Here is a 52,460-nt window from a genome sequence, read left to right on the forward strand (position 1 = left end):
CTTTGTCATTATGGGATAGTGTGTAGATTGCTGAGGATTTTTTATTTTATCCATTTTAGAATAAGGCAAAAACTTTCTCAAGGCACTGTAGTCAGAGCCATATCCCTGTAATGCTTAGAAAATATCTTATGTCAAGTGTTATTGAAGTGTTGTGGTTGCAGGTTCACTTGGCACATCTAAAGCCTTTTCTTTTGGGGTGTTGCTATAGGCCACCAAGTGCTAACAGTCAGTATCTAAATAATATGTGTGAAATGCTTGTTAGTGTATGTGTGGTAAACAGAGAGGTCTCCTTTCATGGGGACCTGAATATTGACTGGTTTTCATTAAGCTGTCCGCTCAAGAGGAAGCTTCTCACTGTAACCAGTGCCTGTAGTCTGCTTCAGGTTATTAATAAACCTACCAGGGTGTTTACAAACACTACAGGAACAAGATCATTCACATGTATCGATCACATTTTTACTAATACTGTAGAACTTTGTTCTAAAGCTGTATCCGTACTCATTGGATGCAGTGATCACAATATAGTGGCTATATCCAGGAAAGCCAAAGTTCCAAAAGCTGGGCCTAAAATCGTCAATGAGACCATACAAAAGATGTTGCTGTGACTCTTATATGGATGATGTTAAAAGTATTTGTTGGTCTGATGTGATTAATAAGGAGCACCCAGATGCTGCGCTTGATGAATTTATGAAATTGCTTCTTCCAATTATTGATAAACATGCACCTGTTAAGGAACTGACTGTTAGAACTGTTAAGGCTCCATGGATTGATGAGGAATTGAAAAACTGTATGGTTGAAAGAGATGGGCCAAAAGGAGTGCCTAACAATTCTGGCTGCACATCCTACTTGCTGACTTACTGCAAATTGAGAAACTATATGTGACTAAACTCAACAAAAAGAAGAATAAACTGTATTATGAAAACAAGATCAATAATATAAAGAATGATGGAAAAAAAACTTTGGAATACTTTAAATGAAATTATGGGCAGAAAGACAAATTCAACTCCATCTTTCAACGAATCAGATGGCTTATTCATCACAAAACCATTTGATGTTGCCTATTATTTTAATGATTACTTAAATTGGCAAAGTGGGCAAACTTAGGCAGGAAATGCAAACAACGAACAGTGAGCCATCGTACTCATGCATAAAAAAACGAATAATGAAAGAAAAGCATTGCAAGTTTGAATTTTGTAAAGTTAGTGTGGAAGAGGTGGACATTTTTTTATCGATCAATAATGACAAACCTCCTGGCATTGACAACTTAGATGGAAAGCTACTGAGGATGGTAGCTGACTCTATAGCCACTCCTATCTGTCATATCTTTAATCTGAGCCTAGAGAGAAGTCTTTGTCCTCAGGCCTGGAGGGAAGCCAGGCATTCCGCTACCCAAGAGAGGTAAAGTGGCCTTTACTGGTTCTAACAGCAGATCTATCACCTTGCTGCCAGCACTTAGCAAACTGTTGGAAAAAAATGTGTGTTTGACCAAATACAAAGCTATTTCTCTATAAACAATTTAACAACAGACTTTCAGCATGCTTATAGAGAAGGGCACTCAACATGTACTGCACTGACACAAATGACTGATGATTGAAATAAATTGATAATAAGAAGATTGTGGGAGCTGTACTGTTAGATTAGAAGGCTCACCTTCTAACAGGACAATGACCCTAAGCACACAGCTTGACAACGCAGGAGTGACTTCGGGACAAGTCTCTGAATGTCCTTGAGTGTCCCAGCCAGAGCCCGGACTTGAACCCGATCGAACATCTCTGGAGAGACCTGAAAATAGCTGTGCAGCGACACACGCTCCCCTTCCAACCTGACAGAGCTTGAGAGGATCTGCAGAGAAGAATGGGAGAAACTCCCCAAATACAGGTGTGCTAAGCTTGTAGCGTCATACCCAAGAAGACTTGAGGCTGTAATCGCTGCCAAAGGTGCTTCAACAATGTACTGAGTAAAAGGGTCTGAATACTTATGTAAATGTGATAATTCCATTTTTATTTTTTTATAAATGTGCAAACATTTCAAAAAACCTGTTTTTGCTTTGTCATTATGGGGTATTGTATGTACATTAATCAAGATATTTGTTTTTTAAATACATTTTTAAATAAGGCTGTAACGTAACAAAATGTGGAAAAAGTCAAAGGGTCTGAATACTTTCCGAATGCACTGTATATAGTGTGTGGGAATATGTATTCGGGCTGTCATAGTTGGTCAGCAAACCTTTTGTAATTTTAGCGTTTTTTTTATTTTATTACATTGTCTAAAGCTGTTTACACTGAAAACATCCCAAATACAAATCTATACAGCTAGGGATGTAGCTCTGTTGGTAGAGCATGGTGTTTGCAACGCCAGGGTTGTGGGTTCGATTCCCACGGGGGGCCAGTATGAAAAAAACAAAAAAAAACATTGTATGCACTCACTAACTGCAAGCCGCACTCTAACCGCTCTGGATAAGAGCGTCTGCTAAATGACGTAAATGTAAAAACAAAAATGCCATGTCAAGACAAGTTGCCATTAAGTGTGCTTTTGCTTACCTGATTTTGCTAAGTTACTTTGGACAAAATCAAGATGTAATGTTTTTTCTGTATTAATCTTATTACAGCTCAATTTGAGCAAATTCTGGACAAAATCAAGATGTAATGTTTTTTCTGTATTAATCTTATTACAGCTCAATTTGAGCAAATTCTGATTTTGTGATTTATTTATAGCAAATTCTGCAATTAACTCTACCTTAATTGTTTGACATCCCTAGGCTAATGTACTTAAAAGTGCCATACTTTATGGTACTGGATGTCCATGACCCACACATATGCCGACGTAAGATTACCTTATCTGACTGATAGCTAATCTTTGCACTTTAGCTCAATGGTTATTTGTAACCAATAGCCTAACCCATGCACCCAAAAATACTGCTAGGTCAGTTGGGTTTCTCTTATCTCAACTATGGTGCTCCTGAGCTACGGTTATTCTTAAATCTAAAGATGTTGTCTTGACTACAAATTCCCAACTTGAAACGCATGGATCTGTAATCCAAAAGTAACCTGCACACCATTGCGAAAGGCTGAAAAGTTAAATTTACTACGTTTGAAATCAGAAGTAATAGTTTGTATAACATAGTTCAATGTGTACTGCCCAATCCCCTTTTAACATGTTCCTCCTCAACCCTTAGGTCTGCCAGATGATCTCATCCAGAAGGGCAAGGACGTCAAGAGCGTGTCGGAGACTGAGCAGAATGGAGACCATTTCAAAGTGACTGTGACCACAGGCACCAAGGTCTAGAAAATTGTTGATGGGCTTCCATTCAGCCACAAGAGCATTAATGAGGTCGGGCAATTAGGCCTGGCTCAGTTATTGTGCTGACGTTGCTTCCAGAGGCAGTTTGGAACTCGATAGTCAGTGTTGCAACTGAAGACTGACGATTTTTACGAGCTACGAGCTTCAGCACACTGCGGACCAGTTTTGTGAGCTTATGGCCTAACACTTTGCGGCTGAGCTGTTGTCTAGACGTTTCCACTTCACAATAACAGCACTTGGTTGATCGGGCCAGCTCTAGCAGGGCAGAAATCTGACGAACTGACTTGTTGGAAAGGTGGCACCCTATGACTGTGCCACATTGAAAGTCACTGAGCTCTTCCGTAAGGCTATTCTCCTCCCAGTGTTTGTCTATGGAGATTGCATGGCTGTGTGCTCGATTTTATACACTTGTCAGCAATGGGTGTGGCTGAAACAGCCGAATCCAATAATTTGAAGGGGTGTCCACACACATTTGTGTCTGTGTAAGGGGTGTCCACATACATTTGTGTGTGTGTGTGTATGTATGTATGTATGTATGTATGTATATAAACTCAGCAAAAAAAGAAATGTCCTCTCACTGTCAAATGTGTTAATTTTCAGCAAAATTAACATGTGCAAATATTTGTATGAACATAACAAGATTCAACAACAGACATAAACTGAACAAGTTCCACAGACATGTGACTAACATGAATGGAATAATGTGTCCCTGAACAAAGGGGGGGTGGGGGGGGGGGGGGGGGGTCAAAATCAAAAGTAACAGTCAGTATCTGGTGTGGCCACCAGCTGCATTAAGTACTGCAGTGCATCTCCTCCTCATAGACTGCACCAGATTTGCCAGTTCTTGCTGTGAGATGTTACCCCACTCTTCCACCAAGGCACCTGCAAGTACCTAGACATTTCTGGGGGGAATGGCCCTAGCCCTCACCCTCCAATCCAACAGGTCCCAGACGTGCTCAATGGGATTGAGATCCGGGCTCTTCGCTGGCCATGGCAGAACACTGACATTCCTGTCGTGTAGGAAATCACGCACAGAACGAGCATTATGGCTGGTGGTATTGTCATGCTGGAGGGTCATGTCAGGATGAGCCTGCAGGAAGGGTACCACATGAGGGAGGAGGATGTCTTCCCTGTAACGACAACAAGCTCAGTCCGATGATGCCGTGACGCACCGCCCCCAGACCCTGACGGACCCTCCACTTCCAAATAGATCCCACTCCAGAGTACAGGCCTCGGTGTAACGCTCATTCCTTCGAATCCGACCATCACCCCTGGTGAGACAAAACCGCGTCTCGTCAGTGAAGAGCACTTTTTGCCAGTCCTGTCTGGTCCAGTGACGGTGGGTTTGTGCCCATAGGCGACGTTGTTGCCGATGATGTCTGGTGAGGACCTGCATTACAACAGGCCTACAAGCCCTCAGTCCAGCCTCTCTCAGCCTATTGCAGACAGTCTGAGCACTGATGGAGGGATTGTGCGTTCCTGGTGTAACTCGGGCAGTTGTTGTTGCCATCCTGTACCTGTCCCGCAGGTGTGATGTTCGGATGTACCGATCCTGTGCAGGTGTTGTTACACATGGTCTGCCACTGCGAGGATGATCAGCAGTCCGTCCTGTCTCCCTGTAGCGCTGTCTTAGGCGTCTCACAGTACGGACATTGCAATTTATTGCCCTGGCCACATCTGCAGTCCTCATGCCTCCTTGCAGCATGCCTAAGGCACGTTCACGCAGATGAGCAGGGACCCTGGGCATCTTTCTTTTGGTGTCAGTAGAAAGGCCTCTTTAGTGTCCTAAGTTTTCATAACTGTGACCTTAATTGCCTACCGTCTGTAATCTGTTAGTGTCTTAACGACCGTTCCACAGTGCATGTTCATTAATTGTTTATGGTTCACTGAACAAGCATGGGAAACAGTGTTTAAACCCTTTACAATGAAGATCTGTGAAGTTATTTGGATTTTTACGAATTATCTTTGAAAGACAGGGTCCTGAAAAAGGGACATTTCTTTTTTTGCTGAGATATATCTATCTATCTATCTATCTCATATATATATATATATATATATATACACACATACACACACACACACACACACACACACACACACACACACACACACACACACACACACACACACACACACACACACACACACACACACACACACACACACACACACACACACACACACACACACACACACACACACACACACACACACACTACCGGTCAAAAGTTTTAGAACACTTACTCATTCAAGGGTTTTTCTTTTTTTAACATTTTCTACATTGTAGAATAATAGTGAAGACATCAAAACTATGAAATAACACATATGGAATCAACCAAAAAAGTGTTAAACAAATCAAAATATATTTTAGATTCAAAGTAGCCACCCTTTTCCTTGATGACAGCTTTGCACACTCTTGGCATTCTCTCAACCAGCTTCATGGAGGTCGTCACCTGGAATGCATTTCAATTAACAGGTGTGCCTTCTAAAAAGTTAATTTGTGTAATTTCTTTCCTTCTTAATGTGTTTGAGCCAATCAGTTGTGTTGTGACAAGGTAGGGGGGGGTATACAGAAGATAGCCCTATTTGGTAAAAGACCAAGTCCAAATTATGGCAAGAACAGCTCAAATAAGCAAAGAGAAATGACAGTCCATCATTACTGTAAGACATGAAGGTCAGTCAATACGGAAAATGTCAAGAACTTTGAACGTTTCTTCAGGTGCAGTCGCAAAAAACAACAAGCGCTATGATGAAACTGGCTCTCATGAGGACCGCCACAGGAAAGTAGACTCCCGAGTGGCGCAGTGGTCTAAGGCACTGCATCGCAGTGCTAGCTGTGCCACTAGAGATCCTGGTTCGAGTCCAGGCTCTGTCGCAGCCGGCCACGACCGGGAGACCCATGGGCGGCGCACAATTGGTCCAGCGTCGTCCAAGGTAGGGGAGGGTTTGGCCGGCAGGGATGTGGGTTCGTTTCCCACGGGGGGCCAGTATAAAATATATATATATATATATATATATATATATATATATATATATATAAAAAAAAAAACGTATGCATTCACTAACTGTAAGTCGCTCTGGATAAGAGCATCTGCTAAATGACTAAAAATGTAAATGTCAAATGAAAGGAAGACCCAGAGTTACCTCTGCTGCAGAGGATAAGTTCATTAGAGTTAACTGCACCTCAGATTGCAGCCCAAATAAATGCTTCACAGAGTTCAAGTAACAGACATCTCAACATCAACTGTTCAGAGGAGACTGTGTGAGTCAGGCCTTCATGGTTGAAATGCTGCAAAGAAACCACTACAAAAGGACACCAATAATAAGAAGAGACTTGCTTGGGAAAAGAAACACGAGCAATGGACATTAGACCGGTGGAAATCTGTCCTTTGGTCTGATGAGTCCAAATTTGAGATCTTTGGTTCCAACCGCCGTGTCTTTGTGAGAGGAGGAGGTGTGATGGTGCTTTGCTGGTGACACTGTCTATGATTTATTTAGAATTCAAGGCACACTTAACCAGCATTGCTACCACAGCGTTCTGCAGCGATATGCCATCCCGTCTGGTTTGCGCTTAGTGGGCTATTTAACCAAGGAGAGTGATGGAGTGCTGCATCAGATGACCTGGGCTCCACAATCACCCGACCTCAACCCAATTGAGATGGTTTGGGATGAGTTGGACCGCTGAGTGAAGGAAAAGCAGCCAACAAGTGCTCAGCATATGTGGTAACTTCTTCAAGACTGTTGGAAAAGCATTCCTCATGAAGATGGTTGAGACAATGCCAAGAGTGTGCAAAGCTGGCATTAAGGCAAATGGTGCCTACTTTGAAGAATCTCAAATATATTTTGATTTGTTTACCACTTTTTTGGTTACTACATGATTCCATGTGTTATTTCATAGTTTTGATGTCTTCACTATTATTCTACAATGTAGAAAATAGTAGAAACAAAGAAAAACCCTGGAATGAGTAGATGTGTCCAAACTTTTGACTGGTACTGTATATATAGTGTAACATGGGTGGGCAATTATGGTCCTTGAGGGCCAAAGTATGCAGGCATTTCTTCCAGTTAAGCTTTTTCACCTGATAGTTTCCTTAGTGCTGGAGCAAATGTCTTGATGTCGCCCTCAATGAACAGTTCTCCCAACATCAGACGTGTTCTTTTTTTGGGCTGTTTCCATGATCCATTCAATGAGTGGTGCTAAACTTATGACAAGCTGTTGTTCAGTAGCTTGGTATAGTCTAGTTTGTTCCTCTTGCATGGTATGTCATGCACTGACTCCTCTACCCTTCCCCAGTCTACGGTGAATCTGGTTGGGAACAAGCTAATCATCTCACTGAAAGGCATTGAGTCAGTCACAGTATTCAAATGAGACACCATTATCGGTGTAAGTATGTGGTTGGGGACTAGCATGGGTTTTAATTGTCCTTCTCTTCAAATGTAACTGGGCTGTAGAACCTAATCTGTGCTCTCTTTCCAGACCATGACGCTTGGCCCCAACGTCTACAAGAGGATAAGCAAGCGCCTCTAGTGACCTCTCAACCCTTTTTGAATAAATCAATAAAATGTATTTTGAGTTTGTGGTTTGTCTATAAAGTTTATCTTTAGCTTTGCTTGGTTGCGCTGTAGTGTATCGCACAAAATACACAATCCAGTGTTCACTTTTATTAGCTTTAACATTCAATATTTCACGTGGTACTTGGACACATGGTTGGTATACTGATTCAATGTTTACTAGCACAAAGGTGGGAGGAATCATGAGTTCACAGGTACTTTGAGCCTTACAGATGTAGATGAGGCCCCCTCTTATATTGTAGTTCATAAAGGTGGCAATCAAGGATAAAAGCAAAGGCACTTCACTGCTAAATTTGCAACAGAATATCTAGCTGTTGAAGACAGGTTACACGAAAAAGCACAAGTTTTGTACAATGTTTGAGAACAGCTGAGGAAACATTTGGTTAGATTTGGTGACCACTTTCATACCATTGAAATACAGTGGTGTCTACAGAAGCTCATTGCTTGTGGAAGAGGGCATTGACGTCAAAACACTTACTGCCTCAGCCATCATGCCCATGTTCTGCAGGGCAGCCTCATGCTGTGGTAGATGTGCTTGTTTTGCTTGAACGTCCTCAGCTCCATCTGTCTACAAAAGGTAAGGGGTCAAAAGTGGTCTGTTGTAAATGGAGCTAACATTACCTGACAATCATATCTTCGTTCTACACTTCTATTTAATGTTCTGTAACATTGCTCCCTACTGAACAGGGCCTCGGCTACCTTTTTCTAATTCCAATGGTTAATTGGCCTTAAGATATCCTGTAGCCTACTCCTACTGTACCTCATGGTCCTTGAGTCTGTCAGTGTTCATGTATGGCGTAGGCCTTGTCACTCATCCCATGGCCGACCTTATCTATCCCTGCATGCCAGTGGGTCACGCCAGCCCGCATGGTGGCCATGCCCAACTGGGCTTTATTGGGGTGGTACAATTTCCTGCTCAGGGAGACTAGATGGGAGGCTAATTTGCTCGACTAGAAATTTCGTAATGGTTAAGTTGTTACAAATGCACTGATAAGTGGACGCACGTGGCATTTTGGCAATTTACTCAAACTGAGTTGTGCCTGCTGTCATAGAGATGGAGGACTCATGGATATAACTTGTTTTAGCATGGACATTGCCATTGAGGGCTTCCACCATTTTAAAAGTAGGCAACTGGTTGGGGATTCCTGAGTTGCCAGCAATCAGCCAATGAACAAAATTGACTACTTTAAAAATGGAGATGGCCTCAATCTCTGGCCTGTTCACAAGCATATCTGCCATAATTTGCTAGAATGGTCCCACCTGATCTCGCCGCCTGCCTGCCTCCCTTCCATGATCTTTGTATTTCTATTGTTAGAGCAGTCACTCAAACATGTCTATATAATAGCCAATTTTGGGGTGCGTAAAATGTCCAAAGATCTACTCTAGAACGCCTGCTGGTCACTATATATACTGCATACAAAGAAGGTGAGAGACTCAAACTGACACAACCACATTAGGCATATATCAACTATAAATTCATAACATGGAGCAAAGTGGTTTAAAAAAATGTGTTATACTTGTCACTGGTCAAATGTTGCTCTCTGTAGGATGTGCCATGAATAAATTCTAGGCTATTGCATGTGCAATAATAATTTTTCCTTAGCTACACTTTGAAACGCCAGTGCTATGTGAACGAGAGAAGATTTGAAATAGACAAGATGACGGCTTACACATTGTTGGATTACTTCATGGAGCAAAAAATTGATTTAATTTAAAGGGTAGGTAGCATAAATGTAACATATGGATTTGCATTGGTATACACATCAAAAGTCCCAATGCAAAGTTACACCTCACCTTTCTATTATAATAATAATATAATATGCCATTTAGCAGACGCTTTTATCCAAAGCGACTTACAGTCATGTGTGCATACATTTTTACGTATGGGTGGTCCCGGGGATCGAACCCACTACCCTGGCATTACAAGCGCCATGCTCTACCAATTGAGCTACAGAGGACCACATTATCTTTTTGTTATTACATAAAAGCGATCAGAATGCAGAAGTCCTGCTGGAAAAGGTTTTTGCGAGGTGTGATGTAATATGGAGGACCTGGCAAGCCAGCCTATTCCCGATAATATAAACTCCAACAGAAAAAAAACGATGTATAACTTAAAATTAAACAATTGTTTGCACTCAGCCAAATTACAAGCAAATACTTTATGAATTTGTTACAAATCAGCTTGCAAGGTTGCTAGCCTGCTAAGTTAGCCCTTCTAGCCTGCCAGCGTTAAGTTAGCACTGTATGAGTCGCCCAGTTGCTATCAACACCTAGCTTACAGCTACATTAAAGAGTGACTGCCCCTAAAAAACAACTAATCCCTTTGAAAACAGCCTATGTGGCATCAATTTGAGTTAAACATTTACTTTAGCGTCAATTGACTACAAAGTGTAAATAGGATAATTTTGGTCATACAGTCAGTCTCGTCTAAAACTGAGTTTGGAACCTCAGTGCGTCACGAGTAAATTAAGGTTGGGTTTGGATTACAATTATGTCAACAAATCATGCCCCCTTTTGCCAAGCTCCATGTGCAAATCGCCCCTCCACCCACTTCGCTTCCCTTCATTGAATGGGGCCGTTGTTTCTTCGCCCCCAACGCGTTCAAAGGATCACTGCCATTTTAGACGGAAAAGCCCTATACAGATTGACCATGCAATGCATGCTTCCAGCAGGATGCACAGCAAACTGGTTTGCATGCCCTGCCGAAGGACCCTATCATGAGGTTTGAGTTTGTTGGTCCCCAGTGGTGGTAAGTATACCGGTAGCTAGACCATAGACTGCTGGTTATGTATCTGGTTATGTATATTTTGATAATTATTATCACCATCATCGCTAGCATACAGTGAGGGAAAAAAGTATTTGATCCCCTGCTGATTTTGTACGTTTGCCCACTGACAAAGACATGATCAGTCTATAATTTGAATGGTAGGTTTATTTGAACAGTGAGAGACAGAATAACAACAACAAAATCCAGAAAAACGCATGTCAAAAATGTTATAAATTGATTTGCATTTTAAATGAGGGAAATAAGTATTTGACCCCCTCTCAATCAGAAAGATTTCTGGCTCCCAGGTGTCTTTTATACAGGTAACGAGCTGAGATTAGGAGCACACTCTTGAAGGGAGTGCTCCTAATCTCAGCTTGTTATCTGTATAAAAGACACCTGTCCACAGAAGCAATCAATCAGATTCCAAACTCTCCACCATGGCCAAGACCAAAGAGCTCTCCAAGGATGTCAGGGACAAGATTGTAGACCTACACAAGGCTGGAATGGGCTACAAAACCATCACCAAGCAGCTTGGTGAGAAGTTGACAACAGTTGGTGCGATTATTCGCAAATGGAAGAAACACAAAATAACTGTCAATCTCCCTTGGCCTGGGGCTCCATGCAAGATCTCACCCCGTGGAGTTGCAATGATCATGAGAACGGTGAGGAATCAGCCCAGAACTACACAGGAGGATCTTGTCAATGATCTCAAGGCAGCTGGGACCATAGTCACCAAGAAAACAATTGGTAACACACTACGCCATGAAGGACTGAAATCCTACAGCGCCCGCAAGGTCCCCCTGTTCAAGAAAGCACATATACAGGGCCGTCTGAAGTTTGCCAATGAACATCTGAATGATTCAGAGGAGAACTGGGTGAAAGTGTTGTGGTCAGATGAGACCAAAATCGAGCTCTTTGGCATCAACTCAACTCGCCGTGTTTGGAGGAGGAGGAATGCTGCCTATGACCCCAAGAACACCATCAAACATGGAGGTGGAAACATTATGCTTTGGGGGTGTTTTTCTGCTAAGGGGACAGGACAACTTCACCGCATCAAAGGGACGATGGACGGGGCCATGTACCGTCAAATCTTGGGTGAGAACCTCCTTCCCTCAGCCAGGGCATTGAAAATGGGTCGTGGATGGGTATTCCAGCATGACAATGACCCAAAACACACGGCCAAGGCAACAAAGGAGTGGCTCAAGAAGAAGCACATTAAGGTCCTGGAGTGGCCTAGCCAGTCTCCAGACCTTAATCCCATAGAAAATCTGTGGGGGGAGCTGAAGGTTCGAGTTGCCAAACGTCAGCCTCGAAACCTTAATGACTTGGAGAAGATCTGCAAAGAGGAGTGGGACAAAATCCCTCCTGAGATGTGTGCAAACCTGGTGGCCAACTACAAGAAACGTCTGACCTCTGTGATTGCCAACGAGGATTTTGCCACCAAGTACTAAGTAATGTTTTGCAGAGGGGTCAAATACTTATTTCCCTCATTAAAATGCAAATCAATTTATAAAATCTTTGACATGCATTTTTCTGGATTTTTTTGTTTTTATTCTGTCTCTCACTGTTCAAATAAACCTACCATTAAAAGTATAGACTGATCATGTCTTTGTCAGTGAGCAAACGTACAAAATCAGCAGGGGATCAAATACTTTTTTCCCCTCACTATATTTGCATACTTCAGCAATGTCATTGTATTTCCATGCCACTCTAAGTTAGTGTAATTTAGACGTAACAGTCACATTAGCCTCCGAGATGCAACCCATGTCTAGGGAACAAATAAATATTGGACGCAGCTATGGTGGTATTAGCTAACTCATGTCTGACTACAACAATGTACTAACTAACAGCAACAAACTCAGGGCCATAGTAAAACATGCCACAGTTGGTTGCAGTGTAACTGTGTCTCCAAACGAGATTACGTTATTTCTCGAGCCATGTTTATAGTTGAGCGATGATGACAATCGTTGACCCCGTTTTTCTGTTAAAGTGCACCGTTGGGTGCCAGACTGATCCCCAGGTCATGAACTGCGCAATGTGATTGCAAAGGTTTAGCGACCTCAAAAATATTTAATTCACTGTTCGCTTGCTATTTTCACAGCTTGTCAGGCAAGACCTCAGAATAAAAGTGTGTCATGCGACACAAGAATCCTACAAGATGGCGCCGACAGACGCGATCGCCCTGTTTCTAGCTCCTAGCCAACTTCGCAGTATTATTTTTTTGGGTGTTATTTCTTACATTATTTGCTCAGAACATTACTTGTATTATTACCTACAGCTAGAAATAACTTTCAATAGAGGTGGAAGGAGTGGGGCCCTAGTCAGACTCAGGTGGCGTGCATACCATCCACTGCTTCCCAGTATATTACTTGCTAACGTTCAGTCCCTAGACAATAAAAGTGAGGATCTCCTTCCAGAGAGACATCAAGGACTGTAACATACTCTGTTTTACGGAATCATGGCTCTCTCCGGATATACTGTCCCTGTCCATCGCGCGGACAGAAAAAAGAAATAAAGAAAATAAAAACGCTCAGAGAAAAAGAAAGACACAGGGGTTTGTTTTATGATTAACAACTCCTGGTGTGATTGTGGTAACGAACAAGAACTCAAGTCCTTTTGTTCTCCCAATCTGGAATACCTCACCATCAAATGCAGATCGCATTACCTCCCGAGATAGTTTTCTTTGGTCATCGTCACTGCCATGTATATTCCCCCCAAGCAGACACCGCGACGGCTCTCAAGGAACTACACTGGACAATGTGCAAACTGGAAACCGTATATTCTGAGACCACATTTATTGTAGCTGGGGACTTTAATAAAGGAAATCTGAGGAAAACGTTACTGAAATTCTATCAACACCTCTCCTGTGCTACATGCGCAACACAGACCCTGGATCATTGCTATACTCCCTTCCGGGACAGCTACAAGGCCCTCCCCCGCCCTCCCTTCGGCAAATCAAATCGCGCCTCCCCACCTATAGGCAGAAACTTAAACAGGAAGCTCCCATGGCAAGGAATGTTCAACGTTGGTATGATCAATCGGAATCTATGCTTCAAGATTGTTTTGATCACGCGGACTGGGAAATGTTCCGGGTCGCCTCTGAGGATAGTTTCGACGTATACACTGACTCGGTGACTGGGTTCATCAGGAAGTGCATAGAGGATGTTGTTCCAACTGTGATGATTAGAACTTATCCAAACCAAAAACAGTGGGTAGATGGCAGCATTCGTGCAAAACTGAAAGCGCGAACCACCACATTTAACCATGGCAAGGTGACTGGGAACATGGACATGTACAAACAGACCAGCTACGACCTCCGTAAGGCAAGCCTCCGTAAGGCAAGCAATAAGACTGATGAACAATTAATCAAATGACCACCCGGACTATTTACATTGACCCCCCCCCCTTTGTTTTTACACTGCTGCTACTCGCTGTTTATTATCTATGCATAGCCACTTTACCCCTACCTACATGTACAAATAACCTTGACTAACCTGTACCCCCGCACATTGACTTGGTACCGGTACCCCCTGTATATAGCCTTGTTATTGTAATTATACTGTGTTACTTTTTATTTTTTACTTGAGTTTATTTAGTAAATATTTTCTTAACTCTATTTCTTGAACTGCATTGTTGGTTAAGGGCAACCTCTTAAATGTAGATTTCTGCCTAAATAGACATATCCAAAAGTAACTGCTATTCAAGTGTAATTACATGATTCTGACATGCAAAAACGTGGTATATTTGGAAAGAAGATATCTGGGAGATTATGAGGAAATGATCAGAAGATAGATAGGACTTACATAGTTCAGAATACACAAGAACAAGCACACACAAAATAACCATTTTTTATTTTGAAAGTCATCTTTCATTGACGTATGGATGGTGCCATATCCCCGGCACCACCCATATGTAAAAATGTATGCACACTTGACTGTAAGTCGCTTTGGATAAAAGCGTCTGCTAAATGGCATATTATTATTATTATTATTAATTATTGATGACTAGAGCTGGAAACACATCAGATGGCTTCCACAACATGTGAACAATATCAGAAAAAAAAACCTAACAACTAGAAATGGGCAGAAGTTTTAGTAAGTGGTGTCAGGTGTGCTCACGGGACGTTTCCAAGTGTCCCTAAACTTCTCCAAAGTGACATATGTCTGCAAATTAGATAATTCCAGTGCTATTACATATTTGCAATCCCTAAATGCTATTTGTCCAGTATAAAAAACAATTTCTACCATATCAACCTCACTCAAACATTGTGGTGGTGTTATGGGGTATCCAGGGTACATCCAAGTGTCCTTTCAGTGTAGAATGTGGTAATTGCACTGTTTTTGCACACTGGATGTGCCTAAAAGTTATTGTTTCACAATAAAAACGAAATTTCTACAACACCAACCTCTCTCAAACATTGTGGTGGTAATAAAAACGAAATTTCTACAACACCAACCTCTCTCAAACATTGTGGTGGTGTCGGGGGACATAAAGGGGATGTGGATACCTAGAGCGCTTAAGCAGGCAACATTATATTTTTGATGCTCAGATATAGTCACTCGGTGGAGATTCGATGTTGCCATTAAGTCATACATCATCAGATAACATTGGCAATATGCTAGATATGTTCATATCAACCTAAGGATTAATTTGATACCCCCTATGTAGCTATAGCTCAAACACAGACCAAAATATAAGCTTACCTTGTAAGATGTTTACTGTTTGGTGAAAACGTTGTGTAAAATAAACATTTTGACTCTCGAGGCTGGTGATCAATAACGGTAGGTCATAGGCAGACAAATAAGATATCCTCATGATCTGTGGAGTCCCGGCTTTCGGTGTGTAACAATGTATTCCGTGTTTATTTCGTTTATGCTTCACAAGGCTAACCGGAATGTAGGTAGCAGCCATCTTGAAATGAGGTCATCGGCTCAGCCTGCTCTTATAAATGTGTATGCCCATATATGGTAGTAAGTCATACCAAAGATTGGAAGGCACCGATCAATAGCCAATACACTGCTTTCCGCAGACACCCTGCTTTTGCAGATAGAGGCTACCGTTCTCACACTAGACTGAATTGAATAAAACAAATCAAATAGGGTCCCCAAATATCACTTTACATTTAAGAGGGGCTTGTAAGTAAGCATTTCAAGGTAAGGTACCTGTTGTATTCGGCGCATGTGATTTGAATTCATTTGAGCTTGACAACCCACCTTGCCGCTTTGTGGACAACGACTCCCATTGTTAGGGCGAAGAGACATGTAGCCTATGTATGTTGTCAGTATATCCATAATCTTTGGAATAGTGCATTGTTGGTAGTTTAGAAGCTATCTCTGTGCTATGCTTTACACGACTGTATGGAAGCGTTCACATATCACTGCAGTTTCAAAGTGTACCTACTTTTTCCTTTGTAGCCTACTGAATACAATTATTCAAATATGTCAATTACAGAGTTTAAGAACACATCAAATCCAAAATTACATTAGGATACAAACTGAGGATAAAAAAAAAAAAAATGTTTTTTTTTTTTTTGCTGAAGGAGGCATTTTGCTGAAGAAGACCCTGAAGAAGGCATTGTGATGCCAAAACGTTGGTGCTTTACGCAGTACTTGACATGGAATGAAATAGGTGCCAGTACTCATTTTGGGTGCAGGAGTTCCACAATACTTTTGAGCTAATATTTTATAAGGGTAACAGGAGTTCAAGCAGTAGAACATTTGAGGTGCCAGTGCTCAGCTCCGGTGTTTTTCGCTTGTGCCTTTATCGGAATTATATGCAGTGGACGTTTCAAAGGTAGAGCTGATTTGCACACACACAGTCAAACAACAGTCAAGGATGATGACTCTTGGTGACTCAGTCATAGGCCAAGTGATAGGCCTAATTAGCCCTTACCAATAGACGCTTTCCAAATTGGCTTGAAACATCGTCCGCACGGTTGACGTTGCTTGATTGAAGTCCCCTGATTGCAGCTGTGGGAGAACCAGCTAATTGGCGCTCACGTGTTTCACAATGGATGAGCTCACCTGAAGCCACGTAGTAATTAAGTCACCTGATGTATCTATCTGTTGGTTAATAATTACCCCAGTCATTGGTATATAAAAGTAGAAGGGTCTCTCCCATATTTCCTTTGCTCTTCAGGTCACGATGGCATTCACTGGGAAATATCAGCTTGAGTCTCAGGAGAATTTTGAGCCTTTCATGAAGGCAATTGGTAAGTAACAAACTATTGACAGACCTATGCTCTTATCATAGACAGTATTAAACAGGCTCTTATGAAGGTGGAAACAGTATTTTGTTCTGTGGCACTATCTTCTCAATTGGTACTGACATTTCTTATAAGGATAGATAGGGCTAATGGCCTCTCAATCTGACAATTTTTCTGACCGTTTTCAAGAGAACATCCACAATCAATTGGCAAAACAGAATATTTAGTGGGTATATGTATTAGTGCTGTCATAGTTGGTCAGTTAACTTATGGTTTTAGTGCACTTTTTTTGTATTACATTGTCTAAAGCTGTTCACACTGAACATCCCAATACAATCTATACAGCTAAAAACAAAAATGCCATGTCAACTCAAGTTGCCATTAAAAGTGTGCTTTTGCTTACCTGATTTTGCTAACTTACTTTGGACAAAATCAAGATGTCATGTTTTTTTGTATTAATCTTATTACAGCTCAATTTGAGCAAATTCTGTGATTTATTTATAGCAAATTCTGCAATTAACTCTACCTTAATTGTTTGACATCCCTAGGCTTATGTACTTAAAGTGCCATACTTTATGGTACTGGATGTCCATGACCCACACATATGCCGACGTAAGATTACCTTATCTGACTGATAGCTAATCTTTGCACTTTAGCTCAATGGTTATTTGTAACCAATAGCCTAACCCATGCACCCAAAAATACTGCTAGGTCAGTTGGGTTTCTATCTCAACTAGGATGCTCAGTTATGGTTATTCTTAAATCTAAAGATGTCTTGACTACAAAGTCCCAATTTGAAACGCATGAATGTGTAATCCAAAGGAAACCTGCACACATTCCGGCAGGCTATAGGCTGTAAAATTAAACCTTAATAAGTTTGAAATAAGTTTGTATACATAGTTCAATGTGTACTGCCCCACCACCATTTCAACATGTTCCTCCTCAACCCTTAGGTCTGCCAGATGATCTCATCCAGAAGGGCAAGGACGTCAAGAGCGTGTCGGAGATTGAGCAGAATGGAGACCATTTCAAAGTGACTGTGACCACAGGCACCAAGGTCATGGTCAACTCGTTCACGGTCGGCCAGGAGGCTGAGCTGGAGACGATAACTGGAGAGAAGATAAAGGTGAGTTTGTCAACCAGACACGCCCGCGATTACTTGGCCTCGTGGGCACACCTGAACATTGGTTATTGTATTTGAGTTGTAAATAACATGGGTGGGCAATTCTGGTCCTTGCGGGCCAAAGTATGCAGGTATTTTTTCCAGTTCAGCTTTTGCACCTGATAGTTTCCTTAGTGCTGGAGCAAATGTCTTGACGTTGCCCGCAATGAAGTTTCTCTCCCAACCTTGTGTAACTTGTTTAGGATGTTCCATGACCTAGTCTATGATTGGTGTTAAACATACTTATGACAAGCTGTAGTGCGGTAACTTGATGTAGTCTAGTTTGTTACTCTTGCCTGGTATGTCATGCATTGACTCAACTCTTCCCCAGTCTACGGTGAATCTGGTTGGGAACAAGCTAATCGTCTCACTGAAGGGCATTGAGTCGGTCACTGAATTCAATGGGGACACAGTCATTGGTGTAAGTATGTGGTCGGGGACCAGCATGGGTTTAAATTGTCAAAAACAGGTGTAATTTTACTCGTGTTCAAATGTAACTGTGCTGTAGAACCTAATCTGTGTGCACCCTTTCTTTCCAGACCATGACGCTCGGCCCCATCGTCTACAAGCGGATAAGCAAGCGTATCTAATGGTCTCAACCCTCTTTCAATAAATGAAGGGAATGTATTTTGACTTTGTGGTTTGTCTATAAAGTTTACCCTTAGCTTTGCTTGGTTGAGCTGCAGTGTACAGCACAAGACGACATTATCAGTGTTCACTTTTATTACATTTTACATTCAATATTGCACATGGGATGGTATACTGACTCAATGTTTACTAGCATGAAGGTGGGAGCAATCATGAGTTCACAGGGACTGAGCCAAACAGATCTAGACGAGGCCTCATCATACAGATGGCAGTCTCAATGCTAAACCAAAGGAACTTAACCACTTTCATTGCAACAGAATATCTAGCTGTTGAAAGCAGTTTACACATGACAAGGCACACGTCTTGCAATATGAGAACAGCCAAGGAACTTTGGGGTTGATTTGCTGACTAATTTCATACCATTGAAATGCAGGTGAGACAACAGAAGCTCATTGCTTATGGATGACGTTGTCCTCAACACTGACTGCCTCAGCCATGCCCATGGGCTTGTTCTGCAGGGCAGCCTCTCTCATGCGGTGGTAGCCATGCTCATTCTGCTTGAACATCCTCAGCTCCATCTCAGTCTGCATACGCATTGACTAGGAAACATAAGGTTGGGTCAAAAGTCTGGTAGTAAATGAGCTAAAACTACCTGACCATCTTCGTTCCACACATTTCTATTTAATATTGCGCCCTACTGAACAGGGCTACCTTATGCAATTCCAACGGTTAATTGACCTAAAGATATTCAGTAACCTACTCCTGTACCTCAAGGTCCTTGGTGATGGGGTGGTTGGGTCCGTGGGTGACCATGAGGATGGCGTAGGCCTTGCAGATCATGCCATGGCCAACCTCGATGAGCCCTGCGTGCCAGTGGGTCACGCCAGCCCGCATGGTGGCCATGCCCAACTGGGCGTTATTGGGGTGGTACAACTTCCTGCTCGGGGGGTTAAAGATAAAGATATGGGACTTCAATGATGTAGACATGCTAATCTTATGGCCCCTTATTGGTCTCATCCACCCTTTCCCATCACTCACATGTATCCCTCCACCAGTATGCCTGTATATTCTGCAGCCTCTGAGAAGAACTGCAGGTAGGACAGCGCCTCACTGGCTGCACTCAGCATACGCAGGTGGTACAGGTGTGTATTGGCCAACACAGGCTCCTGTTTGTGTAGACACTCACGACACAGCTGCACCACCTGTGGAGGGGGAATTTGGAGGGTTTAATGAGATGGTGAGTGAATTATGGGCCAGTGAAAGGCAGGTATTATCACGCTCCAATGCCGTTCGTAAAGGATGGGATTGTTACCTCATGGAAGTCTCCCGCAGTGCGAGCTGCCTCAACCTTGGCCAGGCACTCTAAACTGAACTCCTGTACCAACTTCACCAGCTCATCAGAGGGCTGAGAGAATAGAGTAAACAAGTGTCAGTGTAGGACTATTGGGGAACACTCACTCCTGATCATTGACAGAAAGAGCTCATGACCAAAATGTACTACTGCATAGATCCACAACTCAGTGTTTCATTGAAGGAAATGTTGCGTAACGTGTTGATGGTCCAGTAAGTAGTCAATTCCTGTACATAGATACTTATGTAACGTATATCCAGGTCCATGGCATTGACCTGTCTAAAGACATGGTCAAGCGCTGATAGAGTTAGTCATAGTATTTAGCGATGTCTCAGACAATCAATTGGAATTCAGCATCAGGTGACCAGATCACAGCTGAAACCAGAATAACTTGATTTCTTATCAACTGCTACATGTATTTTGTTCTATGGTCTCAGCTGATATTTAGGGTGGGGATCATGTGAGGCACGATTAAGTTGAGCTCTTTTAAGGGAGCGGGGAAGCATGGAACTTTACTCAACTGAATAGTAACTAGGATGAAGTGTTGTAGGCCCCTGGCCCCTCAGAGGTATGATCATTTTAAAACGTGCTTCTGATGCATCAGCTGAGAGGTGCCCAATGTGAGTCTGGGTATGGCAGGGTCCAGGGACCCAGAACCCCACTGTTTGGAATGGAATTCATTGACACCAACCCTGCCCTTAACCCGTCAGTACTTTCCCCACCTTGTTGCCGTCGGTCTCCTTGGCAGCCATCTTTAGGTCATCCTTGAGGTGCTCGCTGCAGCTTTTACAGGTGCAGTCAAAGTGGTACTGGTGCTTCAGGGCGCGCTGGCGGTCTGTCGACACGTTCAGGAAGTCCACGTAGCCAACCGTCAGCTCCTCGTTCTCAGCAATCTTACCCAGCGCACGCAGCTCGATCCTGGGGGAGCAGGGCGGCATGGTTAGCCCTGGGCCTTAGTGTAACAGCTGCTCTAGGATCAGCTTCTGAGCTCAAATGTCACATGCTGGGCCATAGAACAGGCCCTAGAGCAGTTGATAAGTGGGATGCTGTAGTGTGATGTCATGGGAGTAACCATAGGGGAGGGTAACGGGGTAGTGTAGAGGTCTCTGAACCTTTGTGGCACAGGTGGTAGTGTGCTTTCCTTGTTAGGGCTGTGCCAGTTCAAGCCCTCCTACAAATGTTCCCTCTCAATTGCTATGATATCAAAAGTGCAGGAAAGCTATTGCATTGACATAGTTTGCCAAGTACCTGACAGCATTTTGGGTCTTTTTGGAGATAGGAAACTGTGAAACCTTCATTTGCCAGTCAGCAAACCACTGATTGGATAATCCTGGCTGCTCAAAGTTCAGAGAAGATTATATTGATTGTTCAGAGTTCAATATCTTATTGGACTGTTGGCTCCTGATGAGCAATAAATTAAGCTTTAGAGAAACATTGACAGCCCAGCTGCAAGCTCAGAGACGGTGGGGGTTTCAATTTCACTCAACTTGAAGCAACGTTCTAACAAAGCAGTTGGGTATTTTTCACTGATAGATGACCAAAAACACATCCCAGGTCATCACCAACACAATTCAGGCAGTCTAAAAGTCTAAAAATGCATTCTTGTTATGATGGGATGTTGGAAGTAATATTAAAGGTAGATGACTGAAATTGAACACAATCTCTCACAATAGACACACTTCACACAACAAAGAAACTCAGTTCTACTGGGAGCTAAACAAACCATGCTATACATTTTAGTTAGACAGACCCAATTTGTTGAGTTTCATAATATTCTGTTTTTCCCTCCTAGGGGTTAGATTTGAGACGTATGATTATTACTGTTTTGATCTTGTGCAATGAGCAAAATAGTCCTGTAGGCTACTGCTAAAGAAGAAAATATATATATATATATATATATATATAAGGAAAATCACATTATCAATGTTACGGTCAAGGTTAGAATGCCTGTGTAATTTGGTGCAGTTGTTCTGTTTACTTTTTGAAAAAAGAATTTTAGGGGGTAGATCAGCTTTAATATTGCAGATTGTTCTGTTTACTTCCTCACTATCATCCAGTGATAGAGGTTTATAACAGGTGTTAAAGAGATCTTTGAGGATCGGATGTTCAAGGTTCAAAGGTTAGACGTTAGCTCAAAGCAGACAGGCAGACCCACCTCCTCTTAGAGTGGTAGGCTGCGTTCAGAGCTGACTGACTGGAAGAGAAGATGGCAGTCAAAACTTTTACAAATCACATATAAAGCTCTCTCTCTCTTTCTCTCTCTCGGGATACGTACTTGCCATGGTTGAGGATGACAGTACAGTTGGGCCAGCAGTCGTGGTTGACCAGACACAGGTTAGGGAACAGACCCACTCCCACCGCCTGCAGACCCCTCTGGTCACTCAGAGTAAAGCCATTACAGTTGATCTACAGATGGATGGAGAAAGAGAGAGTGAGAGAGACAGATGGAATGAGAATGCCAGAAACAAAGTGGAGAGAGAGGGAATCATAGAGAGGGAGTGACCAAGGTTAATGATGACAATACCTCACAGTACATAGAGTGTAAAATAACACATACTATAGTCAAAATAGATTAACCAGTGATCTTGTATGTACTGTGCCAAAGTTTGAGATAACTGGATGGTAAGATGACTAACTCAGTGATACGTACTATGCCAAAGATGTGTGAGATGTACTCCATGCCATGCCTGGTTTTGGGACAGTAGTCCAGGAAGTTTTGCACGTTGATCTTGAGCTCTTTGAGGTCGTCAGCGAGCATGTCGGCCACGTGGTCCTCCAGCTGGTCCACTGAAGTCAGCTGGCCGTCCGACACGATGCCTGTGTCCTTCTGTATGCGCCACAGCACACGGGCAGCAAGACTGGAGAGGAACAGGGAGAGTTAGCATTAGCATTATAGGGTTACATGAAAGGCAACTTGCCAAGGCATTGACAACAACCCACCCCAGTATTTCTTCCACTTCCCCTATCCCTCCATTCTACCCTTTCATTTTCCTCCTACACCTCCTCTCTTCTTTCACTCTCTCTCATTCTCCTCTCCCTCATCCTCCCTTCACTCTCTCCCTCCTTGCCTCCTTCTTACCGTACTTTCTCGTTGGGGGCCTTTTTGTACTTCTTGATGGCGGCACACTCCTGTTTGTGCTCATCCCAGCATGCAGTCTGGCAGGTGCGGTCGCAGTAGTGGGCGAACTTACACTGGGCACAGCGGTGCAGGTTGGCCTGGCGACGGAAGCAGCTATGGCACACCTGCTGAGACAGACTGGGGGAGAGTAAGGGATGTCAAGGGTTAGAGGTGATGATTTCTTATGGGGTTGCCCAGCAACCTGGCACTATTGGAGTCAAACCCTGTTGCAGTGTCATGCTCCCTCCTATTGGTACTTTAACTATCAGATTCATATGTGCTAGATCTTTTTTTAAATATATTTTTAAATATATATGTATATGGGTTAGAGAATAACAATGCAAGGCAATAACCAGTGGATGACATCATGGACTGATAATGGAGTGGATTTATTTAGCTAGCTATTTTCACTGTGGTGGGTCTCAAAGCCAATGATTGTGCCCATTTGAAACTGGGATTGATTAGATGGCCATGGTAGTGTGAGAAGCCAGCAGGTTAAAGAGACAAATACCAGGGATATGTTGGTGTGCTGGAGAGTGTAGGCTTTTACGGATGAATGATGAACTCTTATATCAAACTGAGTGGGGAGCCGTTTCTGTACCTTATCAGTAAAGAGTAGGACCTGTTCTGTGTCAGCACTTAAATCTCTCAGTCCGTACTCCTTACCTCATCATATTATCCTCTCTCCTTTTATCTATTGGTATTTCCTGGCTATCCTCTTCTGTTTCCCCCTCACCCTTTTTCAGTGTCATCATACATATCCCAAAAATATTGGCTCGTATTACTTGTGTGATATATTTACGTAATGGGCTATTCTGAGATGACGTTACAGAAACATGATGCCATTCTCCTCACACCTTCCACACATCTCCCACTCTCTCTATCTCTCTCTCTCTCTCTCTAAAGCTCTGTTTGTACTTCATCTGAGAATGTTTCCACTGTCATTCCATGTACTTGTCGAGCTCCACAATTATATCTCTTCTGGTTTAATATATATACATTTGAAGTCGGAAGTTTACATGCACTTAGGTTGGAGTCATTAAAACTCATTTTTCAACCACTCCACACAATTCTTGTTAACAAACTATAGTTTTGGCAAGTCAGTTAGGACATCTACTTTGTGCATGATAAGTAATGTTTTCAACAATTGTTTACAGACAGATTATTTCACTTATAATTCACTGTATCACAATTCCAGTGGGTCAGAAGTTTACATACACTAAGTTGACTGTGCCTTTAAACAGCTTGGAAAATTCCAGAAAATGATGTCATGGCTTTAGAAGCTTCTGATAGGCTAATTGACATTATTTGAGTCAGTTGGAGGTGTACCTGTGGATGTATTTCAAGAACTACCTTCAAACACAGTGCCTCTTTGCTTGACATCATGGGAAAATCTAAAGAAATCAGCCAAGACCGCAGAAAAAAATGTGTAGACCTCCACAAGTCTGGTTCATCCTTGGGAGCAATTTCCAAACACCTGAAGGTACCGCGTTCATCTGTACACACAATAGTACGCAAGTATAAACACCATGGGACCACGCAGCCGTCATACCACTCAGGAAGGAGACGCGTTCTGTCTCCTAGAGATGAACGTACTTTGGTGCGAAAAGTGCAAATCAATCCCAGAACAACAGCAAAGGACCTTGTGAAGATGCTGGAGGAAACAGGTACAAAATTATCTATATCCACAGATTCTTCAAATAGCCACCCTTTGCCTTGATGACAGCCTTGTACACTCTTGGCATTCTCTCAACCAGCTTCATGAGGTAGTCACCTGGAATGCATTTCAATTAACAGGTGTGCCTTGTTAAAAGTTAATTTGTGGAATTTATTTCCTTCTTAATGCGTTTGAGCCAATCAGTTGTGTTGTGACAAGGTAGGGGGGTATACAGAAGATAGCCCTATTTGGTAAAAGACCAAGTCCATATTATGGCAAGAACAGCTCAAATAAGCAAAGAGAAACGACAGTCCATTACTTTAAGACATGAAGGTCAGTCAATACGGAACATTTTCAAGAACTTTGAAAGTTTCTTCAAGTGCAGTCGCAAAAACCATCAAGGGCTATGATGAAACTGGCTCTCATGAGGACCGCCACAGGAATGGAAGACCCAGAGTTACCTCTGCTGCAGACGATAAGTTCATTAGTTACCAGCCTCGGAAGTTACAGCCCAAATAAATGCTTCGCAGAGTTCAAGTCACAGACACATCTCAACATCAACTGTTCAGAGGGGACTGTGTGAATCAGTCCTTCATGGTTGAATTGCTACAAAGAAACCACAACTAAAGGACACCAATAATAAGAAGAGACCTGCTTGTGCCAAGAAACATGAGCAATGGACATTTGACCGGTGGAGTACAACCGCTGTGTCTTTGTGAGACACGGTGTGGGTGAACGGATGCTCTCCGCATGTGTCGTTCCCACCGTAAAGCATGGAGGAGGTGTTATGGTGTGGGGGTGCTTTGCTGGTGACACTGTCTGTGATTTATTTAGAATTCAAGGCACACTTAACCAGCATGGCTACCACAGCATTCGGCAGCGATACGCCATCCCATCTGGTTTGGGTTTAGTGGGACTATCATTTGTTTTTCAACAGGACACCTTCAGGCTGTGTAAGGGCTATTTGACCAAGAAGGAGAGTGATGGAGTGCTGCATCAGATGACCTGGCATCCACAATCCCCCAACCTCAAACCAATCGAGATGGTTTGGGATGAGTCGGACGGCAGAGTGAAGGAAAAACAGCCAACAAGTGGTCAGCATATGTGGGAACTCCTTCAAGACTGTTGGAAAAGCATTCCAGGTGAAGCTGGTTGAGAGAATTCCAAGAGTGTACAAAGCTGTCAAGGCAAAGGGTGGCTATTTGAAGAATCTCAAATATAAAATATTTTGTTTTGTTTAACACTTTTTTGGTTACTACAAGATTCCATATGTGTTATTTCATATTTTGGATGTCTTCACTATTATTCTACAATGTAGAAAATAGTAAAAATAAAGAAAAACCCTTGAATGAGTAGGTGTGTCCAAACGTTTGACTGGTACTGTATATCTGTACTGCAATCTCTTTATGTGGGGTTCAGTGGCCTCAAAATGTCCCCTTAGAGGGGGCGCTTCAACAACATTCATAAACGCCCCTGTAGACAGGCACCTGATGTGTCCCAGCTTTCACTCCCTCTGATGTACCAACAAACAGGTACCCGAGATACACAATACACAAGGCCAGACTTTCTAAACGTTTTTTATCTAGCAGCATTCAAACCTGCTTTCTGGACATACATGTTGTACACAACTTCCTCAATCTCTGAACTTTGCCTTAAGGTGAAGGCCGGGGAGTACAGTATGTTTTTGTATATAAAAATAGAACATTTGTGGCACACATTCAATATTTCTGGATAAACATGTTCCACTGCTCTGGACATTACTGTGTAGGCTAGACCTCGAAAACAAATGTTCCTAGGTCTGCAAAAAGATTTAGCATAGGACTAAAAAGGTGTGTAAGTGACACAGCAATGCCAAAAACATAATACTAAACAGCTGTTACTTAAAATAAACTGCTACACCTTAAAGACAAGCTATGGGCTTGTGTGTGTAAACAGTTTATCCCATGGGTGTCTGGGAGTGTGTCTAAAATTAACTGGAACTAGTTTGTTAATGACTGCACTGATTGTTGGCATGCTGTAAAGCTTCAAAGAGGCTTCCTTCCATTGCATTCCTGCTGTCCTTCCAATGCTAGTTCTTATATGGCCCCACATTTGCCCTGTAGCATATGCAGGCATATCTGTGACCAGCATTCCAGCAGATATAGAGACCGTGACCTCTCACTGCACACACACGCTTACACCCATACACATATAGAAACAGAGTGCACAGAACTGAAAGTGTGGTCTTATTCATGGACCATCGAACTGTACAGTAGTAGAGTTTAACAAGATTGAAACACTGTGTGTGTGTGTTGCTTATCTACAACATGTCACCACCAAAGTGACATATACTTTCCCTCCTGCCCAACCACGTCTTACTAAACAGCAGACGTCCAGGGGCGTTGCTAGGATTTGAGAGAAAAAATGAATTTGAACAGCTATATGCATCAACCTGGTACACTTTGAGATTAACATTGAGAGATTAGATCTACTAAGAATTATGTAACAAAAAAATCCACTCATGTCAATTCCATTCAAAAGCCAATACCATATAAATACAATACAAGACATTCAGTTAACTTGCACCTTCCCACCTGCCACAGCAGAGAGTCTGCTCTGGAACACGGACATCTACAGCGCATTGCCAAAAACCTCCATACCACTCAACACCTTCAAACATAGACTCTGACCTGTCCAATGAGCCAAACTGCTTTAAAAAATGTATATCATCATAATAATCCAATGACTCAGTTCACTTTCAAAGGAGAGATGTGGCAGACCTTTACAATGTCAAAGTACAGTGCATTCTACTGAATACATGCATTTCTGTACTATATTTACTGCAATATTAACACATTTGTTTTAAAATAGGGATATCATGGACCATCACATTATTTTATTTTCTATTTTAGGACCCTAGGTGTATCTGAAACAAATCTGTCAAAATTATTTTATGATGCCTTTGAATCTGTCCTTATAAATAACACAAAGAGATGTCAAATCAGGTAATGCCAAATTTAAATCTGAATTACAGTGAGGGAAAAAAGTATTTGATCCCCTGCTGATTTTGTATGTTTTCCCACTGACAAAGACATGATCAGTCTATAATTTTAATTGTAGGTTTATTTGAACAGTGAGAGACAGAATAACAACAACACAAAATCCAGAAAAACACATGTCAAAAATGTTATACATTGATTTGCATTTTAATGAGGGAAATAAGTATTTGACCCCTCTGCAAAACATGACTTGGTGACAAAACCCTTGTTGGCAATCACAGAGGTCAGACATTTCTTGTAGTTGGCCACCAGGTTTGCACATATCTCAGGAGCAGTGGCGGCTCCTGAAAAAATTCTCAGGGGGGGCAATTTTTCTGATGATTTAGGTGACCTACACACATTTTAAAAAAGATATGTCCAGCAACAACATGAAGACAGGGGCAGCATATAAGTCAATACCAGAAGCATTTATTGACTGATCTCAAAAGTGTTGGCTTACCAGGGTTGGTGGAGCCCTCAGTTTCATCTTTGCCTCGCAAAGCTAACTCAAACACTCCGCAAAACTTCACACACTGGATTAGCCGGCTGAGGATGTGGCGGTTCTTGCTAATGTCGTAGTAAATATATTTGTTATAGTGAATATGGAATATGATATGTTGAGTAAAATGTTGTGCTAAGATCTATTTAGGTCAGGAGCTGGTTATAAGTTCTGTTCCTATCCAATAACAATGGACAAAAGGGTCCTATCTTGTCAGCCTTGTCAGTTTCAGTTCTCCAGTAAACTTGTGATTATCAACACTAACCTCATCGTTGTGGCGGCGGACAGCTAGCCTGTATCCCTCATCCAGTTGAGTGGGAATGTTCACTCTCCCCAAAGCAGACAATCTCAAACAGCTATCCATGTGGGTCTTTGACAGCTCATGTTTCTTAATCTTTCCTGAAAGATGGTGCATGTCCGTTACACACCAGTCGCTGTCCAAGCGGTGCTGTCTGCCGTGCCGCCTTCAGGGTGAAAGAGTAAGCAGGGGGTAGCAGAAGACTGCATTAGCTACATCGCAGCCTGCTAGCCAGGTTTTTCGTTCGTACCAATTTTTGGAAAATCCTCGGGTGTAGGACTTCCCCCCTTTAGTAGAAACCTGTTGAATTATTAAATTTGGTCTGGGAGGTCCTAATTGTTTCGTTGCCAATTTATCTTCATTTGTTCGCCGACAAAAAGGAACTTCTTTCAAAGACACAATCGAGTTGCACTGAAGCCTAGCCATTTTGATAGTAGTAGTGAATTGATTGATGCTGCTACCCGCTCTTTTCTTAGTTACGTTCATGGTTATGTTACGTATGACGAAAGCGCGTAAGTGCAAGCCCTCAGAAACCCATAGAGATTGTATTGAAAGCTCTGATATTTGAAAAAAATAGATTTTACATGGGAGTCTATGACAGACTTCTGGGCGATTTTCAACCTGACTGAAATCGCCCCAAAAGGGGGGGGGCCATTTGAAGCACGACTTTAGCCTGATTGGACATTTAGTGGCACTGTGGCAGATCAGACGTCTAGATTACAACACTGATAACTACTGTTGCCGTGATATTATTGATTAGAAAGAAAATCCCTTCCTTTTCCCGTTTGGCAGTGCGTCGCCCATATCGCCCTATTGAACACACCGCCCCTGCTCAGGAGGGATTTTGTCCCACTCCTCTTTGCAGATCTTCTCCAAGTCATTAAGGTTTCGAGGCTGACGTTTGGCAACTCGAACCTTCAGCTCCCTTCACAGATTTTCTATGGGATTAAGGTCTGGAGACTGGCTAGGCCACTCCAGGACCTTAATGTGCTTCTTCTTGAGCCACTCCTTTGTTGCCTTGGCCGTGTGTTTTGGGTCATTGTCATGCTGGAATACCCATCCACGACCCATTTTCAATGACTGAGGGAAGGAGGTTCTCACCCAAGATTTGACGGTACATGGCCCCTTCCATCGTCCCTTTGATGCGGTGAAGTTGTCCTGTCCCCTTAGCAGAAAAACACCCCCAAAGCATAATGTTTCCACCTCCATGTTTGACGGTGGGGATGGTGTTCTTTGGGTCATAGGCAGCATTCCTCCTCCTCCAAACACGGCGAGTTGAGTTGATGCCAAAGAGCTCGATTTTGGTCTCATCTGACCACAACACTTTCACCCAGTTCTCCTCTGAATCATTCAGATGTTCATTGGCAAACTTCAGACTTGCCTGTATATGTGCTTTCTTGAGCAGGGGGACCTTGCGGGCGCTGCAGGATTTAAGTCCTTCACGGCGTAGTGTGTTACCAATTGTTTTCTTGGTGACTATGGTCCCAGCTGCCTTGAGATCATTGACAAGATCCTCCCGTGTAGTTCTGGGCTGATTCCTCACCGTTCTCATGATCAGTGCAACTCCACGAGGTGAGATCTTGCATGGAGCCCCAGGCTGAGGGAGATTGACAGTTCTTTTGTGTTTCTTCCATTTGCAAATAATCGCACCAACTGTTGTCACCTTCTCACCAAGCTGCTTGGCAATGGTCTTGTAGCTCATTCCAGCCTTGTGTAGGTCTACAATCTTGTCCCTGACATCCTTGGAGTGCTCTTTGGTCTTGGCCATGGTGGAGAGTTTAGAATCTGATTGATTGCTTCTGTGGACAAGTGTATTTTATACAGGTAACAAGCTGAGATTAGGAGCACTCCCTTTAAAAGTGTGCTCCTAATCTCAGCTCGTTACCTGTATAAAAGACACCTGGGAGCCAGAAATCTTTCTGATTGAGATGGGGTCAAATACTTATTTCCCTCATTAAAATGCAAATCAATTTATAACATTTTTGACATGCGTTTTTCTAGATTTTGTTGTTGTTATTCTGTCTCTCGCTGTTCAAATAAACCTACCATTAAAATTATAGACTGATAATTTCTTTGTCAGTGGGCAAACGTACAAAATCAACAGGGGATCAAATACTTTTTTCCCTCACTGTAAGTATGCCTTCAAGTGATTGAAATGCATCAGACAAGTTTTGGAAATTTCAGGAAAGCAGAAGGAAGATCATCAGGCAATCTTTTTTTACAGCCTGCTATTCGACCAACAAAAGATTTGGGGCTGGACCAAAAACATTTGGGGCTTCAGTCCCAGAAGCCCACCTTTAACGACGCCAAAGCCACACAGAACCTTGACAGTGAGTGAATCCTACCTGGTAAAAACATTGGATTATTTTTATGGGGATGTGTGAAATTTACTCCTCGGCCTGAAGTGTCCCGACTTGTACCAGCAAATAGCTAGCGTTTCGCATGGCGCTGACTGGTAAGACGCTTCAGGAGGGCAGTCACGTGTGCTAGCAAGGCAGAGGATCCGAGTTTGCGTCAGGTGTGGGCCGAATCGGGAGGAAGTGGTACTTGCTAAGCAAGCAGTGTGACGTCCTTTATACTAGCTCCATGCTGATGCACAAAGCTTGGGCACCTACTACACTATACCCAAAATTGAACCCAATGCTGAGGACCTCTCAAATCATACAAGTCAACACGATAAGCTGAACAATCCGCTCTAATGCTGATGTTTTTCTGTGTGAAAAGCCACAATTCTTGGAAGTACACTTTGGGAAGAATAATGCTGAATCATGAATAGCATGAATTTTGCAGTCTTGGTGGCAAAGGACACACAGTGTGACATCACTCTACTGTATATGAGTGGCACATCACTGAAAGTGTGACAACATGACTGTATCTGCAAGACAAACCCATTTGCAAGCAACAAGATGTGGAGTTTTGGACAAACTGAACTACAATTTATTTCAAGAATCTTTTGTTTGATTGTAATATTAAACAGATATTAAATTGATTACATTAATACTTGAACAGCAGGTAACCTTTTTAACCCAGCACCTAAGGAATAACGCATATGCTCATGCCACTATGAGATAGCAATACTATACATGGCCACCATGATGCAAACCATGTATCAGGCCCTACCCGTCAAAGACATAGCATAATGGATGTATTTTTTTTATAAATAGAACCACAATCTCAAACTGTTAAGGATATGCATTGATACAGGAACCATGTAGGTATCCTTTGTGTATTCAATTTTGCTTTCTTACTGAGAAATAATGGATGTGTGCATGCCACAGAGATTTTGTCATTATGACCCAAATCTCCATGCATTGGGCCCTACCTGTCGAAGACCACTGCAGCGAAGCTGGGCTCAGCGAACACTACCTCCCCAGCCCAGAGGTCTTTGGTGGTCCTGAGACCCCTGCCCTTCTCCCCAGCATCAAAAACTTCTACGTTGTCCATATCCAGGGTCATTACCAAGTTAACAGAAGACTGGAACACCTCACAGATAGAGGTAAAAAGAGAGGGAGAAGGAGTAGTGCTGGCTGGAGTGCTCTTCAAAAACGTTCAGCACCTGCCCTTCTCCTCAGCCCGACCCCGCCCTCCAAAAATAGACTGGCCTTCCTGGGACTGTGGGACTGTACCATCTCAGGGCGGGGAGAGGAGAGGGGGGGTGGGGGGGTGTGTGTGTATGTGGGAGTCTAGGAGTTTGGGAGTGGAAGTGCTGGGAAGGCTTACTCCATAGGGGGAATAGTTGTACAGGTCTGCCTGGATGTCCTCCCCTTCTTTGGGGTTGGTTCAGGCCAGGCCCCAGGGGTATTTTGGTCTGGCAGCTGTGTCTGTCTGTCTCTGTCTGGGGAGGTAGGAGGCAACTGACTGGGAAGAGGCCTGATCAAACACTTCTCTCTGTTGCTTTTGTTCTCACTCTAGCTACAGTATCTGTCATTACCACAGTCTGCACAAGTCACCATGCAGTTCTTTTTCTCTTCTCTGCTTTCTGTCTCTGGCTCATTTACATTGGCTGTTCACACCTTCCTCTCATCCAGTGTCCCTTCTTCCCTTTTGTCAAAAGATATACATCTCAAGGACAGCAAAACTGTCATATATGAAGAATGGTCAAGTGCAATTAAATACATTGTGTTGTTATTTGTAGTTGTATAGGATAGCCCTATTTAATAACAAACAATAAAACCTAATTGAAAGTCATGATTTGACAATGACATAGAAATCAATTTTGAATATCGGAAACATTTTGAATATAGGCTGCATGGGTCATATTTTCCCTTTGACTTCACAGGGTGATTAATACTCGGAAAGAACACCACCTAAATGAAGCGAGGATGCTTCTGGGATTACACAGCCTTGTGAAGACAGACTGTTTACAGTAGGAGTGTGGGAGAGAGGCAAGGGGTGAGGGGGAATAGAAGTAAGAAAAGCAGGGGAGGAGAGGAGGAAGTGAGGAGGAAAGGATTTGTGTGTGTGTGTCACATGTAGCTCCTGGCAGATGTTCTTTGGAAGGTGAAGATGGGAGAGACTGCAGAGACAGTGGCTCAGAGCATTTACCCTATTTGTCCTGTTGTACTCAAAGGTCTGACTGGTCTGGTGCTGCAGAAACGAAACACTGATCAGCTGAGTAGGAAACTATGCAACACCATCTGTGAATAGAAGCATTTGAATTCATAACAGCAGAGTAACTGTGAATACTGTAATGTAAGCAGTCAAACAAGTATAATATTAGTTTCCACATAAAAATAAACTGCAGGAATGATACTCTTATTTCATATGATTTTCAACTATACAGTTACAGTATAGTGCATTGATAGAGCAACCAAAAGTATTTGATTTGTATAATTATTTGAGATAAATCGAGTACACAAGTCACATACACTCGGAAGAAATTAGTAAAATATCATCAAAGCGAGTACATAGAGTTCTGCATGTAAACATACAGAATAGATTTGCAAATATAACACTGTACGGGTATTGTTAGAGAGGGGTAAAGATACAGATTTTTGTTTGGGCTCCAGGCAGGTATTTACCCTGCCGAAATGAAAAGAGTAGGAGAGAGAGAGTACCGCTACCAGACACCCACACCATCAGAAAAAACTGCCTAGAGTGTAGCCTGATTGGCAGTGGAGAGAAAGGATAAGACACACCGCATAACCACAAGTCACAGCACAGGGGTAACCCAACCAATAATACCTCATGCAATAGTAATGATTAGAACAACTCTATGAAATTGCGTCTGAAGCACCAGACTAAGAACCAAGTTTTGCAAATACACTACATGGCCAAAAGTATGTGGAGACCTGCTCGTTGAACATCTCATTTCAAAATCACGGGCATTAATATGGAGTTGGTCCCCCCTTTGCTGATATAACAGCCTCCACTCTTCTAGGAAGGCTTTCCACTAGATGTTGGAACATTGCTGCGGGGACTTGCTTCCATTCAGCCACAAGAGCATTAGTGAGGTCGGGCACTGATGTTGGGCGATTAGGCCTGGCTCACAGTCGGCGTTCCTATTCATCCCAAACTTGGTGTTCGATGGGGTTGAGATCAGGGCTCTGTGCAGGCCAGTCAAGTTCTTCCACACTGACCTCGCTTTGTGCACGGGGGCATTGTCATGCTGAAACAGGAAAGGTCCTTCCCCAAACTGTTGCCACAAAGTTGGAAGCACAGAATCATCTAGAATGTCATTGTGTGCTGTAGAATTTTGATTTCCCTTCACTGGAACTAAGGGGCCCGAAACATGACAAACAGCCCCGGCCCCCAGACCATTATTCCTCCTCCACCAAACTTTACAGTTGGCACTATGCATTCGGGTAAGTAATAATAATAATAATTTGCCATTTAGCAGACGCTTTTATCCAAAGCGACTTACAGTCATACTTGCAGTCATTTTTTTTGTGTATGGGTGGTCCCGGGGATCGAACCCACTACCCTGGCATTACAAGCGCCGTGCTCTACCAGCTGAGCTACAGCGTTCTCCTGGCCTCCACCAATCCCAGATTCGTCCATCGGACTGCCAGATGACGAAGCATGATTAATCACTCCAGAGAACGAATTTCCTCTGCGCCAGAGTCCTAATGGTGGCGAGCGTTACACCACTCCAGCCGATGCTTGGCATTGCACATGGTGACCTTAGGCTTGCTCAGCCATGGAAACCCATTTTTTTAAGCTCCAGACGAACAGTTCTTGTGGTGACGTTGCTTCCAGAGACAGTTTGGAATTCGGTAGTGAGCGTTGCAACCGGGGACAGACGATTTTTACGTGCTACGCACTTCAGCGGTCACGTTCTGTGAGCTTGTGTGGGCTACCACTTCGCAGCTGAGCCATTGTTGCTCTTAGAGGTTTCCACTTCACAATAACAGCACTTACAGTTGACCGGGGCAGCTCTAGCAGGGCAGAAATGTTATGAACTGACTTGTTGGAAAGGTGGCATCCTATGACGGTGCCACGTTGAAAGTCACTGAGCTCTTCAGTACGGGCCATTCTGCTGCCAATGTTTGTCTATGGAGATTGCATAGCGGTGTGCTGGATTTTATACACCTGTCAGCAACAGGTGTGGCTGAAATAGCCGAATGCACTCATTTGAAGGGGTGTCCACATACTTTTGGCCATGTAGTGTATCTGTATTCCTTACACATAGTGAAAAGGGAGTTGGTTACATTAATGGGTGTGTGTATGTGTGGTTCAATACAAAAAAGGCCTTTAAATGTCCCCAAAGTATTTTAGGACAATACACAAATCAATACACACAGTTCCAAGAGAATACATTTTTTTAATAAGCAATATACAGTACTCAAACACACACTCCCTTTAACGAAAATGTAAATAACAGTGCATTTACAGTTCCCAACCGCACTGAACACAAAATGTCAGCTCCAGTGTAGAGAGAGAGAGAGAGAGAGAGATTGTCTTAGCTGTTAACGTCCGGCTTGCAGTTGCACTTGTCTGTCCGATACACCCGTTGGTTTGTCTGTCGCGCCAACCGAGAGCTCTCACACACAGACAGACGAGACATTTACTTCTTCCTTCCTGATAGCTGGTGCGCTCTTAAAGTGGCAGCGCACGGTGAACGCTCCTTGCAGGATTTCACCACAACACTGATAAATATATGGAATACCTCCATGAAATGCCACAAGTAGAGTGCTACAACTCTTAAAAAGCAAAGGGTTTAATGAAAGTGCTGACAGGAAGATAAACAGCATAGGATAAAATAATTGCTTTAACAGCAGTACATTTTGTCTCACATTGGAATGATTTTGAATGGTACATCTACATAGTACAACAGATCTACATATAAGCAGAGGTAATGCATAAAAGCACCATTCAAGTATAGACTCATGATCATATAAGGAACAAGAAATAATAAACGTTAAATCACCAATAAGTTGCGGTCTTTACTTGATTGGTTTTGTGTTAGGCTTAGTGTCATTTTGTACAAACGCGAGCATATCAGCACCACTGTAACAACTCGGAAATGGCAGATCTAAAGACACACAGTTTAGAGTTCAGCAAACTTAGTTTGAGATAAAGAACTTTAATAGATGCTATTTTGGTACCAAAAGTTCCAAGGCAATTCTAGTTAGAAGGCAAATTAGAACAGTACTGTCATGGGATGGAATGTTAGGCGCCAACATGGACTCAGGATAGTTTGCCGAACTCAGGAACTACAGTAGGCCTATGGCTTTGGATGACGGAAACAGCTTTATCCTTCCTTCTCTCCATGTTTCCTTCTGATTCGGTAAAAGGTCCACTCAATCTTTACCCCCACGAAAACAGGTTTAGAATCAGATCTTATTAACCCAAAACCATCTTCGAAGCTAACTAATCTGACCCAGTATCAGTTGTTCTGGCTATACAATTGTACCTACACCATGAATATTCATCTTCAGTCTGAGCCCCACAGTGTCTTCTAGTTCCCCTCTCTACAGGTCATAGAAGTCAAGGTGTGCTCCGGAGGGGTAGTCATCCTCCAGCAGCACCTTCATCAGCTTAGCACAGGAGTCTTCACAGGTGAGCAGCTGACCCTGGGAGAGCATGGCTGAGAAGGACTTCCTCACGCCAGGGTCTGCCGTGCTGTCCCTGGCCTCCACCTGCATGTCTGTGTCCAGGGGACCTAGAGAAACACAGAGGGATCTAGGTTGGTCACGAGTCACTGGATGGTCATGATAGAAAGGACAAAAATGGCAATATCGTTAGAATGTGCAGAGTACATGATGATCCATTTCAAGGGTCAATTTCAGCTGAACTGAAATGACAACATCTGAAATGGAATTGACCCCAGGCCTGACTGTAACATAGCTAGGTTCATAGGTCAAATATCTCCATAATAAGTCCATTCAGTGCTCCATTTCAAAATCAGTAGTCTAACGACCTGGGGCTTAATTTAATCTCCAATGCCAGGTTGAATTAGTCTGGCTAACACCAAACTCTCAAAGTGCTTTTACTGGTTGAACACCCACAAGCACACAGCCTCCTTCCATTACAAAGGTAGGATTTTCTAATCCAAACAACTAGAGGGGAAAAAATACATTTCAGGGAACCAATCAAACATGTTGCACAATTTCTGAGCACATACTACATTAACAAATGGCCTCCTTTCCAGACCAGTGTGGTCACAGCTCACCCTGCGCTGTGAGTCACATGGGTCTTGTCAGCCAGGCTAAGGTTGAATGGCTGTTGACAGACACATGAATGATGACCAAGTTCATTTCAAATGCTTTTTTTGTTGCTTTTTTTATAACTGGAATGAAGGTCAGTTCAGGAGTGTGTGCCTGGGGGTTACTGTTTTATTTATCAGGGGTTTAAAGCCTAAAGCTACCTGGGGCATAGTTGAGTACTCGGAGGTCCGGCTCCTCCTCTGCCAGCACGCGGAACATCATGTCTCGGGCCGCCTTGCCCGTGCAGTACAGCACCCAGGAGGGAAATGGCTGCAGGGCGCACAGCGAGCTCACGTTGACTACGCAGCGCCGCAGCCCCTGTCGCGGTGGGAACACCTGCAGCAGGCCGGCCGTCAGACTGAGGGCGGAGCTGACATTGAGTGACAGGTAGGAATCCACCTCCGCCATGTTGGTGAAGCTCTTGGCGTAGCGCGAAACGTCTCCCAGAGAGGCTGGAGGAATGGGGAGATGTCAGATAATACAATGTTTGAATTGTATTATTTTCATAGAATACGCTTTCAAAAACACATTTTGAAATGGCTCCTAAACTCTGCTCTCAAATTCACAATACCTCCTATCTGAACATTTACATAATTGTCAGTGTATGGACTAGGCTATATATTCCGACTATATTGTAACTTTTGGTAGATTTGATGAGCACAATCAAATACAATACTAGATTTGATTAAATAAATATGAGTATCTAAAGATGTTAAAATCATGAGACCTAATTTGAAAATCTGTAACTGAACACTTTTTCTGTTTGCTAATAGTCATAGCTAGTAGACCCATTTACAGGTGGATGAATAATTTACCAGCATTGTTAATCAGTATGAGATGGTCCATATCCTTGGAGGAAATCTCTTTCGCCGCCCTGATGACACTTTCCACCCCTTCTTTTATCCCCAGGTCTGCGACAACACAACGAGTTACCAACCCTGCCCTGTCCGCATCCGACGAGGCCAAATCTTCCTGGAGTTCCCGCAATTTCTCCCCGGAGCGAGCCGCCAAAACAAGCACCGACCTCGGTTTGAACAACAGGGAAATCTCCTTCGCTACGGTTCTGCCAAATCCTCTGGACGCCCCGGTGATAATGCACAGCACTCTTCCTAGATCCTTCGCGTCTGGTGAATTCATGTTGGAGATATACCATTGGCCTGCGTTTAGGTTAAATGAGTGCGGCAGCGGAGATCTGCTGTATTTATAAAGGCTGCCAGATTTATGTAAAGAACCGTTTAAATTACTTTTTCAAATCGATTAGACTGAGGAACTGCGATGGAGGACAAAAATAAACATGAAAAATGAGAACGCCTCTTATCCCGCCCCCTTTATGGTGTTCAAGCAAATTCGCGATTTGGTTTACAAAATTAATAGACAAATGTTTTTTTATATGCCTAGATGTTTAGACCTAAATGTGTTCTTATCAATTATGTATCTTATTGTAGCGATATCCGCGCTTATAAACTACGGTTGCTACATTATTTAAGCACATGAAAAGTGAAAATTTAAGATGACACATTATTTACTAAGTCCAATAACTTGACTCAGCGAAACGTATGCTCTTGTTTTAATTGTCTGGTATGATTGAATAGTTTGCAAAATTGTGGGAATAATTACATTTACATTTACGTCATTTAGCTGAGCGATATCCAGATATGGTTTTGAATGGCTTTACATTGTGAAGAAATATTTAGGCTATGTAACACGTGGGCCTAAATGTCAAATGCTTTTCATTAAAGACATTTATCACACAGAGGAGAACTGACATGTCATAGGTAGCGTTTAGACAGCCCAATCCTGAACCCAATCCTGAACTGATCCATCCTCAAATGAGATCTATTCTTTATTAATGAATTAATCTTGGGTAATTTGGTCATTTAGGTTTATGTAGTCTGTCCACAAGAGATTATCCATTAAGTAAATAATTAGATTTTCCAGTCTGTGTCTCCTATTTTAAGAATGCATACATTGCCTGTCTAAACTGGTGTGTATATGTATTTGTAACAATTGTGTGTACACCTGAATGTCACACCATACACATTTTTTTTTACAACCAGATGGAAAACAGATATGGAATTCAACATGCCACATGATTTGTTTCATACATACTTACATAAGAATGTGCATGTGTAGCAAATCTCACCACATGACTTGTTCAATTCACTGTATTGTGCCTCACCCAAGAGCAGCTTTTATTACAACCTCTTTGAATCATGTTCATATCTATTCATTACAAATCATTCATAATTACCAACTTATAAGTTATCTTGCCACACACACTCGTCTTTTTATCTGATATAATTATCATCCGTGGCCAAGCAATGCATGAAATGTGTTGGTCTACAGAGTAAGGGGATAGCACTTGGTCACAGCATGCATTGCGGGTGTAGCGAAATGCTTGTGTTTCTAGCTCTGACAGTGCAGTAATATCTAACAATTTCACAACACATACCCAATACACACAAATCTAAGCAATGGAATTAAGAATATATAAATAAATATATGGACAAGCAATGTCAGAGCGGCATAGACTAAGATACAGTAGAATAGTATAGAATACAGTATATACATATGAGATGAGTAATGCAAGATGTAAACATTATTAAAGTGACTAGTGTTCCATTTATTAAGGTGGCCAGTGATTTCTATTCTATGTACAGGTCCTTGCAAAAGTATTCATCCCCCTTGGCGTTTTTCCTATTTTGTTGCATTACAACCTGTAATTTAAATGGATTTTTATTTGAATTTCATGTAATGGACTGTCACGCTCGTTGATAGACAGCTCGGACCAAGGTGCAGCGTGGTATGTGAACGTTATACTTTATTAACTGAATACAGATCAAAACAACAAAATACAAACGAACGTAAAGTTCTGCAGGCTACACAACTGCTAACCAGGAAAAAGATCCCACAACTAAGATCCCCCCCCCCCTCAGAGAGGCAACAAGAGACCAAAGATAACCCTGAAAGAGCTGCAAAGCTCCACAGCGGAGATTGGAGTATCTGTCCATAGAACCACTTTAAGCCGTACACTCCACAGAGCTGGGCTTTACGAAAGAGTGGCCAGAAAAAAGCCATTGCTTAAAGAAAAAAATAAGCAAACACGTTTGGTGTTCCCAAAAGGCATGTGGGAGACTCCCCAAACATATGGAAGAAGGTACTCTGGTCAGATGAGACTAAAATTGAGCTTTTTGGCCATCAAGGAAAATTCTATGTCTGGCGCAAACCCAACACCTCTCATCACCCCGAGAACACCATCCAGGGACTGGGAAACTGGTCAGAATTGAAGGAATGATGGATGGCGCTAAATACAGGGAAATTCTTGAGGGAAACCTGTTTCAGTCTTCCAGAGATTTGAGACTGGGACGGAGGTTCACCTTCCAGCAGTATAATGACCCTACGCATACTGCTAAAACTACACTTGAGTGGTTTAAGGGGAACATTTAAATGTCTTGGAATGGACTAGTCAAAGCCCAGACCTCAATCCAATTGAGAATCTGTGGTATGACTTAAAGATTGCTGTACACCAGCGGAACCCATCCAACTTGACGGAGCTGGAGCAGTTTTGCCTTGAAGAATGGCCAAAAATCCCAGTGGCTAGATGTGCCAAGCTTATTTTGCCTCTTCAAAGTGATAGGCATGTTTTGTAAATCAAATAATACAAACTCCCAAAAAATCCATTTTAATTCCAGGTTGTAAGGCAACAAAATAGGAAAAATGCCAAGGAGGGTGAATACTTTCTCAAGCCACTGTAGTACTGCTGGAAGACCTGGCGTCACACTTTGGAATGCGCACACAGGTGAGTGGTGGGTGATGGCTGGAAAGTGGTCTCAATGGTCTGTTCTCATTTTGAAATATGTGTGTCAGATTGTGATGAATCTCCACACTACATTCAAGGTTATATTAGTGTTTTTTTGTGGTGGTCGAGAGAAAGGAGATGATTTGATCATCATACCTCAAACCTTTTCTCACAGGATGCAATTGTGAGACTGCAGGACCTCTTAGCTGATGGTGAACTCACAGGTAAGTGAATGATACAGTGTGTGCTAAAATGAACATAGAATTCCTCTGAGTAAATTAGTAGGCACTCTTGCTTCCCTGTCATCTGACCGTCTTTGTTCTCTTTATTTTCTCCAGGAGTGATCAACGACAGAGGGAAGTTTATCTCCATCACGCCAGAGGAACTGAAAGCCGTGGCTCAGTTTATCAAACAGTGAGGGAGGGTCTCTATCAGTGAGCTGGCCCATTATCTTGGTTGTTGTCATTATACTCAGTATCTTAAACACGGCCATAGTCACACACCACCCTTAGAATATAGCTCATATTCCTTGAGTATGCCCCACATAGTTGCAGACCACTCACTGCATCCTTAGAGGAGATGTATGTACCAGATTGTATAGCATATTGTTGAATTCTCGGTGGGATGAATATGAATACGTCAGAGAAGGGTAAATAATTGTATGTACAGTATAGAAAAGCCTTCATTTCTGTTTTGTTGGATTAGCTAGTTCATTTTATCAATGTCCCGGAACCTTTCCTTGTTTGCATACCGTTGCACTCCTGTTTTCTACTTTGGTTACAGCTATCCGGGATACCTGGGACATCCCTACCCTAAACCCTAACCTTAACCCCTTCCCTAACCATAAACCTTAAAGGCGCTGCATGGTCAATCCGACGTCTGCATTGGCCGTGCAGCATTTACTGTGATACAGCCTCTGCAGAAGTCAGGGCATTCATACTTCTTGCGCTTCGTGGAGAAGCGCAGAGCTGTTGTGAAGGAAGTTGTCAAGGATGTGAGTTTGTGTTTATACAGCACCTCCCAACCCCACCTACCATCAACCAATCATGTCAATACGGTGCTAATTGGAGCATTGTTACAAAATTAAATTAAAAGGCACATGACAACCCGCTTGGAGTTTGCCAAAAGGCACTTAAAGGACTCTCAGACCATGAGAATCAAGATTCTCTGGTCTGATGAAACCAAGATTGAACTCTTTGACCTGAATGCCAAGCGTCACGTCTGGAGGAAACCTGGCACCATCCCTACGGTGAAGCATGGTGGTGGCAGCATCATGCTGTGGGGATGTTTTTCAGCGGCAGGGACTGGGAGACTAATCAGGATCGAGGCAAAGATGAACGGAGCAAAGTACAGAGAGATCCTTGATGAAAACCTGCTCCAGGGCCCTCACACTGGGGCGAAGGTTAACCTTCCAACAGGACAATGACCCTAAGCACACAGCCAAGACAACGAAGGAGTCTCTGAATGTCCTTGAGTGGCCCAGCCAGAGCCCAGACTTTAACCCGATCAAACATCTTTGGAGAGACCTGAAAATAGCTGTGCAGCGATGCTCCCCATCCAACCTGACAGAGCTTGAGAGGATCTGCAGAGAAGAATGGGAGAAACTCCCCAAATACAGGTGTGCCAAGCTTGTAGCGTTTTACCCAAGAAGACTCGAGGCTGTAATCGCTGCCAAAGGTGCTTCAACAAAGTACTGAGTAAAGGGCCTGAATACTTATGTAAATGTGCTATTTCCGTTTTTTATTTTTAATAAATGTGCAAACATTTCTAAAAACCTGTTTTTGCTTTGTTATAATGGGGTATTGAGTGTAGATTGATTATAATGATTTAGAATAAGGCTGTAATGGAATAAAATGTGGAAAAGTCAAGGGGTCTGAATACTTTCCAAATGCACATATATATTATTATAAAAAATGTTGTTGCCTGTTTTGCGTGTTATTTTGGCATTAATACGTGTCACATATCAGTTTGCAAACAATGTAAAAATATATATATATATATATTTGAGTTAACAAAGCCGCATACAAACATGGTCTTTTTTGCTTTGAGTAAGGCAGCTCCAAAATGCAGGTGTTTCAGTCTAGCTCAGTGCTTTCTGTGGTGGTGGGGCAGCCAGCGGAAAATATGGACTGTAGGGGTTGGTAATGTTTTCTAGTTGCACCGTGATTGGCTCAGTGTTCTGTCACTCATGGGGACCCTACGTCACCGCAAAATCTACAGGGAGAGGTCGAAAATTCAATCCCCTTGAGTGCTGCCATAGAGTTACATTAGAAGTGCCCATCCAAGAAGGGTCAAGGTCATTGGCCACAGATAGAATGACCTCAAATCACGTTATATCTACCGTAGCTTTGATTGGACTGATCATGTCAACATCATACTTTCAAAATCTTAGCTAGCAAGCAGTCAACATCATGAATCAACTCGACAATCTACTGGCAAATCCTTTTTAATCCTTGTCATTTGAAGATAAATTATAGATAAAATGTATCGGTGCTCATCGGCCATTGGACATAAATATTACAGAAATTGGAAATCGCAAATTCAACAATGAGTGGTTTGGAAGGAATCAGTGGCTAACTGCAAGTGTTGCAAAGCAATCACTAGCCTGCTATCCAGTGGGTGTGTGGTCCAAGTCTGGGATTAAGGGTCTCTTTTCCAACCTTAAAAGGATAAAAATTCACATGCAACACCATGGGCCAGAAAAGGTTGAATACATTAACCATGCTGTCAATCCAGCATGACTTCTGCCGCGTTCAAAACAACTGGAAACTCAGTACTGGGAAATCGTAGACTTCAGTGAGTTGAAGACAACTGGGACAACCTGAAGATCACTGACGTCATGATTCGACCTTGTTTTATCCAAGTTCACAGTTGTCTTGAAAGCACCATAAATCCAGATAACTCTAGACTTTGATGACAAAGTTTGATGACAAAATTTGCCCGCAAGAGGGACCGCTGCGCCACCTTCCTGTTCAAGTGAGCACAGCACAGCAAGGTGAGTCCAAAAATGTATTGTATGCTGCTGCATAAATGATGTAATATGCCAGGGAGATATGTATAATGTAGCTAAGAAAGTAATACTAAGTGTATGTTGTGTAGTAAGCTGTTAGTAGCCCATGTGCCTCACCCTAATAATTTGGTCCCTTTTCCCCTCATAACTTAGCCTGTATTTTTTGACTTTATGTTTTTTTTACCCCATATGTAACTCTGTGTTGTTGTTTTTATCGCACTGCTATGCTTTATCTTGGCCAGGTCGGAGTTGTAAATGAGAACTTGTTCTCAACTGGCTTACCTGGTTAAATAAAGGTTAAATAAAATAAAAAATAAATAAATAACTTAGCCTACTGTTCTGACTTGGTGGTGCACATGTAGCCTATAGCCTGTTTTAGATAAACGCAATCATTGAATATTGTAAGAGTTTTCATTGTATGCTTATATGCCACCTGTATTTATCCTACGGTTCTGATTTGGTGTACAGTGAGAATACTGTAAGGACGGCCCATGTTCTGAATTCTGTCGCTGTACATTTCAAAAGTGCCAAACAAATAGTTATTTTGACTACGTCCGTCCTAGTTCGCTCATTAATGTCTTAAACGAAATTACGGATTGCCTCATCTGCTCGTAGTCCCTTTATACCATCGTTTGTACATCTCAATTCGTCAGTAGACACCACATTTGTTTAAGCAAGTCAGCTATATCAGCTATGTTTTTTTTAAAGGCAGTAAATGAGGCTGAATTAACTGTTTCGCTGCCAGACAAGGCTCCGCTGATAGCCAGGTGTAGCAGTGGTAAGGATTCACTCCATGGTGCTGAAAATAAAGCTCTGCTGTTGGGACAGCTTTATGTAGGCCCTAACAGTTTGTGGGCACCGTTTGTCACTGTTATAGTGCAATTAATGTATTGTTTAGTGTTGTGTAGTGGCGTTGCTGGCATGCATCCCCCCATTTTTTTTTTTGTTTGCCCCACCAAGATTTACATGATAAAATCGTCATTGGGGAGGTGCACGGCGATGCGGTATGGCGCTCGATTTGGCCTCTGCGTGACTCCTGGGCTTCGCATTTGCTTCACACCCTCCATATGGAGCCTCCGACCATATTTTCTGATCAAGCATAAATTGTCTTTTAAAGCTGCTCCGCGAAGGCAATAAGTATGAATGCCCTGACTTCTGGAGAGTCTGTATTACCGTCAATTCTGCACGGCCAATGCAGACTTCAGATTGACTATTCAGCCCCTTTTACATAACAATTTTACAGTTCAACGTTAAACTGGGGTGGAGGGACGTCCCAAGGACCCCGAATAGCAATAGGTTTTATAATTTCCGGTCATCCAGAGGAAAGGGAAGAGAGAGGCTCAACTCGGCGGAAAATCTGTCTCCTTCCATCAGGTTGCGTTTTTTCGTTGTTACGCCCACTCAGCAAGTCGTTTTTGTATGGAGGTCAATGAGAGTGTCGAATTTGGTCAACTAAAAAAATGAATTGCTTATATGCTACGTGAGGTTTATTTGATCGAATAGAAGGTTCTTAATGGTTAAATTGTTACGAGTGTAGGACACGTGACATCCCGGCAACTTTGAGAAAAAACACGTTGTATCGGAGTTACCTCGAGATGGCTATGCATGTTCATGGCATTAGGCCGTAGCATAGCATAGAAAGGATAGGCGGGAGCTAGACAGCACGCCGTGCCGCTTTGTGGACAACAACTCCCATTCTTAGGGCAGAGAGACATGTAATCTTGTCAGTATATCTATTATCTTTGGCTAAATACAAATCAGATAATCCCGTGCTTTGAAATGGATTGTGATTATGTCAACTAAGAAAACATATATTTTTAGCCACACCTGTCAGTCATTGATATATGAATAACTATATATGAGAATAACTATATGTTCGTGGATTTCCTTGTTGTCTTAGCTCGGTAAGTAACGTTAGCCACTAGCTAGTTAGCCAAGTTCTGAATTATGGAGCCTGGGAAGGGTTGTTATTGTGCGCGTGCATTTTAAATAGTACCAAGCTACTTGATTGACAATTTATTCTGAGTTAATTCAGGCCACGAGAGAGGTTGGAAATGTGAAATTTCGCAATGCCTAATTTTACACCCCCATCACGTATAGCTTGCTTTTCAGACAATATGCTGAACAGAGACAATTCAGTTGTGTCGCATTACGTTTTTATTTGTTTTACTTGGTTAACCCTGAATAGCACATAACTTTAGCGAGTGTACATTTTAGTCTCCAACAGACTTTGTAGTGTATCAGGCTAGCTGCTGGTTAGTGAAGGGTTAAGTGCCATATGCATTACCTAACAATGTTAGCTATTGATTCTGAGAAAATGTTGCTCTTCATTCAACAGCTCTCATATTTCAGGTTTCCCAACATTAGGTTTACAGTGGCAATGTTCCTACAACCTGCGCCAGAACACTGTGCTGTTTAGTTATGCTTTTTGTGTGTGCATAATCTCTCTTTACTCTCTAGGCGCTAGCTGTACATACATTGGTGTCATATTATTATACTGAACAAAAAATATTAACGAAACATGCAACAATTTCAACGATTTTACTGAGTTACAGTTCATATAAGGAAATCAGTAAATTTAAATAAATGCATTAGGACTGAGCAGGGGTGCAGCCATGGGTGGAGCCAGGGGAGCCAGGCCCAGCCAATCAGAATGAGTTTTTCCCCACAAAAGGGCATTATTACAGACACAAATACTCCTCAGTTTCATCAGCTGTCTGGGTGGCTGGTCTCAGACAATCCCACAGGTGTACAAGCAGGATGTGGAGGTCCTGGGCTGGCGTGGTTACATGTGGTCTGAGGTTGTGAGGCCGGTTGGACGTACTGCCAAATTATTACATTTTTTTACATTTTACATTTTAGTCATTTAGCAGACGCTCTTATCCAGAGCGACTTACAGGAGCAATTAGGGTTAAGTGCCTTGCTCAAGGGCACATTTACGTCATTTAGCAGACGCTCTTATCCAGAGCGACTCACAAATTGGTGCGTTCACCCTATAGCCAGTGGGATAACCACTTTACTTTACTTTTTTTTTTTTTTTTGGGGGGGGGTAGAAGGATTACTTTATCCTATCCCAGGTATTCCTTAAAGAGGTGGGGTTTCAAATGTCTCCGGAAGGTGGTGAGTGACTCCGCTGTCCTGGCGTCGTGAGGGAGCTTGTTCCACCATTGGGGTGCCAGAGCAGCGAACAGTTTTGACTGGGCTGAGCGGGAACTATGCTTCCGCAGAGGAAGGGGAGCCAGCAGGCCAGAGGTGGATGAACGCAATGCCCTCGTTTGGGTGTAGGGACTGATCAGAGCCCGAAGGTACAGAGGTGCCGTTCCCCTCACTGCTCCATGGGCAAGCACCATGGTCTTGTAGCGGATGCGAGCTTCAACTGGAAGCCAGTGGAGTGTGCGGAGGAGGGGGGTGACATGAGAGAACTTGGGAAGGTTGAACACCAGACGGGCTGCGGCATTCTGGATGAGTTGTAGGGGTTTATTAAATTATGTTGTGACAAAACTGCACATGTTAGAGTGGCCTTTTATTATCCCCAGCACAAGGTGCACCTGTGTTATGATCATGCTGTTTAATCAGTTTCTTAATATGCCACACCTGTCAGGTGGATGGATTATCTTGGCAAATGAGAAATGCTCACTAACCGGGATGTAAACAAACTTGTGCACAACATTTGGAGAGAAATACGATTTTTGTGCGTATGGAACATTTCTGGGATCTTTTATTTCAGCTCATGAAACATGGGACCAACACCTTACATGTTGCGTTTATATTTTTGTTCAGTATACATCTAGTATAACCATACACATTGCTTGTCTGAAACAGTAAGAAAATCCAGAGTGCAGACTAGTACAACACCTAGCCTAAATGCTGACATCACATCTATGCATTTGGCAACTGTTGCAAAGTCTCTGAGGTTGAAAAACCTTTCTCTGTTGTAAAGCAGCATCATTTGTAAAAAGTGTTATGGGTGGGGCTGCCTTGATAAGTACATTGTGTCTCCCCTCCAGCCATGACTCTGAGCATGTCTCCGGCTGCGGTGTGCCAGTGCTTCACGCTGGTGTCCCTGTGCACATCCATCGCCGACCCCAACTGGATCCAAGTCATGAACAACACTGACCCCGGAGGCAAACAGCTCATCTATGGTGTGGCCTTCATACTGCAAGCTGCCCAGAACCTCACTGACACAGGTAAGGGCAAGACTGGAGGTGGAAGAAGTGTTGTCCTGAGGATTGTCTTTTCACTCTTATCACGTTTCAGTTTCAAGTTTTATTGGTTGTATGTACGGGATACACATGGTATACACCGTCCAACGAAATGCTTACTTGCAGGTTCCCTCTCGACAATGCAACATCAATAAGAAATAATAAAATAATATAAACAAAGTAAATCAGTAGAATAGAATAAACATTTTAGCATAAGTATAATACACGAAGACACAATATATAGTCCAATATTTACACGTTTTTTCGGGAAGGGGGATTGGGGGGCAAGTGTCATGTTGACACTGTAGGAGAGTTCACAAGTGCCACTGTTAAAATGTGCTCACGTTATGTCTGATAAAGTGTGTATGTATTCTATTCTTCTATGTTTGCATTGTCCGTATGCACGTGTGTATTCCCTGTTTGAGCCCACTAGTCTGTGAGCAGCTGTGGGTGTAAGTGTTTGTATTTGTGTTTACAGTGTGTGTGCATTTACAGTGTGTGCGCGCTCCCTCCCTGTAGGTCCACTGGGTGGCGTAAATGGCTGGGGGGTGTGGCTGCTCTATGCCCTGGCTGCTCTGTGCTACAGTGCTGTTCTGCTCTCCAGCTCCTCCTTCCTATTGGACTTCCTGGGGACTGGGATGTCCCACCCTCGACTGGTGGTGTCACTCCACATCTCCACAGGTAACCCAACCTCTCTCCCTCTGTCTATCTGTCTCATTTTTATTTATTTATCTCTCTTCCTCCTTTGGCCTCTTTTGCTGTCTTATCTCTTTCTTTCTGTCTCTCTCTCTCTCACTGAGGGCTTATCACAATACTGTCATCACTTGAAGAAGAATGCCCTCTCACAGGCCTCATAAAATATGAACTCTCATAGAATGACATAAGAGCCATGTTTGCTGAGGCATGTTAGAATACATAACTCTCTCTGCAGTTCTCTCTGGGATTAATTAGTATGTAATTCTCTCTATCTCTCCCTTACACTCTCTCTCTCTCTCTCTCTCTCACCCTTAAACTCTCTCTTTTCTCCCTTTCCCTTCCTCTCTACCCAGTGGTTCTCCTCCTGTCTGTGCTGGGAGTGTGTGGGGCCTGCCTGTACATCATCTACTGCAACCTTCAGGAGGGCAAGTTTGGGCCACTATGGGAATGGGTAGAGGGCTGGACCTGGCCTGGGTCTGGCTCCAGGAGCCAGGGAGGAGGAGGGGCGACGGCGATGAAGCCTTACCCAGGGGAGAGCTTCTACATCACCATGCTGGGCCTGCTCTTCTCCTGCCTGGCCGGTGTGATCAGCCTGAGCGGCCCGGGGGACCCCACCTCCACCCAGAGGGACTACACAGCCGTGGTGGAGGGGGACGACAGTGACACAGAGCCCCTTACCCCCAGGGAGCAGGGAGTGGGCCAGTCTGACGGAGAGGAGGGGGCAGGAGACGCATTGCCTGAACTAACTCAGGGGGAGGTGGGTGGAAGTGGAGACTGTTAAAGGGGTTTCTCTGACCGCTACAGAGGTAGGGGTTTGAATGTGTGGCCCAAAAGGCGAACTATGGCTTAGTTCAGGACTAGAATGCAAACCAGGACCACACATGGCCTGTAACAGACTTAATTAGGCAGCAGTGCTGGCGCCTTCCCTGGTCATGTTTTGGATCCCTATTGCTTCACTGGACCAAGCCGGTGGAATCCAGTCAGGAGCCAAAAAAGAGAACAGATACGTTTCCTCATGTTGTTTTAATGTTTGTCTGCCTAAAACATGCCCAATCGGGTCTGTGTATGTACAGTTGCACAACATGAAGTCAATAACCCATTTATGGGTTTAAAAAATGTTTGTTTTTTTCCTTGTGGGAGTTTATGCCCAGCGTCTCAAACTTGACTTGACCAAGATAAATCATTATTTGGCTTGCTGTGATATTTGGAAAAGTGTGACAAGAACATAACACGGTTAAGCGATTTCTGTCTGTGTGTGACCAGGGCATTATATTCCCTTCCTGCTCGTCAATGGGAACAAGCTTTGACCCTGATCACATTACATCAAAATAACGACTTGGGTATGTTCAGGATCAGCGAATGGTTTGTAACGGTTCAGAACCAGAAAATATGTTCAATGAGCAGAAGTTCAGACGCTGCACAACATTGCGATCCTAAACATAGCTCATGTTTGTACGATCACCTATTCTCCTCGTCTAGTTATCATAAAAATCCCTAGAGGAAGGTTTTTCTGATTATTTTTACAGGTTGTTTTCTAACGTATGCATTATCTTAACTTCTTAAACCCTTTGCACAGTCTTCCATAGTGACACTTTAAGTTTCCTAAATGGTGGAAAGAAATCACAGATTTCTATGGAAGATTTACCTGAAGTGTAGTGAAACTGGAGTTTCCTTTGAGAAATTCAATTTAAAAAGCCCATTTGGCTTTTATGACTATTATTGCCACTATAGCTTGAATCAATCACTGAGGCACTATTTATTAGCATGGTTGTTTCCTACTATAGGAAAGATTGAGTGGGGATATGAAGTCTTACCTTTCCACAGCAGGTAGTGTAAATACATGGCTCTTGCCTTTAAATGACTTAATATCTAATCAAATTCAAATATGATGCATTAAATATTTGATGTACTTAAATGTTTCATATAATGAAGACACAACTATTGGTCACTAGATACTACAGATCACTGTGAAAATATGTCCCGGTTTGGCATCTTTAGATGTCTACAGTACAGCACAAACCACTGTATGTATGCTTATCCTACTTGAAGGCAACCAATAAGACAAGCTCCTTGATGGTGCTTGGTTGCATATGACGGTAGGACCATGGATATTGACTTGATTCATTAAGATCGCTAAGATGGCTGCCTAGAATCAGGTTTTCCTTATCTGCTTATACCCTCAATACCTGTTTCCTGGACACAGATTAAGTTTAGTCCTGGACTAGGAAACATTTTCAATGGAGATTATGTTTTTAGTTCAAGGCTAGGCTTAATATGTGTCTGGGAAACCGGCCCTCAATCTTTTCCTCAGATACATAGGAAGACATTCCTTCTCTTATTCCAGGGTCACAGTCCCATCTCTATGAATCAGACTTTTTATTGTTGTTTGTGATGCTATTTATTCATTAAACAGTTTTTGTGTATTTGTAAAATGTGTAAATGCATTTTCTTTCTGTTTCAGAACAGAAGTGTCCAGTCTAGTTACTCTCATTCCCACTCATCTGCTGTATGTGTTGGTGTCCGTCATCTCTGCCTCTATAGGTTAATTTCCAACCAACATCATCAGGAAATGATCTTCATCCAAAACCACAAGATCATCTAACAAATGATGTTGCTTGCTGGTACCAAATGACCAGGTATTAACTTTACATGGTAATTACCCAGTAATAACCTACAGTATGAATTACTTGTTTTCTTTGGGATTCATTTAAATAAGCCCCCACAACAGGCACCATTTGGTACTAGGTTATGGAAATGTGTTTTAATTGTTTTAAGTACCTAACGCTATACAATTTTCCTAGTAAATGCCAGTCGAAACAGTAGCATAAAATCAATTGCTACCCAAATTCAGCCTGTGGGAACATCTTATTATCAAATGAGGCATCTACAGTAGTAGAGGTCTAGGGATTTTCTCTTAAACCAAAAACAATGAGATCGTCCCCCGATTATGTTTGTTGTAATGGAATATGTATATCTTCATAGTGTATATCTGACTACTCTATGCAGGGTCCCATCCTATCCAAAGAAAAGTTGTCTGGACCAATATCAATATTTTCCATAGTTACTGGCTTATGTTTGTGTGAGGGGATGTTCTTATTTGTCATGGGAGTGTCTAACACCCCTGGACATCATTGAAATCTGAACCCTGTCTGTTGTTGACAGTAGGTATCCTGGGGTATATGTCAGATTCATTATAGGGACTGCTAACCTTCTTTCCTCTTCATTGACAATCAGATGGCTCTAAATATACCTCTCCATCTCAGCACTGTCCCACGTCTTTCCTGAAGTCTTTCTGAATGCATAGGCAGGTTTTAGGGTTAGCCAGGCAGGACTCACTGTGAACATGATGTCCCCACTGTCAGCAAGCAATAACTTCAGCAGACAAACCACTCCTTGGTAAATATAAATAATCTAAGGATATGGTTGAGTGTAGCCTATTAGTAGATGGGCACAAGGTTGGTTTACACCTAGGTTGCACTGTTCCTATCAAAGCTCACCCCCCCCCGATCTCTTCCTCTCCCCTCCCTCCAACGCGCCCTCTACTGTCACATGACTCCACCCCCTTCTCCCA

General features: G+C 42.7%; 4 protein-coding genes and 1 long non-coding RNA gene across 8 annotated transcripts; 3 read left to right on the top strand and 2 right to left on the bottom strand.

Moving 5' to 3' along the window:
- The first annotated feature begins 16,771 nt into the window (after positions 1-16,771).
- LOC311100261 (fatty acid-binding protein, liver-type-like) lies at positions 16,772-18,633 on the top strand. 2 transcript variants are annotated; one of them, XM_084141103.1, is made up of 4 exons: positions 16,772-16,850; positions 17,798-17,970; positions 18,338-18,427; positions 18,546-18,633. In XM_084141103.1, the coding sequence occupies exons 1-4, from the start codon at positions 16,784-16,786 to the stop codon at positions 18,594-18,596; spliced, it is 381 nt and encodes a 126-aa protein (XP_083997229.1). In that variant the 5' UTR covers positions 16,772-16,783; the 3' UTR covers positions 18,597-18,633. The 2 variants fall into 2 exon arrangements, with proteins under 2 accessions (XP_083997229.1, XP_083997230.1); XM_084141104.1 differs by lacking the exon at positions 16,772-16,850 and adding an exon at positions 17,156-17,456.
- A 93-nt stretch (positions 18,634-18,726) lies between these two features.
- On the bottom strand, positions 18,727-31,990 carry LOC311099310 (histone-lysine N-methyltransferase Smyd1-like; the record flags this gene model as incomplete). Its single annotated transcript, XM_084140031.1, has 10 exons — positions 18,727-19,193; positions 19,363-19,531; positions 19,633-19,796; positions 19,907-19,999; positions 20,668-20,863; positions 22,101-22,139; positions 22,221-22,351; positions 22,596-22,803; positions 23,025-23,201; positions 31,857-31,990. The coding sequence occupies 10 exons, from the start codon at positions 31,988-31,990 to the stop codon at positions 19,044-19,046; spliced, it is 1,461 nt and encodes a 486-aa protein (XP_083996157.1). The 3' UTR covers positions 18,727-19,043.
- A 3,287-nt stretch (positions 31,991-35,277) lies between these two features.
- Positions 35,278-38,489, bottom strand: LOC311100073 (sepiapterin reductase-like). Its single transcript, XM_084140815.1, has 3 exons — positions 37,998-38,489; positions 37,344-37,634; positions 35,278-36,638 (listed from the first exon to the last, which is right to left on the bottom strand). Exons 1-3 carry the CDS (start codon positions 38,317-38,319, stop codon positions 36,448-36,450), a joined length of 804 nt encoding a protein of 267 aa, XP_083996941.1. The 5' UTR covers positions 38,320-38,489; the 3' UTR covers positions 35,278-36,447.
- A 162-nt stretch (positions 38,490-38,651) lies between these two features.
- On the top strand, positions 38,652-42,870 carry LOC311100074. The gene is made up of 3 exons (XR_014609793.1): positions 38,652-40,981; positions 41,157-41,205; positions 41,320-42,870. It is a non-coding gene; the product is annotated as an uncharacterized lncRNA (long non-coding RNA).
- Positions 42,871-43,825: 955 nt separating this feature from the next.
- On the top strand, positions 43,826-51,317 carry LOC311099743 (uncharacterized protein). Of its 3 annotated transcripts, none has more exons than XM_084140481.1 (4): positions 43,826-43,976; positions 47,999-48,178; positions 48,713-48,874; positions 49,243-51,317. In XM_084140481.1, exons 1-4 carry the CDS (start codon positions 43,895-43,897, stop codon positions 49,668-49,670), a joined length of 852 nt encoding a protein of 283 aa, XP_083996607.1. In that variant the 5' UTR covers positions 43,826-43,894; the 3' UTR covers positions 49,671-51,317. The 3 variants fall into 3 exon arrangements, with proteins under 3 accessions (XP_083996607.1, XP_083996609.1, XP_083996608.1); XM_084140483.1 differs by lacking the exon at positions 43,826-43,976 and adding an exon at positions 45,312-45,365; XM_084140482.1 differs by lacking the exon at positions 43,826-43,976 and adding an exon at positions 45,589-45,895.
- The last annotated feature ends 1,143 nt before the right edge of the window (positions 51,318-52,460 follow it).

This window comes from Coregonus lavaretus (assembly GCF_964263955.1).
Source record: "Coregonus lavaretus genome assembly, chromosome: 24".
NCBI lineage: Eukaryota > Metazoa > Chordata > Actinopteri > Salmoniformes > Salmonidae > Coregonus > Coregonus lavaretus.

Excerpts from the sequence above, each read along its gene's own strand:
- LOC311100261 (XM_084141103.1), top strand. The coding sequence starts at position 16,784 with ATGGCATTCACTGGGAAATATCAGCTTGAGTCTCAGGAGAATTTTGAG. Across the intron at positions 16,851-17,797 it reads GCCTTTCATGAAGGCAATTG|GTCTGCCAGATGATCTCATC; the intron begins GTAAGTAACAAA and ends CTCAACCCTTAG. Across the intron at positions 17,971-18,337 it reads TAACTGGAGAGAAGATAAAG|TCTACGGTGAATCTGGTTGG; the intron begins GTGAGTTTGTCA and ends ACTCTTCCCCAG.
- LOC311100073 (XM_084140815.1), bottom strand. The coding sequence starts at position 38,319 with ATGAATTCACCAGACGCGAAGGATCTAGGAAGAGTGCTGTGCATTATC. Across the intron at positions 37,635-37,997 it reads CATACTGATTAACAATGCTG|CCTCTCTGGGAGACGTTTCG; the intron begins GTAAATTATTCA and ends CCATTCCTCCAG. Across the intron at positions 36,639-37,343 it reads AGTACTCAACTATGCCCCAG|GTCCCCTGGACACAGACATG; the intron begins GTAGCTTTAGGC and ends GTGTTTCTCTAG.
- LOC311099743 (XM_084140481.1), top strand. The coding sequence starts at position 43,895 with ATGACAAAGTTTGATGACAAAATTTGCCCGCAAGAGGGACCGCTGCGC. Across the intron at positions 48,179-48,712 it reads CCAGAACCTCACTGACACAG|GTCCACTGGGTGGCGTAAAT; the intron begins GTAAGGGCAAGA and ends CCCTCCCTGTAG. Across the intron at positions 48,875-49,242 it reads GTCACTCCACATCTCCACAG|TGGTTCTCCTCCTGTCTGTG; the intron begins GTAACCCAACCT and ends CTCTCTACCCAG.